This window comes from Hemiscyllium ocellatum, chromosome 30, assembly GCF_020745735.1.
Source record: "Hemiscyllium ocellatum isolate sHemOce1 chromosome 30, sHemOce1.pat.X.cur, whole genome shotgun sequence".
Classification (NCBI taxonomy): Eukaryota; Metazoa; Chordata; class Chondrichthyes; order Orectolobiformes; family Hemiscylliidae; genus Hemiscyllium; species Hemiscyllium ocellatum.
In genome coordinates this window covers 55,371,052-55,425,250 of record NC_083430.1, presented here as the reverse complement: position 1 = coordinate 55,425,250, position 54,199 = coordinate 55,371,052, and the positions used below count along the sequence as shown (strand labels likewise).

General features: G+C 42.0%; 1 protein-coding gene across 1 annotated transcript; it reads left to right on the top strand.

Moving 5' to 3' along the window:
• Positions 1 to 26,355: 26,355 nt before the first annotated feature.
• On the top strand, positions 26,356 to 48,432 carry ccdc28b (coiled-coil domain containing 28B). The gene is made up of 6 exons (XM_060847501.1): positions 26,356 to 26,611; positions 36,001 to 36,232; positions 38,507 to 38,673; positions 41,398 to 41,552; positions 42,944 to 42,966; positions 44,086 to 48,432. Exons 2-6 carry the CDS (start codon positions 36,072 to 36,074, stop codon positions 44,153 to 44,155), a joined length of 576 nt encoding a protein of 191 aa, XP_060703484.1. The 5' UTR covers positions 26,356 to 26,611; positions 36,001 to 36,071; the 3' UTR covers positions 44,156 to 48,432.
• Positions 48,433 to 54,199: the final 5,767 nt, after the last annotated feature.

Sequence of the window (54,199 nt, the reverse complement as noted above, 5' to 3'; positions counted from 1 at the left end):
TGCTCTGAGGGTTTCTGCCTTTACCACCTTTATAGGCAGGAAGTTCCAGATTCCCACCACCCTCTGAGCAAAAAATTATTTCCTCGTCACCTCTAAACCTCCTGTCCCTTTGCTTACACCGTGCCCCCAGCCTTGATCCCTTTACCAAGGGATAAGCTCTGCTCCTGCCAACTCTATCTATGCCCCTTGTAATTTTATACATTTCAACCTTCTCTGTTCCAAGGAAAACAACCCCAATCTGCCCAATGTCTCCTCTTCATTGAAACTTCCAACCAAGACAACAACCTGATAAACCTCTGCATTTTCTCCAGTGCAATCACATCCTTCCTATAATACGGATTCCTGAATTGAGCACAATATTCCAGCTGTGGCCTAACCAATGTTTTATTCTGTTTCAGCATCACCTCTCTGTTCTTAAACTTTATGCTTTAGCTAATAAAGGCAAGTGTCCCAAATGCCCTTTTAACCATTTTATGAACCTGTCCTGGCATCTTATGGAACCTGTGTATATGCACAAACAGGTTTCTCTGATCCTCGTGCTTCCCTGCTGTTTTCATAAGTGCATCATCTCATATTTATCTAGATTTAATTCATTAGCTACTGATCACCTCGCCTGACCAGCCTATCTATAATCGTGTACTCTAAGGCTACACTTGCCACTATTTACCACTCCACCAATTTTCATCTCATTTGTAAACTCACTGATCAACTCTCCTACAATTCAAGTGTAAGTTGTTTGTATATACCATACACAGCAAGGGCACAAATACTGATGTTTGTCCAATCCCATTTGATACAGCCTTCCAGTCACAAAAACATCCCTCAACCATCACCATCTGCTTTGTCACTCAACCATTTCTGAACCCAATTCGCCACATTTCTGTGGATTCCATGGGCTCTTACCTTTACCATCAATTTCAAATGTGGGACCTAATGAAAATGTTTGTCCTAACTCCCAAATATCTGTCTGCCATCTTAAAGCCAGAAGTCAGGAGTTCGATAGAATACTCCCCACTTGCCTGGATCAGTGCAGTTTCAACGACCTTCAAGAAGCTTTTGATGTATGTGGCTCTGAAAGAGTTAATACAGAGGAGTGCTTTAAGCATCATCCTCTATGATGATGTCATATGGAGGTATGAGCAGAGATCATATCTTTGAAATCCCAGTTTAGGATTTTAAAAGAAATGAGACCAAACATCTGGTCTCCCTCAAAGTCTCTGTAACTATGTCTATTACATCAATGTAACCTGCAACTAGTTCCTAACATACAATAAACTATACCTTGTTAACTACGAAAGACTCTTCTAGTTAGACCGTAAGTGGTTTTCCTCAACTCCACTCACCCTGCAGTTTCCTACAAGATGATGGTGACAGCGACCTTTATCATGTGCAGCAGCTCATACAGTGAAGGGTCACTGGACTCAAAATATTAACTCTGCTTTTTCTCCACAGGTGCTGCCAGACCTGAATTTCTCTAGCACTTGCTGTCTTTGTTTCAGATTTCCAGCATCCACTGTTCTTTGTTTTACTTGGTGAGATTTTTAGACTCAGTTTGAAGTCATCTGCACATACAGCACAGCCAACAACAAGGAGGGACCTGCTGATTTTAAGCACTGTACAGAAGAGAGAAGTGATTGCTGGGCCTCTTGCTGAGATATTGGTATCATCGATAGTCACGGGCAGATGCTGGAAGCTTGGAGGTTGGCTAACATGGTGCCACTGTTTAAGAAGGGTGGTAAGCCAGGGAACTATAGACCAGTGAGTCTGACATCGGTGGTGGGCAAGTTGCTGCAGGGAATCCTGAGGGACAGGATGTACGTGTATATGGACAAGGCAAGGACTGATTAGGGATAGTCAACATGGCTTTGTGCGTGGGAAATCATGCCTCACAAACTTGATTGAGTTTTTTGAAGAAGTAATAAAGAAGATTGATGAGGGGAGAGCAGTAGATGTAATCTATATGGACTTCAGTAAGGCGTTCGACAAGGTTCCCCATGGGAGACTGATTAGCAAGGTTAGATCTCACAGAATACAGGGAGAACTAGCCATTTGGATACAGAACTGGCTCAAAGGTAGAAGACAGAGGGTGATGGTGGAGGGTTGTTTTTCAGATTGGAGGCCTGTGACCAGTGGAGTGCCACAAGGATTGGTGCTGGGTCCACACTTTTTTGTCATTTACATAAAATGATTTGGATGCAAGCATAAGAGGTACAGTTAATAAGTTTGCAGATGACACCAAAATTGGAGGTGTAGTGGACAGCGAAAATTACAACAGGATCTTGACCAGATGGGCCAATGGGCTGAGAAGTGGCAGGTGAAGTTTAATTCAGATAAATGTGAGGTGCTGCATTTTGGGAAAGCAAATTGTAGCAGGACTTATACACTTAATGGTAAGGTCCTAGGGAGTGTTGCTGAACAAAGAGACCTTGGAGTGCAGGTTCATAGCTCCTTGAAAGTGGAGTCACAGCAAGGATAGTGAAGAAGGTGTTTGGTATGCTTTCTTTTATTGGTCAGAGTATTGAGTTGGGGGTCATGGTGTGGCTGTACAGGGCGTTGGTTAGGCCACTGTGGGAATATTGTGTGCAATTCTGGTCTCCTTCTTATCGGAAAGATGTTGTGAAACTTGTAAATCTTTTCTGAAGCCTTTCAAGGATGTTGCCAGGGTTGGAGGATCTCAGCTACAGGCAGAGGCTGAACAGGCTTGGGGCTGTTTTCCCTGGAGCATCGGAGGTTGAGGGGTGACCTTTATAGAAGTTTACAAAATCATGAGGGGCATGGATAGGATAAATTGACAAAGCCTTTTCCCTGGGATCAGGGAGTCCAGAACTAGAGGGCATAATTTTTGGATGCGAGGGGAAAGATCTAAAAGAGACCCAACGGGCAACGTTTTCACACAGAGGGTGGTATGTGTAGGGAATGAGCTTCCAGAAGAAGTGGTGGAGGCTGGTACAATTGCAACATTTAAAAGGCATTTGGATGGGTATATGAATAGGAAGGGTTTGGAGGGGTATGGGCTGGTTGCTGGCAGGTGTGACTAGATTGGGTTGGGATATCTGGTTGGCATGGATGGGTTGGACCGAAGGATCTGTTTCTATGCTGTACGTCTCTATGACTCTGTGGAAATCCTCAACAAGGAAGCATACTCCAATGCATGACTAAAAACATTTCAGATCTGGTAAGGGAGGCAACAGGATAGTTAACAACTTACTGGAGACTCAGAATTAGTAACTCCAAAACTGCATCACAAATTTATGGTTTGTCTGAGTAGCCCCACATTTTCTCAGAGGTGAGGCAACAGAATCCATATCTCCAGGAGCAAATCTTAAAATCCCTGGTATGCCAGGTTAAATTTTAAAACAGTGCTGGAAAAACAAGGAGTTTAAAAATTTCTTATGGCTCAGGTCAAGTGTTGCTACATGAGGCAGAAACAGAAGTAATGGCTACAAAAGAAAAAAATACCTGAGATTGCAGTTCCCAGGACATCGTGAAACCCGTAAATAAACTGATGAGGTTGGGCAAATTTAAAGCCTAAACAGACCTGGTCTAATGAGGAAAGAAAGTTTGAAAAACTTTACAAGCTATGAAAAAGGTGGGCGATCTTTCATGAGTTAAAGGTGGAATCATTTACTTAAACTGCAAGTAATGTGAATTGTTAAGTCACACTATGGTTAAAAGCAACTCATTTATTAAAGTTCCAACAAGCAGAATCCCTACAATAAAGCATTGATAAAGCCTGCAAATGGTGGGAATCGACCATTTTGACCACAACCCCTTCTGTGCAGCAGTGAAATGCAGCAAAACTTCGATTACTGTAAAGTAAAACAGTTTCAACTCACCAAAATACTACTTAAATTAGGAAGATATGCATCAGAAATAATATTAACAGGAAGCCTTAATTTTAGAGATGAGCCAAATAGAACACTGAACTGGATATCATACAGATAAAGAATAACTTCCAAATTAGATCATGGAATCACTACAGTGTGGAAACAGGCCACTCAGTCCAACAAGTCCACACCAACCTGCCAAAGAATAATCCACCCAGACCCATTTCCCTACTACTCTATGTTTACCCCAGACTAATGCACGTAATGTATACATCCCTGAACACTACAGCCAAACCACCTGACCTGCACAACTTTGGATTGTGGGGGGGAAACCGGAGCACCCAGAGGAAACTCACACAGGCACAGGGAGAATGTGCAAACTCCACACGGACAGTTGCCCAGGGCGGAAATCAAACCCGGGTCCCTAGCATCGTGAGGCAGCAGTGCTAACCACTGAGCCACCGTGTCGCCCCAGATCAGTGCTAAATCAGAAGCTGAACAAGTAATGCAATTCTATATACAATTAGGGTGATAACTAATGTGGTTATAGCTCACTATTGTTTTAAAAGATACTGAAAACCTTTGATAATTATTCCAAACTCAGAACTAATCAAAGTTTGATAGAATGGGATGTATTAGAAGAGCTCAGCATCCAGTGGAATCCATAGTTGATTTTATTAATATTCTCTGCAGATTTATTAAGAAAACAACTTTGGTGATTTCAAGATTGAATTCATCAGATGGAATTGTTGAAAGAATTACTGATAAGCCTTTATTAGGTTTATTAAGTAATAAGTCATGAAACACCAGGTTGTATCCAGTAAGTATATTTGAGATCCTTTGTCAGGAGCAGCACTCTGAAATGTTGTAATTTAAATAAACCTGTTGGACTATAACCTGATGTTATGTGACTTCAGATTTTGTCCACTCCAGTCCAACACTGGCACATCCACATCATAGATTTATTAAGTATGAAATAAAAATGGTAAGAGAGAGCAAGAAAGGACACTGGACCACAGGATAATTGGTCTGGAGACATTGTAATAGGCAACAAAGAAATGGTGGAGGAATTGAATAGATATTTTGCATCAATTCATTACGATGGAAGACATCAGTAGCATGCCAAAACTGAGAGCCAAGGAGCAGAGGTCAGTAAGGGCAAAATACTGCAGATTATGCGATCTGTACTGAAAACAACAAATGCTATTGATCACAGTGAGTCAGGCGGTGAAAACAAGCTAATGTTTCGAGTCTAGATGACTCTTCATCAGAATGAGTGTAGTGGCTATCACTATGAAGTAGTTGCTGTGGAAGCTGAAAGGTCTGAAAGTGGATAAATCACCTGGACCCGGTGGACTACATCCCAGAGCTCTAAAAGGGAGAGCAAAGGAGATTGTAGAGGTATTGATGGTGATTGTTCAGGAATAACTGGAGTCAAGGAGGGTCCCAGAGGAATGGAAAATGCCTAATGTAACACCCGTGTTTAAGAAGGTAAGGAGACAAAAGATGGTAAATTATAGGCCAGTTAGCCTGACCTTGGTTGTTGTCAAGATTTGGCAGTGGCTGAAACCTGAGACATTACACACGTAATGTCTCCCACCGGTTCTCCTCCTCTATACATAAAAAAAGGACTCTTGTGTGTTACTAAGGTAAGGCATTTCAATTGATATTTCTTGTGATTGATTAATAGTTTACTATTATTTGTTTAATTGAATATGTTGACAGAAGTACTAGAAATTACAAGTCTTTTCCCTGGGATCGGGGAGTCCAGAACTAGAGGACATAGGTTTAGGGTGAGAGGGGAAAGGTATAAAAGAGACCTAAGAGGCAACTTTTTCACGCAGAGGGTGGTATGTGTATGGAATGAGCTGCCAGAGGATGTGGTGGAGGCTGGTACAATTGCAACATTTAAGAGGCATTTGGATGGGTATATGAATAGGAAGGGTTTAGAGGGATATGGGAGAAAGTGAGGACTGCAGATGCTGGAGATCAGAGCTGAAAATGTGTTGCTGGAAAAGCGCAGCAGGTCAGAAGAAGGGCTCATGCCCAAAATGTCGATTCTCCTGCTCCTTGGATGCTGCCTGACCTGCTGCACTTTTCCAGCAACACATTTTCAACTCTGGAGGGATATGGGCCGGGTGCTGGCAGGTGGGACTAGATTGGGTTGGGATATCTGGTCGGCGTGGACAGGTTGGACTGAAGGGTCTGTTTCCATGCTGTACATGACTCTATAAATCATAAATTTGTATAAATTAATTAAATAAGTAGAGATGGCTGGGCAGGTGATGTGCTGTAGCTGTATGATGTGGGACCTGGCTGATACCATTGTGAACGGCAGTGACCACATCTGCAGCAAGTGTTGGATGCTGGAAGAACTCTGGGTCAGAGTTGATGATCTGGAATCTGAGCTTCATATACTGCGGCACATCCGAGAGGGGGAGAGTTATCTGGACGCTTTGTTTCTGCAGGCTGTCACATCCAGCAGATTAAGTAATTCAAATTCAGTTAGTGATCAGGAACAACAGTGTGACTGTAAGTGAGGCAGGAAGGGGGATTCCGAGTTCAGGAGTGGAGGAGCCTCAGCCCTCAACCTTGTCCAACAGGTATGAGATTTTTGCTCCCTGTATGAATGAGGAAAAGGGCTGTGGACAGGATGAGCCATCTGACCACGGCACCATGGTGCAGTAGGCCATTCAAGAGGGGAGAGCAAAAAGACAAATGGTTGTTATAGGGGATTCTATAATTAGGGGGACAGATAGTATCCATTCTGAACTGGATGGGGAGTCCCGCATGGTGTGTTGCCTGCCCGGGGCCAGGGTGTAGGACATTTCTGAACAGCTTGGAAGGATATTGGGGCGGGAGGGAGAAGATCCAGTTGTTGTGGTCCCACGTTGGCACAAACAACATAGGCAAGGCTGGGAAGGAGGACCTGTTTGGGGATTATCAAGCACTAGGAAGGAAATTGAAGAACAGGTCCTCGAGGGTCATAATCTCTACATTACTGCCCGAGCCATGTACTAATTGGCATGGGGATAAGAAAATTAGGGAAGTAAACTAGAACATAGAACAGTACAGCGCAGAATAGGCCCTTTGGCCCTTGATGTTGCGCCGGCCTGTGAACTATTCGCACACTATCCCAAAATCATCCATATGCTTATCTAACAAAATATGTGGCTAAGAGATTGGTGTGGGAAAGAGGGATTCCATTTCATGGGACATTGGCATTAGTTTTGGAACCTGGGCAATCTGTACCGATGGAACGGTCTCCACCTGAACCAATCTGGAACCAGTGTTCTGGCGAAAAGGATAAATAGGGTGGTCACTAGGACTTGAAACTTGTGAGTCGGGGGGAAGGGAAGGGAAGGGAAAGGGAAAGTGACAGGAAGTATGGAGTCAAGCAGAAAGATAAGCAGCAGGTTAGCGTGTGTGCAGGGTTTAAGTTCAAGGCAGACTAGGAATGAAGCAAAAAGGAAGGATAACTTAGGACATATTACTGGAGATGATGGAAATCATGAGGATAAGACAATTAGCATTAAGATGCTTTACCTGAATGCTTGCAGTATTCATAACAAAGGAGATGAATTAACAGCACAAATCATCGGGAATGATTATGATGTGGTAGGCATCACAGTGATGTGGTTACAGAGGGGGGGTCAGGACTGGCAGTTAAACATCCAAGGATTTACAACTTATTGCAAAGACAGAGAGGTGGGCAGAGGGGGCGGGGTTGTCCTGTTAGTTAAGAATGAAATTAAATCTATGGCACTGAATGACATAGGGTCAGATGATGTGGAGAGTGTGTGGGTGGAGCTGAGGAACTACAAAGGCAAAAAAAAATATAATGAGAGTTAAGTACAGACCTCCCAGTAATGGTCACGACCAGGGGTGCAAGATGTACCAGGAAATACAGAGGGCATGTGGGAAAGGCAAGGTCACGGTGATCATGGGGACTTCGATATGCAGGTGGACTGGATGAATAATGTTGTCGGTGGATCCAAAGAAAAGGAATTCATGGAATGCTTACAGGACGGCTTTTTGGAACAGCTTGTGATGGAGCCCACAAGGGAGCAGGCTTTTCTGGATTTCGAGCTATGTAACGAGCCAGACATTATAAAAGATCTTAAAGTTAGGGAACACTTAGAAGGCAGTAATCATAATATGGTAGAGTTCAGTCTGCAGTTTGAAGCAAAATTGGATGTAATGGTGTTATGGTTAAATAAAGGTAATTACAGGGGCATGAGAAAGGAACTGACGAAAATTGACTGGAAGCAGAACCTAGTGGGGAAGACTATACAGCAATAAAGGCAAGAGTTTCTGGGTGTAATTCAGAACACAGTACAGAGGTACATCCCCAAGAAAAGAAAGATTATCTGCGGGGAGATTAGACAGCCATGGCTGACGAAGGAACTCAGGAAATGTAACACAGAAAAAGAGAGATCCTATAAAGTGGCCAAGAGCAGTGGGAAATCAGAAGATTGGGAAGACTACAAAAACAAACAGTGGATAACAAAAAGAGAAATAAGGAAGGAGAAGATCAAATATGAAGGTAGGCTAGCCAGTAATATTAGAAATGATAGTAAAAGTTTCTTTCAATACGTAAGAAACAAACGAGAGGCAAAATTAGAGATTGGACCACTCCAGATTGATGCAGGAAGGCGAGTGATGGGAGATCAGGAAATAGCTGAAGAACTTAATAAATACTTTGTCAGTCATCACAGTGGAAGACATGAGTAATATCCCAACAATTAAGGAGAGGCAAGGGGCAGAATTGAGTATGGTAGCCATTATAAAAGAGAAGTACTTGAAAAGCTAAAAGGTCTAAAAATTGATAAATCTCCTGGCCTGGATGGGCTACATCCTAGAGTTGAGGGACATGGCTGAAGAAATAGTGGAGATATTGGTTGTAATCTTTCAAAAAAATCACTGGAGTCAGGGAAAGTCCCAGATGATTGGAAAATTGCTGTTGTAACCCTCTTGCTCAAGAAAGGATCAAGACAAAAGATTGAAAATTTACAGGCCAATTAGCCTAACCTCGGTTATAGGTAAAATTCTAGAATCCATCTTTAAGGATGAGATTTCTAAATTCTTGCAAGTGCAGGATCAGTTTAGAACAAGTCAACATGGGTTTACTGAGGGAGGTCGTGCCTGACAAACCTGTTAGAATTCTTTGAAGAGGTAACAAGTAGGTTAGACCAGGGAAACTCAGTGGATGTTATCTACCTAGACTTCCAAAAGGCCTTTGATAAGGTGCCTCATGGGAGGCTGCTGAGTAAGGTGAGGGCCTATGGTGGTCGAGGTGAGCTACTGGCATGGGTTGAGGATTGGTTGCCTGACAGAGGGCAGAGAGTTGGGATTGCAGGTTCTTTTTTGGATTGGTAGCTAGTGACAAGTAGGGGTCACACGGGGTTTAGTGTTGGGGCTGCAGCTGTTCACTTTATATATTAATGATCTGGATGAAGGGACTGGGGGCATTCTGGCAAAGTCTGCCAATGATACGGAGTTAGGTAGTTCTGAGGAGGTGGAAGATTTAGACAGTTTAGGAGCGTGGCCCGAGAAATGGCTGATGAAATTCAATGTGAACAAATGCGAGGTCTTGCACTTTGGAAAAACGAACGCAGGCATGGACTATTTCCTAAATGGTGAGAAAATTCATAAAGCCAAAATCCAAAGGGATCTGGGAGTGCTAGTACAGGATTCTCTAAAGGTTGACTTGCAGGTTGAGTCCGTGGTTAAGAAAGCAACTGTAATGTTGTCAGTTATCTCAAGTGGAGAAAGTGAGGTTTGCAGATGCTGGAGATCAGAGCTGAAAATGTGTTGCTGGAAAAGTGCAGCAGGTCAGGCAGCATCCAAGGAACAGGAAATTCGACGTTTCGGGCATAAGCCCTTCATCAGGAATCAATCCTGATGAAGGGCTTATGCCCGAAATGTCGAATTTCCTGTTCCTTGGATGCTGCCTGACCTGCTGCGCTTTTCCAGCAACACATTTTCAGCATTTATCTCAAGAGGGTTGGAATGTAAAATTAGCGATGTGCTACTGAGACTTTATAAAGCTCTGGTTAGGCCCCATTTGGAGTACTGTGTCCAGTTTTGGACCCCACACCTCAGCAACGACATATTGGCACTGGAGCGTGTCCAACGGAGATTCACACAGATGATCCCTGGAATGGTAGACCTGAATGGCTGAGGATCCTGGGATTGCATTCATTAGAGTTTAGAAGCTTGAGGGAGGTCTAATAGAAACTTACAAGATAATTCATGGCTAAGAAAAGGTGGACGCTGGGAAATTGTTTCCAAAAGGCGGGGATACTAAGACCCATGGGCACAGCCTTAGAATTAGAGAGGGTCAATTTAGAACAGAAATGAGGACACATTTCATCAGCCAGAAAGTGGTGGGCCTGTGGAATTCATTGCCATAGAGCACAGTGGGGACTGGGTCGTTAAATGTCTTCAAGGCAGACATTGACAAATTCTTAATCTCGCAAGGAATTAAGGGATACGGAGAGTGTGCAGGTAAGTGGCATTGAGATGCTCATCATCAATGATTGAATGGCAGAGTAGACTCGATGGGTCGAATGGCCTTACTTCCACTCCTATTTCTTATGGTCTTAAGATTTTGAAGTCTTCAAAGTTTGTGAGAAGATTTGTAGCCCAGGTGCTCGTTGTTGTGGTTCTGTTCGCCGAGCTGGGAATTTTTGTTGCAAACGTTTCGTCCCCTTTCTAGGTGACATCTTCAGTGCTTGGGAACCTCCTGTGAAGCGCTTCTGTGCTGATTCCTCCGGCATTTATACTGGTTTGAATCTGCCACTTCCGGTTGTCAGTTGCTGTCTGCTGTAGTGGTCGGTATATAGAGTTTAGTTCGATGTGTCTGTTGATAGAATTTGTGGATGAGTGCCATGCCTCTAGGAATTCCCTGGCTGTTCTCTATTTGGCCTGCCCTATAATAGTGGTGTTGTCCCAATCGAATTCGTGTTGTTTGTCATCTGAGTGTATGGCTACTAGGGATAGCTGGTCGTATCATTTCGTGGCTAGTTGGTGTTCATGGATGCGGGTTGTTAGCTGTCTTCCTGTTTGTCCTATGTAGTGTTTTGTGCCGTCCTTGCATGGGATTTTGTACACTATGTTGGTTTTGCTCATGCTGGGTATCGGGTCCTTTGTCCTGGTGAGTTGTTGTCTGAGAGTGGCTGTTGGTTTGTGTGCTGTTATGAGTCCTAGTGGTCGCAGCAGTCTGGCTGTACATCAGGAGCATTTCTGAACTGTTGTTTGTAAAATATATAAATAACTTAGATGAAAATATAGATCGTTTGATTAGTAACGTTGCAGATGATACAAAGTTGGTGGAGTTGTGAATAGTGAGGAAGTTTGTCAAAGGATACAGCAGGATATAGATCAGATGGAAAGTTGAGCGAAGAAATGGCAGATAGAGTTTAATCTGGCCGAGTGTGAGATAATATATTTTAGGAGGTTAAATGCAAAAGGAAAGTATTTAGTTAATGGCAGGAATCTCATTGATATTGAGGGGGATCTTGGGGTCCAAGCCCAAAGCTCCCTGAAAGTGGCAACACAAGTGGGTAAGGTGGTAAAGAAATTGTACAGCATGTCTTCCTTTATCAGTCAGGGCATTGACTGTTGGCCCTTTCATGTTGCAGCTGAATAAGACTTCAGTTAAGGTCATATTTGGAGTGTTGGGTGCAGTTCTTGTCACCGCACTATAGGAAGGATATGCAAGCTTTAGAGAGGGTAAAAAAGACATTTACTGAGATATGGCCTGGATTGGAGTGTATTAGCTATAAGGAGAGGTTGGATAAACTTGGATTGTTTTTGCTAGAGTGTTAGGCTTGAGGGGTGACCTGTTAGAAGTTTATAAAATGATGAGGGGCATGAGCTAGGGGTGGATAATTGAAGTCTGTGTCCCGGGATCAAAATGTCAATTATTGTGAGAGGAGGAAAGTTTAAGGGAGACGTGTGAGAGAGGTTTTTACACAGAGGATGGTAGGTTCCTGGAACACGCTGCCAGGGGAGTTGGTAGAAGCAGTTAGCAAAGTTTAAGAAATATTTCGACAGACACATATACAGGTAGGGAATAGATGGATATAGACTATGTGCGGGCAGAAGAGATTAGTTTAGAGTGGCATTAAGGTTGTATAAACATAGTGGGCCAAAGGACCTTTTCTTGTACTGTGTTCTTCTATGTACACATTAACATTCTGGATGAGGGAACTAAGGGCATTGTTGCTGAGTTTGCAGATGACACAAAAGTAGGTGAGGTGATATGTTAACTTAAGGGTATCCTGAACTAGAACTTCTATGTTCCTTTCTGCTAATCTAGACGTCTATTATTGAGGAGGTGGGGAGGCTATAGAAGGACTTGCACTTGGCAAGGAATTAGCAGATGGAATACAATGTGGGAAAGTGTGACATTATGCACTTTGGTTGGAAGAATGTGGGTGTCGAGGTGTTTCAATGCCTTCCATAAGCTAGTCAAAGATTATTTGCTTTGGAAATCAGAACTCAGGCAGCCTTAGCATGTGGCTGGCCCAGTGGAGTTGGTTTTGGATGATTGTCTGTCCTTCCAGCTGATGTGGAGGATCTGTCTCAAACAGTGTTGATGGTACTTCTGAATGGTATTGGCATGGATTTATAGTCCAGATGTTGGAGCCATATTGAAGACTGTCTTATACATAAGGATCTTGGTAACAGCACAATGTCACAGTTGTCAAAGGTTCTTCCTCTTAGGCATCCACAGGTGGCACGCACAAAGTGGGTGCAATGTTGAATCTTCACATTGATGTTAGCCTTAAATCAGAGGGGGATTGTTAAGTAAGAGAAATGTCCCATGTTTGGGAGGATTTCTCTGCCAATCTTGATGGAGGGATAGACCAGAATCTGACTTGGGTTGGTAAAGGATTTGTGTCTTCTTGAGGTTGATAAAAAGTATATTTCCACAAAGGCATGAGGGGACGCTTGAAGGTATTCTTGTGAGAGAGCAGAAATGGTATTGTCATCTGCATAAGACAGTTCCACAAGTGAGATCAATGTCATTTCTTTCTTGGATTTCAAACAGTTGAGGTTGAAATGTTTTCTGTCAATCTTGTAGACAGTGTCCACACCAATGGGAAGCTTACTTTTAACATATTAAGAATGCTGGTGGTGAAGGTGGAGACAATAAGACCATAAGATGATCAGATATAGGAGCAGAATGAAGCCATTTGACCATCAGGTCTGCTCTACAACTCGATCATGACAGACATATTTCTCAACCCCCTTGTCCTGCTGTCTCCCTGTAACCCTTGATCCCCTAACTGAACAAGAGCTTATCTATCTCTGTTTTTGAAAAACTCAATAATTTTGCCTCCATAGCCCTCTGCGTCAATAAGTTCAACAGATTCATCACCATCTGGTTGAAGAAGTTCCTCCCCTTTAAAAAGGGTTGTAAAGGGTCATCCCTTTATGCTGAGGCTGTGCCCTCAGGTTCTAGTCTCTCCTATTTGTGGAAACATCTTTTTCACTTCCACTCTATCCAAGCCTTGCAGTATTCCATAATTTTCAATCAGATCCTCCCTCATCCTTCTAAAGTCCGAGTACACACCCACATGACAAGTCCTTCATTCCCTGCATCAGTCCTCTAAACCTCCAACACCAGTATATCCTTCCTTAGAGACAAAGCCAAAACTGCTTACAATATGTCAATATGCCAGAGCCTTATACAGCTTTAGCAGTACATCCTGCTCTTATATTCTAGACTCCAAAATATGAATGCTCATGTGAATGCTAAACATTGTATATGCTTTCTATATACAACTGAATCTGCATGTTAAGAGATTCCTGAACTAGGATTCCGATTTCCAAAGTCTCTCCCCATTTAAAAAATAGTCTATACCTCTATTCTTCTGACCAAATTGCATCACCTAATGCTTTGCCAAGCTGTATTCCATATGCCATTCATTGCCCACTATCCCTCCTGTAGTCTTCCTGCTTCCTTCGCACAACTCTCCATCTTTGTGTCATCTGTGAATGTAGCAACAACACCCTCAGTTCCTTCATCCAGATCATTAATGTATAACATGAATGGTTGTGCTCCCATCACAAACTAGTCATCGGCTGCCATTCCTGATGAAGGGCTTATGCTCGAAACGTCGAATTCCCTATTCCTGAGATGCTGCCTGGCCTGTTGTGCTTTGACCAGCAACACATTTTCAGCTGTGATCTCCAGCATCTGCAGACCTCATTTTTTACTCGAAGATTATATCCTGAAAAAGATCCCATTATTCGCACTCTCTGCCTTCTATCATCCTCTATCTATGCCAGTGCCTTGCCCCAACACCATGGATTCTTATCTTCTTTAGCAGCCTCCTGTGTGGCACCTTATCAAAGGCCTTCTGGAAATCCAAATACACTAGCTTTTCTTTGTCTAACTTGCTCATGACCTCTGCATGACATCCCCTTGATGAAGCCATGCTGACTTCGCCCTATTTTACCATATACTTCCAAGTATCGGCAATCTCATCCTTAACAATGGATTCTAAAAGTTTAAGAACGACTGAGGTCAGGCTAATCCTTATGCCTCCCTCCCTCCTTAAACACTAGTGTTTTATTAGCCATCTTCCAGTCTTCTGATACCTTCTCTGACTCCAGTGATTCTGAAAGATCACCACCAATGCCTTTACAGTCTCCTCAGCTATCTCAGAACTCTGGGGTGTAGTCCATCTCATCCCGAGATTTATCCACTTTCAGACCTTTCAGCTTCTCCAGCACTTTCTCCTTAGTGATGACTACTATTCTCACCTCTGCTTCTCGACTCTCTTGAAATTCTGCTATGCTGCTGGTATCATTCACTCTGAAAACAGATGCAAAGTACCTATTCAGTTCCTCCGCCATTTTTTTGTTCCCTATCACTACTTATCCAGCCTCATTTTCCATGGTCCAATATCCAGTCTTCCCTGTCTCTTACCTTTTAGATAGTTAAAGAAATCTCTTGCAATCTTCTTTTATATTACTAGCTAGCCCACTCTCATATTTCATCTTCTCCCCCCTTACTGTCTTTTTAGTTATCCTCTGCTGAGTTTTAAAGGCTTCTCCATCTTCTGGCTTCCCACTAATCTTTATCACATGCTTTCCCTTGTCATTTTCCTTTTATTTTGTCCCTTGTCAGCTATGGTTCCTCATCCTCCCCTTCGTAAGTTTCTTCTTCCTTGGGGTGAATTGCTGCTGAGCCTCACAAATTACCCCAGAAACTCCTGTTATTGCTGCTCCACCATCTTCCCTACTCGGTACCCCTTCCAATCAACTCTGGCCAGCTCAATTGTAATACTGTCACATCTGATTCCAGTTTCTCCCTCTCCAGCTGCAGGGTGAAATCTATCATATTATGGCCACTGCCCCCTAATACATTCAAAGGAGATTTATTGTCACATGTACTCACATGTCGCTACTCCCATAGAATCCCTACAGTGTAATAGCATGCTCTTTGACCCCATACGACCCTCTGAAGAGGGTCCCACCTAGACCCACTCCTCTACCCTATCCCTGTAACTCTGTCCTTCTAACACACCTAACTTACATATCCCTGAACACTATTGGTAATTTAGCAAGGCCAATCCACCTAACCTGCACATCCTTTGGCTGTGGGAGGAAACTGGAGCACCCGAAGGAAACCCATACAGACACAGGGAAAATTGCAAACTCCACACAGATGATCGCCCAAGGGTGGAATTGAACCCTGGTCCCTGGTGCTGTGAAACAGCAGTGTTAACCACTGAGCCACCGTGCTTATGGCACCAAATTAGGTAAAAACATACCTGGATACAGAATCTTGGATACAAATCAGAAAAATAAGGAAAACCAAGATATAAAGTGAAACATTATAGTCCTTTTTGCTAAAACGTATAAGAACAAAGAAATACAGTAAATATTTCGACACCACAGTCCATTGGTGTCTGGCTATTCTGGGCTCGCAATCCTCACAAGGGGTCAACCTTCCTGCGCTCTGGGCTTGACCTCAACCCCACCGGCTGCCCCAGGTGACATGCTCTTATTGTAGACTTCACCAGTTTCCTTATTTCCCCTCTCCCCCACCTTACCCCAGTTCCAACCTTCCAGCTCAGCACTGTCCTCATGACCTGTCCTTTGTTTAGATTAGAGTGGTGCTGGAAAAGCACAGCAGGTCAGGCAGCATCCTAGGAGCAAGAAAATCGACGTTTCGGGCAAAAGCCCTTCATCAGGAATGACCTGTCCTACCTGCCAATCTCCCTTCCCACCTATCCACTCCACCCTCCTCTCTGACCTATCACCCCCATTCACCTATTGTACTCTTTGCTACCTTCTCCCCAGCCCCACCCCACCATTTATCTCTCCACCCTGGATGCTCCCTGCCTCCATTCCTGTTGAAAGGCTTTTGCCTGAAACATCGATTTTCCTGCTCCTTGGATGCTGCCTGGCCTGCTGTGCCTGTCCAGCACCCCTCTAATCTAAACTCTGGTTTCCAGCATCTGCAGTCCTCACTTTTGCCTACATGCTCTCATTGTCCTGTTGCCTGTAACTGCTCCTACCGCTATCTTGGGCTGCCTTCATCTGCTCTTGCTGCCTGCTGCCCTGGGCTGCTTGGCCATGCACTGTTGCTGGAGTCCTGCTCTGGGCACCCAGCTGCTTCCACACTCAGACACCTTGAAGAAGCTGCGATGTTGCTGACTACCAGAGTTCTGCCTGGACACACCAGCCACCTTGTGACTGACCACCAAAGCCCCCAACCGCTGTCATTAGTGCTGTTTGATAAGTTCTCCTCTTTGCCTCACTGGTGAAGTTATTTTGTCAGGAATGGAAAGTTTTCCTCTTCTTGAGATCTTGGATGATGAGGTCATTCTCATTGAAACAGTTTGGCGTTTCTGGGTCTTGTTTCTTCACAGCATAAGCTGGTGGCTTCAGTTTTCAGCTCTTTCCAGATTTCCTCCACTTCATTAAAAGGAACTTTTCAGAGATTTTGATGAAGACATTATTGGAAGTTTCCTAGTCTGCTTAGTTCTTGAAGCCACTCAACGTTGAATTATTTTCGGAACTGTTTCTTCATCTTCAGTGACAGTTAATGGCATGTAACAGACATTGAGGAGTGGATGACCTGCCCAGGAATCATCTGCATTGGTCATTTTTTTGATAATGAGGGTTTCCTTCAGGTCTTGGCATTAAATGATGACATAGTTAATCATGTGCCAATTGTGGATACTGCCAAGAAATCTTGAACTTGTATTTTTTGGTGAACAGTGTTGGTGATGATCAACTTGCATTCCACACATTTGGTGAGCAAGTGAGTCCCTTTGGAGCTGTAATTCCTGACTCCTTCCTTTCTAATAGTCCCTTTCCATAGTCCTTTCCACCCCTGCCACCGATGTCCCCAAGGATGATTATTTTACCTTACAGATGATGGTGAGTATGGTGTCCAGAGGTGAGTAAAGTCTTCTTTGGACTCATCTGTGGCATCAAGGGTTGGAGCATGGCACTCTCAACCATTGCCTGCTTGGTTTTGGCAAGTTATAGACAGAGTCATGATGCAATCGTTGGTGCCAATAGGGAAGTCCAAACATTGGTTGATGAGTTTGTTCTTGATGCATTTATAGAATCCCCACAGTATGGAAACAGGCCACTTGGCCTAACAAGTCCACACAAACCCTCCGAAAATCATTCCACCCGGACCAATCACCCTACCTTATCCTGGTAAACCTGTATTTCCCTTGGCTAACGCACCAGGTTGACACATTCGTGGACACCATGGGTAATTTAGCATGGCCAATCCACCTAACCTGCACATCTTTGAACTAAAGTAGGAAACCACGGCACGTGGCAGAAACCCACATAGACACGGGGAGAATGTGCAAACTCTACACACAAGAGTCACCTGAGGCTGGAATCGAATCCAGATCCCTGGCCTTGTGAGGTAGTAGTGCTAACCACTGAGAAACCATCCCTCTGGTTTTCCTCTCCGGAAGAAGGTGTAACCACCACCTTCTTCCCTTTGCTGCCCCTCACCTGCACTTTGAATCTCCTGCAAGGCAGTGATATCGAATTTGAAGAGACTGAGTTCATAGCAACAAGAGGAGTTCTTCATTCTGGGCTATTGCTTTGCTCATTGTCTGTAAGCGTTTACATGGTTCAGAGATTGAGTTTAATATTGGTTTCCAGACCACTGAATGTGGTTTTTCAGCCATACTGATAAGGGAACAAACTATCTTTAGGGCTCCTTTTCTAGTCCTTTCCCCAGGTGAGGTGAGCAGAGTGGATCCTGAAGAGGACTGCTGAGTCGTGAAGAACGCTGCTGTAATGTTCTCCTGATCCTTTTCCAACAATGAAAGTACAATGTCCAACTCCACCATCTACAGGACAGTGTGAAGCTTGGAACTTCCAGACCTCACAATCCTGTCCCCATCACCTTCTAATCAATCACTGCAGGACAGGTGTTGTGTTTGGTAAAGGAAAGTTGAATTCTTCCAGGTGGACTCCTTTTGAAGGACATCTTTTAATATGTGAATGCTATTGTGTACCAGCACTCCCCATAATCCTTGATTGCCTTATTGATCAAGAATCTATCTCAGCCTTAAATGTACACAAAGATATATAGCTCTCTGTGGCAATGAGTTCCAACATTCCTTGACAGAAGGTAGAGCCAGTGACAATGGGGAATGTCCCTACTGCTGCAGCCTTAACCTGCCGTCATTGCATTAGTATCACATCAGTATCTTCTAGCCGGATTGCTGTTGAGGATTTGTTCAGGATTCTGCTTTGTCTGGTTCTTCCCATCCAACCTTACTGTGATTGGTAGCCCTGCCAAAAGTTGAAAACACTTGATTTAGAGATGCCGATGTTGGACTGGAGTGAACAAAGTTAAAAATCATACAACACCAGGTTATAGTCCAACAGGTTTATTTGGAAGCACTTGCTTTCGGAGTGCTGCTCCTTCACATCCATTTGATGAAGGAACAGCACTCCGAAAGCTAGTGCTTCCAAATACACCTGTTGGACTATAACCTGGTGTTGTATGATTTTTAACTCATGATGACATAACTTTTGAGATCAACAGAACACTCGAGCCTCTTCACCACAGCAAGGTGGTAATCCACAGAAAAGACCAAACGAAATACAATCAGATCAATGTTCAAATGTTATGTCACAAATATTTAAAATAAAACAATTTACATATTCAGCTTATCATCCACAATCTCAAGGACCATTGGAAATATGGCATTTTTCCCTTAAGACAATAAGACCATAAGAAATAGGAATGAGTGTAGATTATTCAGCCTCTTGAGCCTAGTCTGCCATACTGTAGGATCATGGCTGATCACATCCACTTTCCTATCCTAACCTCATAACCCTTGATTCCCCACATATCAAGCAGCCTTTCATATGCTCAAGAGCTCTGTTCCTGCAGCTCTCTGTGACAAGGAGTTCCAAAGGCTGAAAACCCTCAGAGAAGAAATTTCTCCTCATCTCAGTCTTAAATTGAGACCTCTTAATTCTGAAACTATGTCCGCTGGTCCTAGAATCTCCCAAAGGGAAAACATCTTCTCAGCATTTACTCTATCAGGCCCCTCAAGAATCATATACAATTCAGCGAGATCACAGCGTTTGGTGTGCTTTCCTTTATTGGTCAGAATATTGAGTACAGGAGGTGGGAGGTCATGTTGCGGCTGTACAGGACATTGGTTAGGCCACTGTTGGAATATTGCATGCAATTCTAGCCTCCTTCCTATCAGAAAGATGTTGTGAAACTTGAAAGGCTTCAGAAAAGATTTACAAGAATGTTGCCAGGGTTGGAGGATTTGAGCTACAGGGAGAGGCTGAACAGGCTGGGTCTGTTTTCCCTGGAGCGTCAGAGGCTGAGGGGTGACCTTATAGAGGTTAACAAAATTATGAGGGGCATGGATAGGATAAATAGACAAAGTCTTTTCCCTGGGGTCGGGGAGTCCAAAAGTAGAGGGCATAGGTTTAGGGTGAGAGGGGAAAGATATAAAAGAGATCTAAGGGGCAACATTTTCACGCAGAGGGTGGTACGTGTATGGAATGAGCTGCCAGAGGAAGTGGTGGAGGCTGGTACAATTGCAACATTTAAGAGGCATTTGGGATATGAATAGGAAGGGTTTGGAGGGATATGGGCCGGGTGCTGGCAGGTGTGACTAGATTGGGTTGGGATATCTGGTCAGCATGGACGGGTTGGACCGAAGGGCCTGTTTCCATGCTGTACATCTCTATGACTCTATAACCTTTCATTCACACAGCCACCAGAGAGTGGTGGGTGTGTGGAATGCTCTGCCCCAGAGGGCAATGGAGGTCCAGTCTCCGGATTCATTTAAGAGTTGGATAGAGCTGTAAAGGATAGTGGAATCAAAGGTTATGGAGATAAGGCAGGAACAGGATACTGATTAAGGATGATCAGCCATGATCATATTGAATGGTGGTGCAGGCTCGAAGGGCAGAATGGTCTACTCCTACATCTATTGTCTATTGTCTATTCTTCTAAACTCCGGTGAGTGTGATTAGAGCTTGGTGACAGGAACGTTCTAGAGATTGGAATTTAAAACAAACTCCCTTATGATGTTTTGCCATTCGGGGTGTCTTTAATGAATCCACAAGATTCATTCTATTTGAATTGAAGTATGCATGAGGTGAGAAGATCCCTTAAATTACTGAAAGAAAAATACGAAGCAACCCTCAGAGATGACATTACATGTGTCAAGTTTCCATGATAAACCAACCAATGCATGCCAGCTGGTTCAAAAAACATTTGAAGTGTTCTTCACAAACAATAAAATTTAGAACAGACAAAAGGCCCAAAGTTCAGAATTTTGTGGCTGGAGACCAGTGATTAGTACCATTGCCTGTTTCTGGTGAACCATAAACATTATGATTCATTTATCTTATTAAGACCATAAGGCATAGGAGTGAAAGAAAGGCCATTCAGCCCATCGAGTCCACTCTGCCATTCAATCATGGCATTTCAACTCCACTTACCCGCATTCTCCCCGTAGCCCTTAATTCCTTGTGACATCAAGAATTTATCAATCTCTGCCTTGAAGACATTTAGCGTCCCGGCCTCCACTGCACTCTGCGGCAATGAATTCCATAGGCCCACCACTCTCTGGCTGAAGAAATGTCTCCGCATTTCTGTTCTGAATTTACCCCCTCTAATTCTAAGGCTATGTCCACGGGTTCTAGTCTCCTCAACTAACGGAAACAATTTCCTAGCGTCCACCCTTATTGAATTATTGAATGAAACATAAATTGAATGAATTGATTGATTAATTAATTAATTGAATTATTGTTGTCACAGTACCAAGATACAGTGAAAAATGTTGTTTTACATACTATACAAACAGACCATACCATACAAAGTGCAGCAGGGGAGCAAAACAGAGTGTTAGAGATGCTGAGAAGGTGCAGAGTGAGAGAAAAGAATTTGTATTTGAGAGACCCATTAAAAAGTCTGATAACAGCAGGGAAGAAGCTTTTCTTGAATCTGTTTGTATGTATATTCAAACTTTGATATCTTCTGCCTGATGGAAGAGAGTATAACTGGGGTGGAAAGGGTCTTTGATTATGTTGGTTGATTTCCCGAGGAAGTGTAGATGGAGTCAAACAGAAAATGAAATAATGACTGTCATTTTCATATGTTAAAACAATAAAATGGCAGCAATACAACATAATTACCAAAGATAAACATCTTTGCTATGATGAAAGAAGTAGGGAGTGAAATACAAATGTTGAGCAGTTGAGTATTATTCTGAAATTTAAAATTCGAGAGTCGTCCATCCTGTAATTAGCTGGATGATAATAGGATTTTTAAAAGTTTGATATAAATAATATGCTATCTCCCTGAAAACTATTGGGCTGACTTATTAAAGCTATTTTAGACTCACAAATTGATCTGGGTAAATAGTCCACAGAAAAGGTCTTTGACCATACACGATGTTAATGTAAGGGATGGGTCACCCATTTAGGAACACCTTTATAGATTCTGTCTAAGGAATTCAGTTCAAGTGAGGGGAGAGATCAAGTTCTTGATGGAAAATGTCATCATACTTACTGTAGCTGGAGCTCACCTATTGTAATGGCATAAAAATCAAATGTGTCACATTGATTTTGCATGGATTATCACCAAGTGTTATAACAAAGGTGAATTCATATCCGCTTACACAATTGGAGGATTGCATTGGGAAGATTTGACAAGCAAATAATTTATTAAAGGGGCTTTGAAGAGTTTCATTAACTGATATTTCCAAAGGAATATCAGCTTTTGTTAACCCTTAGTGGATTTTAATGATGTCAAGTCATGCTCTCAAAATGAAAAATGCAGTAGCAACTTTTCAAATGTTAACCAATGAAGTCATTGAAGGATTTACAATTGCGTTGTATATATTGATGATTTGGTCCCAGAAATCAGAGAATGGTTTGTTGGAATTTAATGCTACAATTTGAAAATCATTTATATAGGGCAAAGAGTCAATAACATAGGGCATTCAATTGAGAGCAAGTATGAATGAATGTAAATTTAATTAGTGGCATAGAATGTTATTTACATGGACAGTCCTTGTGTTTTGGTGTGAGTATATTGTTATGAGTAAAATCTGTGCAAGTAAAATAGAAATACTGATGAGATGGTAATAGAAAATGAAAATGCCTCAAGAATTTCTTTCAACTATTTTCTATGGACAGATCATTAGGACACTCACTGACTTGTCATTATTTTTGTTTTCTTTTATTAATTTTGAATTGTGAGCTGAAGACGACTTGCAGTAAAGGGAACAGACCAAAATTTTGTTTTTTTGAGGCCAGGCTTGGAGGTTAATTGATGGCTGAGCCTTGATTAGAAAGGTTCTAACAGACATAGTGACCCAAGGGAAGAACATTGTGTTTAAATAGACAGTAGCTGTTAACAAGATCAGTACCTTGGAATTAGATCTGGCGGGCCTGGAAGAGATCATAAGTTTGAGCAGGTGGCAGTTGTTTAATAGTATTCTAAGCCTCAGTGAGAGTCCATTGGTCTATTTGGCAGAAGCAGAATTAAAGGTATTTTTAAAACTTTTTTTTTAAGAGATAGTTCTGGACTGCTGCTGAGAAACCTTGAAGATTTAAAAGTTCTCTGTCTAATCTGCTACACCAGCTTCTGGAAGCCCAAAGAGTAGAAACCTGAGGTAGAAATATTGCTGCCCTTGCAGGGCTGAACTGAAGTGAACCTGATCAACATTTTGGAAAAAAGTCAAGGAGTCAACTTTTAATCCTGTAAAACAACATATAATGAAAGCCTTTTAAGTAACCTGGTCAGTTTTGTTTCCTTCTCATTACCCCTCGCTGTATTTGTTAGCTGTCTGCCTGGAAACAAATATTTCATGTTTCAAGTACAGACATTAATCAGCTTCGTGTATTTATTTTCTCTCTGCTTAAGTTATTGTGTATTTAATAAATAGTTAGTCTTTTGTTTAAGATACAAAACCAATGTCTCAAAATTAATTATTCCCAAAGTCTGGGATTGATTACTCAAAGGTTTGGTTAGGAGTGACTATTTGGAGGTCTTTTATGGATTAATTTTACTATATTGTGCTGTAACTAGATTTTTGAAATAATGCATAACTTTAAGTTCAGTTTATAGTTTGAATTTTTTTTTAGTTGTTGATGGGATATTGACACTGAGGCCTAGTTGCCCTGCAGAAGGTGATGGTGAGCTGCCTTCTTGACCCTCTGCAGTTGTTAGGGTGTAGAGACTACTGTACTGTTAGGAAGAAATTCCAGGTATTTAGCCCAGTGACACTGAAGGAACTGTGATATATTTCCAAGTCTGGATGGTGTGAGGCTTGGACAGGAACTTAAGTGTGGTGATATTCCCATGTATCTGCAGCCCTTATCCTTCTGATGATAAAGGTGGCCCACTTGGAAGGTGCTGTCTAAACAGCCTCAGTGGGTTATTGCTGTGTATGTTTGAGATGGTTCACATATTGCTACTGAGTATCAGTCATGAAGTGAAAGAATGTTGAATGATGGATGGATGGGTTCCAATCAAGTGAGCTGCTTTGCCCTGGATGGCATCAAGTTTCTTGAGTGCTGTTCAAGCTGTACAGATCCAGGCAAATGAAGAGTATTCCATCACACTGACTTGATTTTTGAAAATTATTAACTGCTTTTACAGAGTCAAGAGGCAAATTACCACAGGATTCTTAGTCTCTGAACTGCTTTTTTCAGCCACAGTATTCATATGGCTAGTCCAATTCAGTCTCTTGTCAATGATAACCTCCAGGATGTTGATAATGGGGGAAACTGTGATAGTAACACCATTGAATGACATGGGGTGATGGTTAGATTCTCTCCTGTTGGAAATAACCATTGCCTGTCATTTGTAAGGCATAAGTGTCCCATCAGTCTAAACTTGGATGCATTTGGGCATGGACTGAGGTGCTGATCAACAAATGATGCTAAACATTGTGCAACATCAGTGAACATCTCCACTTCTGACCTTATGATGGAAGGTACATCATTGATGAAACAGTTGAAGATAGTTGTGCCTAGGACACTACCTGAGGAACTCCTGAAGATATGTCCTGAAGCTAATAACCACAACTAAGAAGACTAACCAATTGACAGTTTTCCCTCTGACCCCAAGTTTGCTGGGGCTACTTGATGCCATACTCAGTCAAATGTTCTCTTGATACCATTGTTGTAGCTATATTGGAATATCTTTGCTAGTGGTGAGGCTAGTTCAGGAGCACAAATCTTTAGCACTTTTGCTAATATGTTGTCAGGGCCCATTGCCTTTGCAGTATCTTTGCCTTTGCATGCACCTATTTTTCAATATCAAAGAGTGAATCAAAGTAATTGAAGATTGTCATCTGTGAACCTGGGGATCTGTGGGGGAGGCCATGATGGATCGTCTGCTTGGCCATTTTTGGACTTTCGCATTGAAGAACTGGGGTCCTGAATTGTTGAGGATTGGGATACTTATAGATTTTCCACAACCATGCTGTGAGGATTCTATAACCAACATAAACTGCCCTAATCTCATGAACACACTTGGTCATCACCTCAAAAAATTAAAGGATTTTTTTAGGCATGACCTTCCTCTGACAAAGGCTTGCCATGACCCAACTCACTAGCCACACTATCTTATATAAAAAATGTCTTGAAACCAACAGCTAGGCTTCTCCGACCACTCGGATTCATGACAGCCCATAACCGACAGCCACGCTCAGACAACTCATCAGAACTTTTACGTGAAAGTGGTCATGGGTTTGGAAGGTGCTGTCTAAGGATCTTTTGGTGAGTTTCTGCAGTGCATCTTGAAGATATCTTCCTACAGAATTCATACAGAATCTCCCTGATTCAGATAGAATGGAAACAGACCTTTTGGCTCAACTTGTTCATTCTGACCAGGATTCCTGGACTGAACCACTCCCATTTGCCTACATTTGGCTCATATCCCTCTAAACTTTTCCTATCCATGTAGCTGTCCAAATGTTTTTTTAAATGTTATAATTGTACTAACCTCTACCACTTCCTCTGGCAGCTCACTCCATATGTGCATTACCCTCTGCATTGAGTATAGGAGTTGGGAAGCCATGTTGCCACTGTACAGGACATTGGTTAGGTCACTTTTGGAATATTGTATGCAATTCTGTTCTCCTTGTAAGGGGCAACTTTTTCACGCAAATGGTGGTGAATGTATGGAATGAGCTACCAGAGGAAGTGGTGGAGGCTGGTACAATTACAGTATTTAAAGGGCATCTGGATGGATATATGATTGGAAGGCTTAGAGAGACATGGGCCAAGTGCTGGCAAATGGGACTAGATTAATTTAGAATGTCTGGTCGGCATGGACGAGTTGGATTGAAGGGTCAGATTCCATGTTGTCCACCTCTATGACTTAGAAAAATATTGCTAAGTTAAAAATCACACAACACTAGGTTGTAGTCCAACAGGTTTAATTGGAAGCACACTAGCTTTCGGAGCGTCACTCCTTCACCAGGTGATAGTGGAGGGCTCAATCCTAACACAGAATTTGTAGCAAAAATTTACAGTATGATGTAACTGAAATTATACATTGAGGAATTGATTGTCTGTTGAGTCTTTCATCTGTTAGAATACCGTGATAGTTTCATTTCTTTCGTGTGTAAATCACAAAACCTTTATTTAAAAAGTTGCATTCTCAGGTTAGCTGTTAACAATAGTGATAGCTAGACAATATGTTGAAGGTTTTGGATTAGTGGTGCTGGAAGAGCGCAGCAGTTCAGGCAGCATCCGAGATTTTCCTGCTCCTCAGATGCTGCCTGAACTGCTGCGCTCTTCCAGCACCACTAATCCAGAATCTGGTTTTCAGCACCTGCAGTCATTGTTTTTATCGAAATGTAGAAGGTGTTCGCCCCCTGTGTTCTCTGTGTCATGATGTTTAGATTGATTCTAATCTAAAAAGTGAGATAACGGAGTTTTACTTTGCTGTTGTTTTAGTGTGACTGGGTCAAAATCCTGGAACTTCCTCCCTAACAAGATTGTGGGGGTCACCGGAAATGTGTCCAGTTTAAGAAGGGGCTCATTCGCAATGACCCACCAACATCTCTGAGGGGCAGATAGTGACATAGCTAGCGCCGCCCACATCCCGTTGCAGAATGAAACATTGATACTGTTTCCTGTGAAAGATACTTTGTTTCGGAGGGTTTTGCTGCTCCCACAGGTTTCCATTTAACAATCTGAAGGTTCCAACTCGTTGAAGCCGGGAATTTCACGGACAGCCTGGAGAAGGATTAAAAAAGGAAGCTTTCCAGGTTAGCGCGGACTTGGGAGCGTCTTCCCAACCCAGCCCCGGGAGGAAGGGCTCGGGCTCGGCCTCACTGCTGAGGGCCACGACAATACGGAATAAATGTAACCAAACCGGCGCAGTAAGAAGTTTCCGGTTTGATGGAGCTGACCCCGAGTTACCGAACGGCGGGGTCTGCCTTTGCAGCAGCGCGGTGACCGGGCACGGAGGGCCAGCTCTGGCGGGCGGGGTGGGCCGGGGTGGGGTTTAGTTCAGGGTATTTGTATATTTCGAACGTATTTGTCAAATGTCTGCTTTGAAAGTCTAAAAGCATTATCTGAAATTAACAATCAAACAATCAGTTTAAAATTTCAGTCAAGGCATTTTGAAACCCCCAGGTAGTTGCAACCCCAGACTGTGCAGTTACTCCCCCTGGCCGGGGTCTAGGGGATCCGGGGTGAGAGGCTGGGGCGGTGTCTGGGAGTGAGAGTGTGTTGAGAGTTGAAAGCACAGCAGGCCAGGCAGCATGATTTTCCTGCTCCTCTGATGCTGTATGACCTGCTGTGCTTTTCCAGCAATACACTCTCAACTCTGATCTCCAGCATCAGCAGAGCTCACTGTCTCCTCTAGGAGTGGTTACTTGTGGGGAAAAAGCGAGATTCCTGGGAACACTTCCTCGCAGCTTTGCTCTGGTTTTCACAAGAATGTAGACTTATTGCATTTTACAGTTCTGTAATGTTACAACTGATTTATGGCTTTTCTGAAATGTCAAAAAGATATGCAGACACTTTACAAGATTGTAACAGGACAGAAGGAGGCCATTTGGCAATACTTAATATGTGCTGCTCTCTGAAGGACCAATTTACTGTCTTCCAGTGTTCAACCTTCTCCCATAAATACGACACATTCTTAAATTTCTGAAAATAAACCAAATCTTTTTAAAAGCCTTAATTGCACCTGCCTTCATCCCACTTTAAGACAGTACATTCCAGATCCCAGTTACTAGAATATGGAAGATATAGACTGTAGGGAAATAGATGGTGACATTTTGAAAAATGTCCAGATTACAGAGGAGGAAGTGCTGGATGTCTTGAAACGGTTAAAGGTGGATAAATCCCCAGGACCTGGTCAGGTGTACCCGAGAACTCTGTAGGAAGCTAGAGAAGTGATTGCTGGGCCTCTTGCTGAGATATTTGTATCATCAATAGTCACAGGTGAGGTGCCGGAAGACTAGAGGTTGGCAAATGTGGTGCCACTGTTTAAGTGTGGTAAAGACAAGCCAGGGAACTATAGACCGGTGAGCCTGACCTCAGTGGTGGGCAAGTTGTTGGAGGGAATCCTGAGGGACATGATGTACATGTATTTGGGAAGGCAAGGACTGATTAGGGATAGTCAACATGGCTTTGTGCGTGGGAAATCATGTCTCACAAACTTGATTGAGTTTTTTTGAAGAAGTAACAAAAAAGACTGATCAGGGGAGAGCAGTAGATGTGATCTATATGGACTTAAGTAAGGCGTTCAACAAGGTTCCCCGTGGGAGACTGATTAGCAAGGTTAGATTTCATAGAGTACAGGGAGAACTAGCCATTTGGATACAGAACTGGTTCAAAGAGAGAAGGCAGAGGGTGGTGGTGGAGGGTTGTTTTTCATACAGAGGCCTGTGACCAGTGGAGTGCCACAAGGATCGGTGCTGGGTCCTCTACTTTTTATCATTTATATAAATGATTTGGATGCGAGCATAAGGGGTACAGTTAGTAAGTTTGCAGATGACACCAAAATTGGAGGTGTAGTGGACAGCGAAGAGGGTTGCCTCAGATTACAACAGGATCTTGACCAGATGGACCAATGGGCTGAGAAGTGGCAGATGGAGTTTAATTCAGATAAATGCGAGGTGCTGCATTTTGGGAAAGCAAATCTCAGCAGGACTAATACACTTAATGGTAAGGTCCTAGGGAGTGTTGCTGAAAAAGAGACCTTTTGGAGTGAAGGTTCATGGCTCCTTGAAAGTGGAGTCACAGATAGATAGGATAAGGAAAAAGGCGTTTGGTATGCTTTCTTTTATTGGTCAGAGTATTGAGTACAGAAGTGGGGAGGTCATGTTGCAGCTGTACAGGACATTGGTTAGGCCACTGTTGGAATATTGCATGCAATTCTGGTCTCCTTCCTTTCAGAAAGATGTTGTGAAACTTGAAAAGGTTCAGAAAAGATTTACAAGGATGTCGCCAGGGTTGGAGGATTTGAGCTACAGGGAGAGGCTGAACAGGCTTGGGGCTGTTTTCCCTGGAGCGTTGGAGGCTGAGGGGTAGCCTTATAGAGGTTTACAAAATTATGAGGGGCATGGATAGGATAAATAGACAAAGTCTTTTCCCTGGGGTCGGGGAGTCCAGAAGTAGCGGGCATAGGTTTAGGGTGAGAGGGGAAAGATATAAAAGAGGCCTAAGGGGCAATATTTTCACGCAGAGGGTGGTACGTGTATGGAATGAGCTTCCAGAGGATGTGGTGGAGGCTGGTACAATTGCAACATTTAAGAGGCATTTGGATGGGTATATGAATAGGAAGGTTTGGAAGGATATGGGCTGGGTGTCTAGATATCTGGTTGGCATGGATGGGTTGGACCGAATGGTCTGTTTCCATGCTGTACATCTCTATGACTCTATGACTCGCTATATAATAGTCTTTCATTATCTGCACTGTCCAAATCTCTCAAGAATGGGAGTATCTTAATTTTCACCTCCAAGCAAAATTGACTCTGTTTCTCCAGTCTATCTCTGCAACTTGAAATTCCTCATTTCTGTAACAATTTTTCAAGAATATTGTCTGCACATTCTATTCGCATTCTTTCCAGAACTGGACATCATATCATGTTGATGCTGAACCAATGTCCACATAAGTTCAACCCGAACCTCCTTGGTTTCATAATCTATGCCCTGTAAATAAAACCCAGGATGCTATATGGTTTATTAACCACTCTGTCAGTCAGACCTGCCACCTTCAGGTGATTTATCCATGTAATCACCCAGGACCTTTTACTCTTACACCCTATTTAGAATTATACCCTTTCTTTTATATTGTCTTTGCATTTTCATCCTGCTTATGTGATTTGCTTCACACTTTTCTGCATTAAATTTAACATCTTACTTGCTCAACAATTCTACCGACTTGTTCACGCACCTTTGAAGTTCTCCACTATCCTCCTCTCAATGCTTCCAAGTTACATATCATGTGTAAATTTGAAGATGAATAAATCACCTGGACCAGATGGACTATACCACAGTGTTTTAAGGGAGATGGTGGAGGCATTAGTGGTGATCTTTCAGGAATCACTAGAATCAGGGAGGGTCCCAAGGAACTGGAAAATCGCTAACGTGACACCTCTGTTTAAAGAGGGAGTAGGGCAAAAGTTGTAAATTACAGATCAATTAGCCTAACCTCAGTCATGGGTAAGGTCCTGGAATCCATTGTGAAAGATGAGATTTCTGAGTACTTGCAAGTATATGGTAAAATAGGGCAAAATCAACATGATTTAATTAAGGGGAGGTCATGACTGACAAGTCTACTAGAATTCTTTGAGGAAGAAATGAGCAGGTTAGACCAAGGAGAGTAAATGGATGTTTTCTACCTGGATTTAAAGAAGGCTTTTGACAAGGCGCTGTATAGGAGGTTCCTGAGTAAGTTAAGGGCCCATGGTGTCAAAGGCAAGGTGCTAGCATGGATAGAAGCCTGGCTGTCTGGTAGAAAGCAGAGAGTGGAAATGAAAGGTTCTTTCTCAGGGTGACAGCGTGTGGAACACAAGTGGTGTTCCAAAAGGCTCAGTGTTGGGATCACATCTTTTCACTTTGTACATAAACTATCTAGATGAAGGAACCGAGGGTGAAGATATGGACCCCTTCAAAGGGGCCTCTTGGTTCGAGATCAGTTAAAAGAATCACTAGGAGTACGGTCTGTTTAAAGCAAGGTTACCAGTTTAATAAATTAAGGCAGCCTGGCGCAGTTTTGTCCAACAACACAGGGGTTTAAAGCTTATGTGTTCCGGGGACAAATGACGTAATTACATTTGAAAATTACACATTATTTATATGTTTTTTTTAAGAGACAGCACAGCCTTAATTACAAGAAAAGACCAATCAAATGTAATAAAATGAAATGATTTACAGCAGGTTAATCCAATGACATTTCCTGGGAAAAGGTTCTTAGTTACAAGTCCAATCAACTGTAATGTGGTGACATGATTGACAGCAGGCTAATCCAATGATATTTCCTGAGAAACAGATTGATGCACAAAATCAGCCCATGCTTGTTAGTTCGAGTACCAGATTACTGTATTCTGATTCATATTATGAAAACTCCATTGTTTTCTCTTATCTCTAAATGCAAGTATCAGAAAAGCATCAGTTCAAGTTCAGTGTCAAAAAAAAACTAGAGCCGTGATGTTATTTTAAATTGAAGTGCCATTTTGTCGTTAATAAAAATCTACATATACTTGTTGCTTCCGACAACAGCCTAAATTCAAATTTTAGATCCTCAAGGGCATTTTGGCTAATTCTGCAGATGAAACAAAAATAGGTAGAGGGACAGGTAGCATTGAGGAGGCGGGGAGGCTGTAGAAGGGTTTTGCAGGTTGGGAGAGTGGGCAAAGAAGTGGTGGATGGATAACCATGTGGGAAAGTGTAAGGTCATGAACTTTGGTCGGAAGAATAGAGGCATGATGAGAGAAATTCTCTAATGGGAGAAAATTCAAACCTGAAGTGTAAAGAGACTTGGAATTTCTAGTCCAGGATTCTCAAAGTAAACATGCAGGTTGAGTCAGTAGTTATGAAGGCAAATGCAATGATGGCATTTATTTTGAGAGACCTTGAATAAAAAAAGCATGGATTTACTTTTGAGGCTCTTAAAAAGCTCTGGTCAGACCACATTTGGAGTATTGTGTGCAGTTTTTGGCCCCATATCTCAGGAATGTTTACTGGCCCTGGAGTGTGTTCAGAGGAGGTTCACGAGAATGGTCCCAGGAATGAAAAGCTTAACATATGAGGAACATTTGAGGTCTTTAGGTCTTATCAATGGGGTTTAGAAGGATGAGGGAGAGATCTATTTGATTGGGACAACACCACTATTATAGGACAGGCCAAACAGAGAACAGCCAGGGAATTCCTAGAAGCATGGCACTCATCCACGAATTCGATCAACAGACACATCGACCTAGACCCTATATACTGGCCACTGCAGCGGACAGCTACTGACAACCGGAAGCGGCAGATTCAAACCACTATAAATGCCGGAGGAATCAGCACAGAAGCGCTTCACAGGAGGCTCCCAAGCACTGAAGATGTCACCTAGAAAGGGGACGAAACGTTTGCAAGAAAAACTCCCAGCTCGGCGAACAGAACCACAACAACGAGCACCCGAGCTACAAATCTTCTCACAAACTTTGAAATCTATTTGAAACATACAGAATACTGAATGGCCTGGAGAGGGTAGATGATGAAAAGGTGCCTTCATTGGTAGGACAGACTGGAGGGCATAGCCTTAGAATAAAGGGAAGACCTTTAGAATGATGATAAGGAGAAACGTCTTTGGCCAGAGAGTGCTGAATCTATGGAAGTCATTGCCACAAAAGATTGTGGAGGCCAGGTCATTGAGTATCTTAAGACTGAGTCATAGAAATGTACAGCATAGAAACAGACCCTTCGGTCCAACCCGTCCATATATCCCAACCCAATCTAGTCCCACCTGCCAGCACCCGGCCCATATCCCTCCAAACCCTTCCTATTCATGTACCTATCCAAATGCCTCTTAAATGTTGCAATTGTACCAGCCTCCACCACATCCTCTGACAGCTCATTCCATACGCATAGCACCCTCTGCGTGAAAAGGTTGCCCCTTCGATCTCTTTTATATCTTTCCCCTCTCACCCTAAATCTATGCCCTCTACTTCTAGACTCCCTGACCCCAGGGAAAAGACTTTGTCTATTTATCCTATCCATGCCCCTCATAATTTTGTAAACCTCTATAAGGTCACCCCTCAATTTCCGATGCTCCAGGGAAAACAGCGCCAGCCTGTTCAGCCTCTCCCTGTAGCTCAGATCCTCCAACCTGGCAACATCCTTGTAAATCTTTTCTGAAGCCTTTCAAGTTTCACAACATCTTTCTGATAGGAAGGAGACCAGAATTGCATGCAGTATTCCAACAGTGGCCTAACCAGTGTCCTGTACAGCCGCAACATGACCTCCCAACTCCTGTACTCAATACTCTGACCAATAAAGGAAAGCTCAAGGTTTGTGCGAAGATTTGTAGCTCGGGTGCTCATTGTTGTGGTTCTGTTCGCCGAGCTGGAAGTTTTTGTTGCAAACGTTTCGTCCCCTGGCTAGGCAACATCATCAGTTCTCTGGAGCCTCCTGCGACAAACGGATACCCGCGCAACTTCATCAACAGATGCCTAACAGAAAGACCACGGAACGAGGACATGCCACAAACCAAAGGACTAGCCACACTACCATACATCGGGAGCGTTTCTGAACTGTTAGCCAGACTACTGCGTCCCTTAGGACTCATAACGGCACACAAACCAACAGCCACGCTCAGACAACAACTCACTAGAACGAAGGACCCGATACCCAACATGAGCAAAACTAATGTAGTGTACAAAATACCATGCAAGGACTGCACAAAACACTATATAGGACAAACAGGAAGACAGCTAACAATCCGCATACATGAACATCAACTAGCCACGAAACGACATGACTAGCTATCCCTAGTAGCCACATACACAGACAACAAGCAACATGAATTCGACTGGGACAACACCACTATCATAGGGCAAGCCAGACAGAGAACAGCCAGGGAATTCCTAGAGGCATGGCATTCATCCACAAACTCCATCAACAAACACATTGACCTGGACCCAATATACCAACCACTACAGCGGACAGCTGAAACTGACACCCGGAAGCGACAAGGACAGACCACTATAAATACCGGAAGAAACATCAAAGAAGCGCTTCGCAGGAGGCTCCAAAGCACTGATGATGTCGCCTAGCCAGGGGACGAAACGTTTGCAACAAAAACTTCCAGCTCGGCGAACAGAACCACAACAATAAAGGAAAGCATACCAAATGCCGCCTTCACTATCCTATCTACCTGCGACTCCACTTTCAAGGAGCTATGAACCTGCACTCCAAGGTCTCTTTGTTCAGCAACACTCCCTAGGACCTTACCATTAAGTATATTAGTCCTGCTAAGATTTGCTTTTCCAAAATGCAGCACCTCACATTTATCTGAATTAAACTCCATCTGCCACTTCTCAGCCCATTGGCCCATCTGGTCCAGATCCTGTTGTAATCTCTGTAACCCCCTTCACTGTCCAGAACACCGGTTTTTGAGTATCAAGGGAATCAAGGGGCTAAGGGGAGAATGCGGGAGAATGGAGTTGAGAACCATATCAGCCATGATTGAATGGAGGAGTAGACCCGATGGGCTGAATGGCTTAATTTCTGCTGCTGTGTCTTATGGTCTAAAGGGATATGAGTTTTTTTTGTTGAACGTAAGTTAAAAGTGAAAGTGGAGAGGTAGCACTGTTAATCATGGATGGCATTTTCAAGAGATTAGCATGTGGAATTGATTTGGTATGAGATGAGGAATAATAGGAGAAATAAAACACTAATGGGAGTGATTTACAGCCACCCCTCCCATAACCACAATGTAGGACAAAGTATACAAGAGATACTTATGATGAAGGGATTCTAATAATTATGGATGCCTTTAATCTACATGTGAACTGAGAAAATCAGATTGGCAGTAGTTTTTGATAGAATACTGTCAACGTAACTTCTGAAGCAGCTCATTGTAGAACTAATAGGTTATATTAGACTTGATATTGAATAATGTGACAGGATTAATTAATGACCTCTGAGTTAAGGCAAACCTAGTCAGTAGTGACCACAATATGATTCAATTTTACATCTAATTTCAAAGGGAGGAAACTGTGACTAAAACCAATATATTAAACCTAACTAAGGACAACAGTGTTGGTATTAAAACTGATCTAGTTGATCTGAACCAGCATACTAGGTTGGGGATAGGTCAATTAAAAACTTAGCTGCAGATAATTATGGGGATATTTCAGAATACTCAGAATAGATATATTCTCACTGAAAATAAAAATTCTAAAGGGAAGGCCCAAGATTGATGGTAACTGTAGTGATTGTAACAATGTCAGTCAGCTCAACCATGTACAATATGAGTTCCCTGATTGGGGCTATTAATCTGGTCCAATCTAGGAGCCCTGGCTGATAGATAAAAAGGAGAGCATCAGATATACTGACTGGCACTCTGAGAGCTGACTCTAAAGAGGCAGTACAAAAGTCGAGGAATACTGGCCTCTGTGGAGTTATTTCAGTAATCAATAAAGTTAGGGAAAATGTTAAACTTAAGCAAAATGTGAATAACTACACAAAGATGAGAGGCAGATCAGATGATTAGTAGCGTTTAAAAAATATAAAGAAGAAATTAGATTAAGAAAGGATCCAGATATTTAGAAAGGAAATGAGGGAGTAAAGTAAGTGTTGATCCTCTGGAGAGAAAGAATGGGGAGCTATTAGTAGAAAATATGGTAATGGTGTCTGAAGTGAACAAATATTTTGCTTCGCCATCACTGTGGAGGATACAAAAAATATTGCAGTGATTTTGTTAGAAAATAGTGACCACAAGAAGATCTTTTATTTTCTAACCCCCCCCCCCCCCCCCCCCAGCAAATCCTTGTCTAAATTATACTAGAGTTGAAGAGACAGGAAACTGCCATTTCCTAAGATTGTATTATTTGTTTCATTCAGCCATTTTTAAGGCATCTCTGATTAGTACATTTAAAAATTATTAATTATAAATCTGAACTATTTGGTATTGAACTAAGTGAAATTCATACAGAAAGGAATTATTTCATGATGCAGTTGACAAGAGTATTTAGTTTACAATGTAAACTCTGGCCTGGAATGCTCAGAAGCAAGTTATTTTAGATTTTGGAAGTTTTTAATATTGTAAATGGATGTGAAAATGCCTACATATATATGTATATCAATAATTTAAAATAAAGGAAATATAAATATTTAGCTGAATCATAAAACTGATAATTTTTTATAAGGCAAGAATAACTTTTGTTTTACTTATACCACTGTTACAACTTCAATATTTCTGTTCCCAAAGTTCTGTACTGTCAACGACACTGAGAAAGTGCTGAGTCTGTTAAAAAGATTTCTAAACAATTTGTGTTTCTGTATGAGACATTTCTGGATCGGAGAGGTTACAATGTATTAACCTTTCATAACATATTTATTGTAAAATTAATATCCCTTCAAGTATTCTTCACAAAATAAATATCTAATGAATGCAATAATGATAAAATAATTAATTTTTCTGTGGTTTAAGCTTGAAAAGATGAATATGATGAACTAGCCCACTTCAGCTTTGATCTGACACTGACTGTGGACCAACTGAGAATGGAAGAGAAGAGAAAGAAAAGAAGCCCCAAGGTCACTTTAAATCAGCAGCCTCCACTGGGTAACCCCAAGAAATCGTCAGTGCCAACCAGTAAGAGTGCAACATTCACCTCTGCTTTACCTCAGCCTCCTTCACCAAAACTTACATCAAAGTTGAAAAGGTTGGTATCAAACTAGTTCATATAATTTCCAATTCCATTGAAATTTCCATTGTAAAGTGATGTTTCTGTCTATAATCTAGTACTGATCGATTATTTTATATATTATTTGCTGATCTGTCACCAGAAATGAGTCTTTACAGTACAAGCAATTTAAGCTTGATGTAGTGACCTATTTTATGAAGAAGCTCCATTGATGATGGGTATTTTAGCATTATCTTTAATGAAATAGACAATCATGGAACCCTCCAGCCTGTTCTGCAATTCATTTTGATTATGGCTGATCATTGATCTCAATATTTTTACCGCTAATGGAGTCAGGTGTTACTAGGGGACATAGCTTTAAATTAAGGGGTGGTAGGTATAGGACAGATGTTAGGGGTAGATTCTTCACACAGCGGGTTGTGAGTTCATGGAATGCCCTGCCCGTATCAGTGGTGAACTCTCCTTCTTTATGTTCATTTAAGCGGGCATTGGATAGGCATTTGGAAGTTATTGGGCTAGTATAGGTTAGGTAGGACTCGGTCGGCGCAACATCGAGGGCCGAAGGGCCTGTACTGCGCTGTATCCTTCTATGTTCTATGTTCTATAATATCCTAATTCCACCTTTAGCCACAAAATCTGTATCTACCTCCCATCTTGAAGACACATAATGTATTGGCCTCAGCCACTTTCTGCAGCTGTGAATTCTACAGGCTCTCAACAGGCAGGATGAAGAAATTTCCCCTCTTCTCAGTCATAGAGTCGTGGAGATATACAGCACGGAAACAGACCCTTTGGTCCAATTCATCCATGCCGACCAGATATCCTAAATAAATCTAGTCCCATTTGCCAGCATTTGACCTATATCCCTCTAAACCCTTCCTATTCATATACCCATCCAGATGCCTTTTAAATATTATATTTGTACCAGCTTCCACCATTTGCTCTGTCCATACACGCACCACCCTCTGTGTGAAAAAGTTGCCCCTTAGATCTTTTCTATATCTTTCCCCTCTCACCTTAAACCTATGCCCTCTGGTTTTGGACTCTCCCAACCCAGGGAAAAGACTTTGTCTATTTATCCTATCCATGCCCCTCCTGATTTTATAAACCTCTATAAGGTCACCCCTCAGCCTCCGAAGCTCCAGGGAAAACAGCCCAACCTATTCAGCCTCCCCACTATAGCTCAAACCCTCCAACCCTGGCAACGTCCTTGTAAATCTTTTCTGAACCCTTTGAAGTTTCACAACATTCTTCCTATAGCAGGGAGACCAGAATTGTATAAAATATTCCAACAGTGGCCTAACCAATGTCCTGTATAGCTACAACATGACCTCTCAACTCCTCTACTCAATGCACTGAAACAGTCAGCAAAGGCAGCAGCTATGCAGATTACTGCTGAGTCAGACAGCAGTATATGTCTCTTTCTCTGTTTGAATCTCTGCCCATGTGGACATTGCCCTTTGTCTGTCTTTGTCCTTTTTTTAAAGTGCCGTTGTTTTGATCTTTTTTAGCCCCAAAGTTTCAAAACAATGCAACAGCTTATAAAACTGTAATGACTGCTCCTAGAATTCAATGAAATCAGTGCCAACATTGTCCTAAAAGGTTTACCCCTTATCTTTAAACTGTGTCCCCTGGTTCTGGTGTCTCCCACCATCTGGAACGTCCTTCCTGTATCTAGTCCTGTTAGATTTTTATTTTGAGATTCCCCCACTCTAGTAAATTCTGGTAGATACAATCTGAACTGACTCAATCTCTCCTCATACAATCAGTCGTGGTATCCAGGAATCAACTTGTAAATCTTTGCTGCATTTCCTCTACAACAGGAACATCTTTTCTCAGATAAGGTTCCCAAATCTGCACACAACATTTCAGGTGTGGCCATACCCTTTGTAACTGCAGCAAGTTTCTGTACTCAAATATTTCATTATGAAGACCAGCATACAGTTTGCCTTCATTACAGCTGGATGCATCTGCATGATTACTTTGAGAGACTGGTGATTAAGAACATCCAGGTCTTGTTGCACACTCCCCTCTTTCAATTTACAGCTATTCAAATAATAATCTGCCTTCCTATTTTTTTCTACCAACATGGATAACCTTACTTTCATCCACAACACAGTGCATTTGACATCCTTTTGCCTACCCAGCCTGTCACAATCAACTACAATGAAACATGCTAAGGATTTTTTAAAAAAAGCCATTATCATTTCATGAGCATGACATAGTTGATATTTATGAATAAAATGATCTTTTAAAATTTACAATTAATTTTTTAAAAATTTTACATTTGAGTCGAACAAATAAAGACAAAGTGAAACCACCGCAGCAAACTGGAAAGGTGACAAAACCAGCTCCAATACAACATTCATTCCTGACAGATGTTTCTGATGTGAGAGAGATGGAGTGTGGCTTGTTGAATTTGCTGAATGATTTCCACTCTGGGAAGTTGCAGGCATTTGGTGAGTTCTTCGAATGAAGGAAATGTGACCTCCAAATGTAATAAGTAATGTAGTCAATTCACATGATTATTAAAATACATATACGGATGTTGAAAGTAACGTTGTGAATATCTTGAAACCTGGCAACTGAAATATCATGGCTTAACATGCATTAGGAAGTCTGCAATGATTTTTCACCAGTACTGCACTGACATTGTGAACAGCACTTTCTTTCATGAATATGAAGCCTATGTTTCCCAACTTGGCAATATTTTCTGCAGGTCTGTCACATTGTTGAAGGAACATGAGATGCTAACTGATCATTGGGCTGTCTGGACATTTTTAAAGTAAACAGATACGCGCCCCAATTTTTCATTCCAGTTTTAACCCAGATCCTCTCGATTATTATTTGCACTTGATGCTACCATAGCCTCGATAACAATGTCTGTCTCTTTTCCTTATCTTTGCCGCTGCTCATACATTGTTCATACTTTTGCTAGTTTTAGACTCAGTTTCTTTAACATCTTGTTTACTGTCTTCCTCTCCCCACCCCCCCAACCTTCTATAAAATGTAAATTTGATCACCAATCATGTGTACTTGCACACTTATTAACTTGCTTTCCTCCAATACATTCAATTTTCAATCCTGGTTTCGTTATTTCGTTCCCTATTGTTTGAGCAGATTTGATTGGCCAAGTAACCTCCTCCTTCTATTCCTACTGATTTTGATTTTTTTCTAAGGTCTTGCTCCCTGTGTCTCCCAGTCAATTATGGTCTGATGTGCTCCTGCCTGATATATATATCTTTTCCCTGTACAAGATTGATGGTGAATTGCTCAGCTTGACTCTGTGATTCTCTCCTGAAACATTCTATCCCCCTTAAACTTTTAAAACAGAATTAATAACATTTATTTTTAATTGAGCTTTTTGGTCACCTCTCTTCATTTTCTCTGTGTTTGACAACTCATCCTTTTATGTTTTCTCTTCCATGTACCGTGAAACATTTTCTACACTAAAACCTTGTGTAACTGCAAATTATTGACACCTTTTCTTTCTGTCACAGTTTTTCTGTGCCTCCTCTCTTGAAATCAGTAAAGACTTGATACAGGTTTTCCTAGCCACCAGAGCTTTGTGTGCTTTATCCAAGAGACTGCTATTCAAAATTAGCCTTGGATCTGATGGGCACTGTGAGTACTGCAGATGCTGGAAATCAGAGTCTAGATTAGAGTGGTGCTGGAAAAACACAGCAGGTCAGGCAGCATCCGGGAAGCAGAAAAATCGCTCTTCATGGACTTTTGCCCGAAACGTTGATGTTTCTGCTCCTTGGATGCTGCCTGACCTGCTCTGCTTTTCCAGCACTACTCTAATCTAAACTTAGATCAGATTTTAATTTAGATAAATGTAAGGTGCTGCATTTTGGAAAGGCAAATCAGGGCAGGACTTATACACTTAATGGTAAAGCTCTGGGGAGTTTGCTGAACAAAGAAATCTTGGAGTGCAGGTTCAGAGTTACTTGAAAGTGGAGTCGCATGTTGATAGGATAGTGAAGAATTTGGTATGCTTGCCTTTATTGGTCAGAGCATTGAGTACAGGAGTTGGGAGGTCATGTTGCAGCTGTACATTGATTCGGCCACTTTTGGAATATTGTGTGCAATTCTGTACTCCCTGCTATTGGAAGGATTTTGTAAAACTTGAAAGGATGTTGCCAGGATTAGAGGATTTGAGACAGAGGGAGAGGTTGAACAGACTGAGGCTATTTTATCTGGAGCATCGGAGGCTGGAGGAGTGATCTTATAGAGGTTGATAAAATCATAAGGGGTATGGATAGTGTAAATAAAAAAAATATTTTTCCCAGGGTGGGGGAGTCCAAAACCAGAGGGCATAAGTTTAGGGTGAGAGGGGAAAACTTTAAAAGGGACCTAAGGGGCAACCTTTTCATGCAGAGGGTGGTGCGTATATGTAATGAGCTGCCAGAGGAAGGTGGTACAATTACAACATTTAAAAGGCATATGGATGGGTATAGGAATAGGAAGGGTTAAGAGGGCTCTGGATCAAATGCTGGCAAATGGGATTAGATTTATTTAGGATATCTAGTTGGCATAGATGTGTTGGACCGAAGAGTCTGTTTTTATGTGGTACAGCTCTGTGACAGTGAGTACTGCCAAACTGTTTCCCTATAGGCATCATGGATTGGATAAGCCTGTCTCTATATGGGATTACTGGATTCTACTAAGACAGGAAAACTTGATGAGCATGTTTCTTCCCTCATTTCATAAAAGCGTTGAATCTATTTGTGGTGTAACTGTTGTTTGGCTGTGAGGATCTTATCAACAATAGATGGACAATTGCTTTGGGGAACTATTTTTTGTGTCTTAAATTTATTTTAAAATAAATCAAATTTTTTCAAAAGTAATGTATGCTTTTTGTAAAAAAAAACAATATTCTGAAATATATGGGTAATATGTTTTATCCGTACAGTATTCTCTGAATGTAGCAGCACAAAGCATTTTAATCTTCGTGTTTAGTGCTAATGAGCTCTGTGAATTGTGTTCCAGTTCAGAAGCAATTTGTTGCCATGGCAACTGGAAGTCAAAGTTGAAATAACTTTAACCATTTAATGGCTGTTACTGAAGTTTAACAAAGTTGAAGTTCATTGGTCTCAGAAGCAAATTTAATCAGGAGTATGAGCTGCTGCAGTTTAATGAATTTCTTTTTCTCAGTTGTGAAAATGCTACATTTTCTTTAGGAAAAGAGTGCTCTTTTGAACAGATGGAGCATGTGAGAGAGATGCAAGAAAAAATGGCTCGTTTACATTTTAGCCTTGACAGTCATGTGGAAGAGCTGTCTGCAGACAAGAAAAAAAATGCATCTGACAGGAATCTCGAACAGCTTCTGACAAATGTGAGTTCAAGAAAATTTTAGTTTGGTGTCTAATGAGAGGGTTTGTTGTGAAGTTCTTTGCAAATTGAAAACATTTAGACATAACTTTGAGATGATTAAAACATGTCAGAGAAATATTAGTTCAATTAGATTGACATGAAGTCAGTTTTAGATTCTAGAGAAGGAAACATACAACTTCAATTTTTGGGGCTTATCGTGCATGTCAGTGTCCTTATTTCTGGATTACAATGCCCTTGTTCAAGTCCTGCCTGCTCCAATGTGTGTAATAACATTTCTGAATGGGTAGACTAGAAAATATTTACAACTTTATTCCCTGGCTTTATAACTTACCAAACCTTCAAACATTGATGTACGTCAAAAATATGTGGTATGAGCACTTTTTGTTTTCCATTGAAATGGAATATCTCAGTTTTGTAACTAAAGTCAGAATCTTATCACTGGTCTATCTTGTGCATAAAAAGCCATGAAACATGTGGTAACACTTGTACAATCAGAAAGAAGGTTTGATGTTCAAGGATTTGAACACAGTAATTTAGGCTGACACTGTATTGCAGGAATGAAGAAGTATTGCACTTTTAGAACTGCAATCTGCTGTCTGTTTAGAAGATGAGCAGGTGTTATCTCTGGTGTTCTAACCAACATTTATCACTTAATCAACATCAGCAAAGCACATTACCTTATTATTACTTTCCTGCTCTGTTTTCATTTTGTTACTTTACACATCAGTTGTAAACAATCATAGAATCAATTGATTAAATTTTTTTTATTATTAAGTTCACAATTTACTATAAGAACTCAGGTACTAAGCTTTACCTATCTAGCTGGACTACAACGGAGTGATTGTTCTAAAACACACATGCCAATCCAACCTTTGACTTCTACATTCCATTAATTTAAAGATCATGAAGAGCTGATGCAGAAAGGACCAGTTTAGATTTGAAGAAATATATCTCTCCTCCTATAGTGGTTAGGATTCAGCACATTCATAACGAAGCCGCAATCATTTCCTGGTCAGTGAATAACTCTTTTAAGCTTTCCTGGTCGTCTCATGGGTCGGGTTTGGCCTGGTCACCGCTGTGATCTGGGTTTGATTCTTGGTCAAGGAATAACTTTCTTGAAAGGGCTATTGTGGCACCATGGTAGTATCCCTACTTCTGGGTCAGTCCTAGATGCCCTGTTGGTGTATTTATAACAGCAAATTGATTAAATTAGTTGAGTTGTTTAAAATTGTTTTAGAAGTGAATTGATAACTTTTGTGAAGTGTGGGGTCAAAATTCTCCAGGACACATTAATTTGTTAAGTTGATATCGGTACCTAATGACATTTTATGTTGTGGATTTAGATATGTTATCTGATTGTATTAACGTTTATTATTTTTCACTATCTTACAGCTGGAAGAGCTTAGTACTTCAATGTATCCTTTTCAAATGATTCTTGTCACTAATTATTTACAGCACATTGTAACATAACAGCAAAGGCAATAGTTTGTCAATCAGCTGGCTGTTCATTTGAGTTCCAGCACTTCCTGATTTTCAGTGGATAAAAGTTGACTTGAATGGAAGTGCAAATAGATCTGTGGGGAGTGGAAGGGGAGAGACGTTAAAGGGTCTGCTGGAATGCAACTACGGTATTATAGGAGAACTACCTGCCTGAAGCTCTCTAGCCCAACATCTGAATCATTAATAAAGAAAGCAAATAGTCGAACTCTCAAAATCAACTTGTAAGACTCAATTCCTGATGAAGGGCTTATGTCCAAAACGTCGACTGTCTTGCTCCATGGTTGCTGCCTAACCTGCTGTGCTTTTCTAGCTCTACCCTTTTCAACTCTGACTCTCCAGCATCTACAGTCCTCACTTTCTCTCAATTCTACTAATTGCTCATTATCCCTACTCTGCCTTATGCAGTTCAGCAAATTTGCCTCCGAGGTCAATGATTCATTCTTAATTCAATGACCTGCATCTGCTCGGCTAACACAGATCAACAAACATTTACTCTATCCACTACCGATGCTGAGTAGCAGCAGTGTGTACCTTCTGTAAGATGCACTGCAGAAATTCACCAAATATTCTTAGACAGTACCATCTAGAAGGATGTGGGCAGCAGATACATGGAACACCACCTTCTGCAAGTTCCCCTCCAAGTCACTCACCGTCCTGACTTGGAAATATATTGCCCTTCCTTCGCTGTTGCTGGTTCAGAATCCTGGAATTCCCTCCCTTAAGGGCATTGTGGGTCAACCCACAGAATGCAAATTGCAGTGGTTCCAGAAGGCAACTCACCATCACCTCTCAATGGCAACTATGGACAGGCATCAAATGCCAAGACAGCAACACTCATGTCGCGTGAGTGAACTTTTAAAAAAAAAATCATGAACCAACTAGTGATCTCATGATCTGTTTGGCTCACTGTTGTAAAAAGCAGTATATTCACCTATTAAGCTATTTGGGGAACTTGCTTAAGGGACTTTTAAACTATGAATAGGGATATTAGATTTTTATATGTGAAGAAGAAATGATCCTTAGCAGAAATTCAGACAAAAGCTACACTTAGCAGAAAATCAAGACCTGCCAAAAAATCAAGACCCGAAACCACATACTTTATAGAAACTGTGGTTAATGAGACTGGTGCGAATCTTGGATAAAGCAAAAATGAATTGCACTCCTCAGTGGTAGCATTCCTGTGGGGAGGGAGACAGAATGCATACTTGTCGTGTTTACACTGAAAGTGGGAAACAGAAATTATATTAGTTGTTAATAGGGAGCATTGTCAATTCTAGCTCCTCCTTTTATCTCCAAAAAAGACTGGCTCTTGACTACAGTACAGTTGCACACTAGGTTAACTACCTTTAGTAGTCATTATTCATGTCAGCCTTGATAGTCATTTTGAACACATTTTTAATTTGATTTATTGTTACATGTATCTAGATACTGTGAAAAGTCATGTTTTGTGTGCTATACAGGCAGATCATACCATACAAAGTGCATCAGGTTAGCAGAACAAAGTGCAGAATACAGAGTTACAACCGCAGAGAAGGTGCAGAGAGATCAGAATTAACATTTGAGAGGTCCATTTAAAAGTGTGATAACAGCGGGGAGGAAGCTGTTCTTGAATCTGTTTGTATTTGCATACAAACTTTTATATCTTCTGCCCAATAGAAGAGAATATAACCAAGTTGGAAGGGGTCTTTGATTTTGTTGGTTGCTTTCCTGAGGCAGTAGGAAGTATGCCATTCAATTGTAAAGGAAGGAATCGCAACCGAATTCAAGTCATATGTTGTTCCCACTTGACTGCATGCGGGAACACTGAACAATTAATAATGGCCGCAGTATTGCATGATTTTGCAAAATTTTAATCTACTGGTGCTGAAGTCAATCAATACCATCCCAGGTGAAATTGGGTTTATCTCCATAAACAACGGGTGGAATTTTCAACTTACTTTCTCAGTGGTTCAGTTACACACTGGATACATTTGTAGAAACATCTGGGAACTTTGTTTCTGTGGCTTGGGTACAAATGTATTGTTTGGCACAGGAAAAATAGTTTTATGAACATCAGTTTTAAAAATGCAATTATTATTTTTCCTGGTACCGAGGGTTTACTTTTAATATCATTTGTGCTGTTTGTACAAGGACACATTTTTTAGTTCAGGAAGTGCAGTTTGCAGTTTTAGCTGTCATTGTAAGAAGTTTGTTTGAAGTGTGTCTACTTTAATGCTGGTAGCATCTGGAATAAGGTGGGTGAACTTGCAGCATGGGTTGGTACCTGGGATTTCAATGTTGTGGCCATTTCAGAGACATGGGTAGAGCAGGGATAGGAATGGTTATTGCAGGTTCTGAGATTTAGATGTTTCAGTAAGAACAGAGAAGATGGTAAAAGGTTGGGGGGTGGGGGATATTGTTAATTAAGGACAGTATTACTGTGGCAGAAAGGATAGTTGAGAAATTGTTTACTGAGGTAGTATGGGCTGAGGTTAGAAACAGGAAAGGAGAGGTCACCCTGTTGGGACTTTTCTATAGGCGTCTGAATAGTTCCAGAGATGTAGAGAAAAGGATTGCAAAGATGATACTGGATAGGATTGAGGTTAACAGGGTAGTTGTTATGGGCATTTTAGCTTTCCAAATATTGACTGCAAATACTGTAGTTCAAGTACTCTAGATGGATCAGTTTTTGTTCAATGTGTGCAGGAGGCTTTCCTGACAGAGTATGCATGCAGGCCAACAAGGGGCAAGACCTCATTGGATTTGGTACTAGCTAATGAACCTGGCCAGGTGTTAGATTTGGAGGTAGGTGAGCACTTTGGTGATAGTGACCACCATTTGGTTATGTTTACTTTAGTGATTGCCCAGCCTTTGGCTTTGCCCTTTATGTCATTCCTGTTTGCAGGAATAGTGCCAGAAGACTGGAGGATAGCAAATGTCCCCTTGTTCAAGAAGGGAAGTAGAAACAATCCTGGTAATTATAGACCAGTGAGCCTTCTGTTGTGGGTAAAGTGTTGGAAAATCTTACATGAGATAGGATTTTTAATCATCTAGAAAGGAATAAGTTGATTGGGATAGTTAACACAGTATTGTGAAGGGTAGGTGGTGCCTCACAAACCTTATTGAGTTCTCTGAGAAGCTGACCAAACAAGTGGATGACGGTAAAGTGGTTGATGTGGTATATATGGATTTCAGTAAGGCATTTGACAAGGTTCCCACGGTAGGCTATTGTACAAATTACGGAGGCATGGGATTGAGGATGATTTAGTGATTTGGATCAGAAATTAGCTACCTGAAAGAAGGTAGAGGGTGGTGGTTGATGGGAAATGTTCATTCTGGAGTTCAGTTAAGAGTGGTGTACTGCAAGGATCTGTTTTGGGGCCACTGCTAGAACATAGAACATAGAACAATACAGCACAGAACAGGCCCTTCGGCCCACGATATTGTGCCGAACATCTATCCTAGATTAAGCACCCATCCATGTACCTATCCAATTGCCGCTTAAAGGTCGTCAATGATTCTGACTCTACCACTGCCACGGGCAGCGCATTCCATGCCCCCACCACTCTCTGGGTAAAGAACCCACCCCTGACTTCTCCCCTATACCTTCCACCCTTCACCTTAAATTTATGTCCCCTTGTAATACTCTGTTGTACCCGGGGAAAAAGTTTCTGACTGTCTACTCTATCTATTCCTCTGATCATCTTATAAACCTCTATCAAGTCACCCCTCATCCTTCGCCGTTCCAACGAGAAAAGGCCGAGAACACTCAACCTGTCCTTGTACGACGTATTCTCCATTCCAGGCAACATCCTGGTAAATCTTCTCTGCACCCTCTCCAAAGCTTCCACATCTTTCCTAAAGTGAGGCGACCAGAGCTGTACACAGTACTCCAAATGTGGCCTAACCAAAGTCCTGTACAGCTGCAACATCACTTCACGACTCTTGAATTCAATCCCTCTGCTAATGAACGCTAATACACCATAGGCCTTCTTACAAGCTCTATCCACCTGAGTGGCAACTTTCAAAGATCTATGTACATAGACCCCAAGATCCCTCTGTTCCTCCACCTGACTAAGAACTCTACCGTTAACCTGTATTCCGCATTCTTATTTGTTCTTCCAAAATGGACAACCTCACACTTGACAGGGTTGAACTCCATCTGCCACTCCTCAGCCCAGCTCTGCATCATATTAAGTCCCTTTGCAGCCGGCAACAGCCCTCCTCACTGTCCACAACTCCATCAATCTTCGTATCGTCTGCAAATTTACTGACCCACCCTTCGACTCCCTCATCCAAGTCATTAATAAAAATTACAAACAGCAGAGGACCCAGAACTGATCCCTGCGGAACTCCACTTGTAACTGGGCTCCAGGCTGAATATTTACCATCTACCACTCTCTGACTTCGACTGGTTAGCCAGTTTTCAATCCAATTGGCCAAGTTTCCCTCTATCCCATGCCTCCTGACTTTCCGCATAAGCCTACCATAGGGAACCTTATCAAATGCCTTACTAAAATCCATGTACACTACATCCACTGCTCTACCCTCATCCACATGCTTGGTCACCTCCTCAAAGAATTCAATAAGACTTGTAAGGCAAGACCTACCCTTCACAAATCCGTGCTGGCTGTCCCTAATCAAGCAGTGTCTTTCCAGATACTCATAAATCCTATCCCTCAGTACCCTTTCCATTACTTTGCCTACCACAGAAGTAAGACTAACTGGCCTATAATTCCCGGGGTTATCCCTATTCCCTTTTTTGAACAGGGGCACAACATTCGCTACTCTCCAGTCCCCTGGTACTGCAATTTCCTCTCTTGCTTCCCACATAATCCTAGGATATATCCCGTCAGGCCCGGAGGACTTGTCTATCCTCAAGTTGTTCAAAATGTCCAACACATCTTCCTCATCCAATGTTTGTCATTTTTATGCCCTGGATGAGGGCATAGAAGGATGGGTTAGTAAATTTGCAGATGGATACTAAGCTGAGTAGAGTTGTGGATAGTGCCGAAGGATGTTGTCGGTTATGGGGAACATAGGCTGCAGAGCTGGGCTGAGAGGTGGCAAATGGAGTTTAATGTGGAAAAGCGTGAGGTGATTCACTTTGAAAGGAGTAGGAGAGAGCAGAGAGTTCTCAGTGTCCATGTACATAGATCAACCCTGGTTGATAGGGTTGTTAAGAAGGCATATGGTGTGTTCGCTTTTATTAGTAGAGGGACTGAGTTTCAGAACCATGAGATCATGCTGCAGCTGTACAAAACTCTGGTGTGGCTGTACTTGGGGTATTGCGTACAGTTCTAGTCACCGCATTATAGGAAGGATGTGGAAGCTTTGGAAAGGATGCAGAGGAGATTTACTAGGATGTTGCCTCATATGGAGAGAAGAGCTGAAAAATGTGTTGCTGGAAAAGCGCAGCTGGTCAGGCAGCATCCAACGAGCAGGAGAATCGACGTTTCGGGCATAAGCCCTTCTTCCCTGAAGAAAGGCTTATGCCTGAAACGTCGATTTTCCTGCTTCTTGGATGCTGCCTGACCTGCTGCGCTTTTCCAGCAACACATTTTTCAGCTCTGATCTCCAGCATCTGCACTTCTCACTTTCTCCTCATGGTGGGAAGGTCTTATGAGGAAAGGCTGAGGGACTTGAGGCTGTTTTTGTTAGAGAGAAGAAGGTTGAGAGGTGACTTAATTGAGACATTTAAGGTAATCAGAGGGTTTGATAGGGTGGACAGTGAGAGCCTTTTTCCTTGGATGGTGATGGCTAGCATGAGGAGGCATAGCTTTAAATTGAATTGTAGGACAGATGTCAGAAGTAGTTTCTTTACTCCAGAGAATAGTAGGGGCGTGGAACGGACTGCCTGCAACAATATTACACTCACCAACTTTAAGGGCATTTAAGTGGTCATTGGATAGACATATGGACAAAAGTGGACAAAAATAGGTTAGATGGCATTCAGATTGGTTTCCTAGGTAGGTGCAACCTAGAACATAGAACAGTACAGCACAGAACAGGCCATTCAGCCCATGATGTTGTGCCAACCATTGATCCTCACGTAAGGTAAAATGTACGAACCCTCACATTTCTGTGACCATATGCATGTCCAGCAGTCTCTTAAATATCCCCAATGACCTTGCTTCCACAACTGCTGCTGGCAACGCATTCCATGCTCTCACAACTCTCTGCGTAAAGAACCCGCCTCTGACATCCCCTCTATACTTTCCACCAAACAGCTTAAAACTATGACCCCTCATGTTAACAATTTCTGCCCTGGGAAATAGTCTCTGGCTATCAACTCTATCTATACCTCTCACTATCTTGTACACCTCAATTAGGTCCCCTCTCTTCCTTCTTATTTCCAATGAACAAAGTCCGAACTCAGTCAACCTCTCTGCGTAAGATAAGCCCTCCATTCCAGGCAGCATCCTGGTAAACCTCCTCTGAACCCTCTCCAAAGCATCCACATCTTCCTATAATAAAGCGACCAGAACTGGACACAGTACTCCAAGTGCGGTCTAACTAAAGTTTTATAGAGCTGCAACAAGATCTCACGGCTCTTAAACTCAATCCCCCAACATCGGGTGGAGGTCCTGTACTGCTCTGTAATGTTCTTTATTCTATGCAACTGACTGGCCACGATCAGTGGAATACATATCTAGACCAGTCCAGATGAAGGATCCTGCCTGAAACATTGACTGTCTTGCTCCTCAGATGCTGCCTGACCTGCTGTGCTTTATCCAGCCCCACGCTTTATCAGCTGTGACTCTCCAGCATCTGCAGTCCTCGCTATAGGATATTTAGACCAAATAGTTATATCTTTTTCTTAAACAGCACATGATAGGTGAAAGCTTAAAATGATCTTTTCTATTAAAGAATTCAAGGTTTCTTTTAAATTCGTACAAATTGTGATTATTTCAGTTAAACAAATGAATCAACTTTGTTAAGTAAAAGTTATCAGTCTGTTTAAAAATGTATTTTATACATGTAAATAAAGATTAGTTTATTCACTCAGGACAAACCTACAGCCTATTTCTGTTGTTCTAAACCTTCCTTCTTGTTACATTCACATCTCTCTTTAAGATAGGTTCAAGGGCAGTGATTTTTAAATTAGGATTCAGTCTTCATGGTGGAACATAATGTTTATTTGACTCTCGTATAATGAAATAATAAGTAGGAATTATGCACTCTATGGACTGAACTTTTGTTTCCAGGTAAGGTACTAAACTCAGGATATTATCTGACTTGCAGCTTCTGCCTTGGGAGGCAGAACATCAGGTGACTCTGAGATGCATGTCAGGCTTGATGCCTCTTAAACTTTCCACGCTAACGCAAGAACCTTCCACCCATCCCCAAGTCATCCTAGTGACTTGTGCCAACCCATGCTCATACCTACGTCCATAGCTCTGTGCCAAATTAGTGCAAACTCGATCTAACCACCATTACAACTTCCATGCCAACTCGTGAAGTATCCATCATGGGCAGATCTTGGGAACCATGTTGAGATGCAATAAATAAAAGTTTGAAACATCTATTAGAGTGTTCATTGTTTTAAAATAAAAACTCATATTAGATTAGATTCCCTACAGTATAGAAACAGGCCCTTCAGCCCAGCAAGTCCATACTGCCCCTCTGAAGACTAACCCACCCAGACCCATTCCCCTCCCCTATATTTATCCCTGACTAATGAGCCTAACACTACAGGCAATTTAGCATGGCCAATTCACCTAGCCTGCACATCTTTGAATTGTGGAAGAAAGTCCATGCAGACACGGAGAATATGCAAACTCTCCTCAGACAGTTGCCCGAGGCTGGAATCGATTCTGGGACCCTGGCACTGTGAGGCAGCAGTGCTAACCACTGAGCCACCATGCCACCATGTAGGTCATATATTCATGTAGATCTATTAAAATAATTTAAATAGCTTGAAGTACTTAATCCTGATTAAAATATTCTGCTACTTTGCTTGGCCTTGTAAATGTTACCACGAATTGACGTCTCTGATGCAAGTATATAGCTCCTTAAGTAAGGAGAGCAAAAGATGAGCCTTTTTTTGGGGAGATCCATGTCAGTGTGTGAACGGCCAGACAGTTGTGATAGAGAGAAAATCATCTTTTTTTTACAGTCGCAATCTCACACCATATTCTTTTGACCTTCTTGTTTCTTGGGAATACTTAGTCTTGAAAATGCATCCCACCCCAGGGTGGTTCCATTCACCATCAGATTGCCTCCCATACACACTTTAGTGGGGGTATACACTTATGGAAATCCATTGATAACATACCACTTTTGAGAGTTCCTGAGAAAATGTAACACCTTATAAGCTGACTGGAGAATTATAAAATGGAAAGTGTTTTCACACTTTCAAGTATCACAATTAGGTATTTTATTGTAATATAGATGTGATGCAGTGATTAAAATGCACGTGTCCTTTAAAAGTAAGCTGACTGTTACCATTGACCAGGCATCTTTAGTTATCCATGTGCGTTACAGTAAAACCATTTGGTAGAAGTAGGTCATTCAGCTCAACTAGTCTGCTCTGCTGTTTAATGAGATCATGTAATATGCCTCAATGACTACTACCTGTGTGACTCTAACCTCCATAATTATGAAGTTTAAGGTTTGTGGAAAGACTTATAGCTCGGGTGCCCATTGCAGCAGTTGTAGGTATGTTTGCCAAGCTGGGAAGTCGATTTGCAGATGTTTTGTCCTTTATCGATAAAACCATAAGACATGGGAGCAGAAATTAGGCCATTCAGCCCATCAGGTCTGCTCCACGATTCGATCATAGCTGATAATTTTCTCAACCCCATTCTCCCGCTTTCTCCCCATAACCCTTGATCCCCTTAATACTCAAGAACCTATCTATCTCAGTCTTAAATATACTCAATGACCTGGCCTCCACAGCCTTCTGTGGCAATGAATTCCAGAGATTCGGGCGGCATGGTGGCACAGTGGTTAGCACTGCTGCCTCACAGCGCCAGAGACCTGGATTCGATTCCCGCCTCAGGCGACTGACTGTGTGGAGTTTGCACATTCTCCCCGTATCTGCGTGGGTTTTCTCTGGGTGCTCCGGTTTCCTCCCACAGTCCAAAGATGTGCGGGTCAGGTGAATTGGCCATGCTAAATTGCCCGTAGTGTTAGGTAAGGGGTATATGTAGGGGTATGGGTGGGTTGCGCTTTGGCGGGTCGGTGTGGACTTGTTGGGCCGAAGGGCCTGTTTCCACACTGTAAGTAATCTAATCTAAAAAAAATTCACCACTCTCTGGCTGAAGAAGTTTCTCCTTATCTCTGTTCTAAAAGGTCTTCCCTTTATTCTAAGGCTATGCCGTCGGGTCCTAGTAACTCCTATCAATGGAAACATCTTCCTAACATCTACTTTATCCAGGCCATTCAGTATTCTGTATGTTTCAATTAGATCCCCCCTCATCCTTGTAAGCTCCATCGAGTATAAACCCAGAGTCCTCAAATGTTCCTCATACGTTAAGCTTTTCATTTCTGGCACCATTCTCGTGAACCTCCTCTGAACACAATCCAGGGCCTGTACATTCTTCCTGAGATATGGGGCCCAAAATTGCAGACAATACTCCAAATGTGGTCTGGCCAGAGCCTTATTGAGCCTTAAACGTACATCCCTGCTTTTATATTCAAGTCCTCTCAAATGCCATCATTGCATTTGCCTTCCTAACAACTGATTCAACCTGCAAGTTTACCTCTGGACTAGAACTCCCAAGTCTCTCTGCACTTCAGACTTTAGATTAGATTAGATTACTTACAGTGTGGAAACAGGCCCTTCGGCCCAACAAGTTCACACCGACCCGCCAAAGCGCAACCCACCCATACCCCTACATTTACCCCCTACCTAACACTACGGGCAATTTTGCATGGCCAATTCACCTAGTCCGCACATCTTTGGACTGTGGGAGGAAACCCATGCAGACATGGGGAGAACATGCAAACTCCACACAGTCAGTCGCCTGAGGTGGGAATTGAACCCGGGTCTCTGGCGCTGTGAGGCAGCAGTGCTAACCACTGTGCCACCGTGCCGCCCACCACTTCTGAACTCTCTCCACATTTAGAAAATATTCCTGCCTCTTCTTCATACCAAAGTGCATGACCTCACACTTTCCCACATTGTACTCCATTTGCCACTTCTTTGCCCACTCTCCTAAACTGTCCAAACCTTTCTGCAGCCTCCCTGCTTCCTCAATGCTACTTGCCCCTCCAACTATCTTTGTATCATGTTCAAACTTAGCCAGAATGTCCTCAGTTCCTTCATCTAGATCATGCAACGTTTTGGATGTAATATTGAGCTGTTTTGGGCCTCCTATCTGAGGAAGAATGTACAGGCCCTGGATTGTGTTCAGAGGAGGTTCATGAGAATGGTGCCATAAATGAAAAGCTTAATGAATGAGGAACATTTAAGGACTCTGGGTTTATACTCGATGGAGCTTGGAAGGAAGAGGGGGGATCTAATTGAAACATACAGAATATTGAATGGCCTGGACACAGTAGATGTTGGGAAGATATTTCCATTGGTAGGACAGACTAGTACCCAAGGACATAGCCTTAGAGTAAAAGGAAGACCTTTTAGAATGGAGATAAGGAAAAACGTCTTCAGCCAGAGAGTGGGGAATCTCTAGAATTCGTTGCCACAGAAGGCGATGGAGGCCAGGTCATTGAATATATTTAAGACTGAGATAGATAGGTTCTTGAGGATCAAGGGGATCAAAGGTTTCGGGGGAAAAATGGGAGAATGAGGTTGAGAAACTTATCAGCTATGATTGAATAGTGGAGCAGACTCGATGGGCTGAATGGTCTAATTTCTGCTCCTATGTCTCATGGTCTTATGGGATGGAAAAAAAAGATGATTACAAACCAGTTGGCCTAACACCTGTAGTGAAGAAAATGCTAGAGTCCTTTATAAAATACACAATAACAGAATGTTTGGAAAGTATTAATGGGTTGACCCATGCGAGTATGGGATTTTGAAAGGCAAATCATCCTTAACAAATCTACTGGAGTTATTTTGAGAATCTAACTAGTTGAATAGATAAAGGACAAACATATATTTGGGCTTTCAGAAGGCTTCTGATTTGGTTTCTCATAAGTGGTTTGTGGACAAAGGTAAAACAAATCAGATATGGTAATATATTGACGTGGTTTGAGAATTTG

Bases quoted from the DNA above. Each gene is read 5' to 3' on its own strand.
- ccdc28b (XM_060847501.1), top strand. From the start codon at position 36,072: ATGGAAGAGAAGAGAAAGAAAAGAAGCCCCAAGGTCACTTTAAATCAG. The intron at 38,674-41,397 runs GTGAGTTCTTCG...CATTTTCTTTAG, and splicing joins TGGGAAGTTGCAGGCATTTG to GAAAAGAGTGCTCTTTTGAA. The intron at 42,967-44,085 runs GTATCCTTTTCA...GCAGAAATTCAG, and splicing joins GAAGAGCTTAGTACTTCAAT to ACAAAAGCTACACTTAGCAG.